General features: G+C 41.2%; 7 protein-coding genes across 7 annotated transcripts in view; 5 read left to right on the top strand and 2 right to left on the bottom strand.

The window, feature by feature from the left end:
- lsm10 (LSM10, U7 small nuclear RNA associated) overlaps positions 1–1168 on the bottom strand; it is a 3236-nt gene extending 2068 nt beyond the window's left edge. The window contains exon 1 of the mRNA XM_006794367.3: positions 1039–1168. The gene's annotated coding sequence lies outside the window, so the exon portion shown is untranslated. The remainder of the gene's footprint in view (positions 1–1038) is intronic.
- A 1022-nt stretch (positions 1169–2190) lies between these two features.
- Positions 2191–11312, bottom strand: oscp1a (organic solute carrier partner 1a). Its single transcript, XM_035909351.2, has 11 exons — positions 11066–11312; positions 10851–10880; positions 9332–9486; positions 7457–7624; positions 7290–7370; positions 7078–7181; positions 6044–6172; positions 5902–5956; positions 2886–3031; positions 2739–2799; positions 2191–2488 (listed from the first exon to the last, which is right to left on the bottom strand). Exons 1-11 carry the CDS (start codon positions 11175–11177, stop codon positions 2342–2344), a joined length of 1188 nt encoding a protein of 395 aa, XP_035765244.2. The 5' UTR covers positions 11178–11312; the 3' UTR covers positions 2191–2341.
- A 10420-nt stretch (positions 11313–21732) lies between these two features.
- Positions 21733–30455, top strand: LOC148096700 (uncharacterized). Its single transcript, XM_087835495.1, has 3 exons — positions 21733–23852; positions 28228–30244; positions 30399–30455. Exons 1-3 carry the CDS (start codon positions 21733–21735, stop codon positions 30453–30455), a joined length of 4194 nt encoding a protein of 1397 aa, XP_087691621.1.
- A 2858-nt stretch (positions 30456–33313) lies between these two features.
- LOC148096699 (uncharacterized) lies at positions 33314–36839 on the top strand. Its single transcript, XM_087835494.1, has 4 exons — positions 33314–33737; positions 34122–36033; positions 36130–36676; positions 36819–36839. Exons 1-4 carry the CDS (start codon positions 33314–33316, stop codon positions 36837–36839), a joined length of 2904 nt encoding a protein of 967 aa, XP_087691620.1.
- Positions 36840–36913: 74 nt separating this feature from the next.
- LOC148096698 (uncharacterized) lies at positions 36914–44849 on the top strand. The gene is made up of 5 exons (XM_087835493.1): positions 36914–37835; positions 37980–38420; positions 38613–40387; positions 44620–44709; positions 44841–44849. The coding sequence occupies exons 1-5, from the start codon at positions 36914–36916 to the stop codon at positions 44847–44849; spliced, it is 3237 nt and encodes a 1078-aa protein (XP_087691619.1).
- An 869-nt stretch (positions 44850–45718) lies between these two features.
- On the top strand, positions 45719–63042 carry zc3h12ab (zinc finger CCCH-type containing 12Ab). Its single transcript, XM_006794369.3, has 6 exons — positions 45719–45853; positions 46636–47182; positions 58018–58157; positions 59932–60166; positions 60260–60360; positions 60826–63042. The coding sequence occupies exons 2-6, from the start codon at positions 46671–46673 to the stop codon at positions 61770–61772; spliced, it is 1935 nt and encodes a 644-aa protein (XP_006794432.2). The 5' UTR covers positions 45719–45853; positions 46636–46670; the 3' UTR covers positions 61773–63042.
- A 7534-nt stretch (positions 63043–70576) lies between these two features.
- The window catches only part of smim13 (small integral membrane protein 13), a 3292-nt gene continuing 2308 nt past the window's right edge, over positions 70577–71560 (top strand). The window contains exon 1 of the mRNA XM_006794370.3: positions 70577–71041. Coding sequence (XP_006794433.2) covers positions 70966–71041 — 76 coding nt within the window. The 5' untranslated portion in view covers positions 70577–70965. The remainder of the gene's footprint in view (positions 71042–71560) is intronic.

The following is a 71560-nucleotide window of genomic DNA, read 5'->3' as shown; positions in this document are numbered from 1 at the left end:
CTTTTCTGATTGAAAATAAGGTAAAGGAAGAAGAATTTCTGAGGACTTAGGAAAAGAGCACCATGCCCAGACAATGTGACTGCATCGACGTTAGATCCTCTGGGGCTGTTAATGGGACTCTACTGAAGCTGCAATGTAGGGACCACAAAAAGGCTGTCTTAGATACTTTCTTACTGCGTTTTTTTTAATGGAGCTCACAAAAAACACACATAAAAAGAATGAAGTGAATTAAATGTTTCCAGTCTTATTTTCTTTATCTGCTGGAGAGATGATCCAATGTAACTCTGGAAACTGTTACAAGTTCTGAGGAAAAAACTAAATAATTTTATTCCACTGTAACTTATTAAAAATCAGGGGATCAATACCAGCTGACCTGATGTAAAGTCAATTAATGGCAATCCTAATTTCCAAAACAACTACTTCTTCTCCTCCTTTTTTCAGCAGCTCACTGAAGGTTGCTAATCCGCCTTCATCTCATCCTAACCCTAACGTCCTCTGTCACCACCAACCATCTGCATGTCCTCCTTCACTACATGAATCCTTTGAGGTCTTCCACTTTTCCTTCTGCCTGGCAGCTCCATTCAGCATCCTTTCTGCACATATCCAAACCACGCCAGCCTCCTCCTGCCTCACTGTCACATCAGCTTCTCATTCAGACACACGTAGTCTGTTTTGCTTCTCGTGACTATCATACCCCGTTACCGCATTTTCTTTATTAGTCCAAAAACACTTTCATGTTTGGCTTTCAAATTAACCCCAGTATATGCATATTACAGCCGAATATAAATGGTAACACAGAAGATATAGTGTCATATACTGCAGTGTAATCTTAGCTTTAACTAAACCTACAGAAAACATAAAAACACGTTTAAAATGACACTCAAATTTGTATCTGAAAGCACAAAGTTAGTCTTCTCTGTTAGCTTTTCTTTTTTTAGCGTTTCATTAGCTTTAGCAGCGACTAAATAAAGCTCCAAAATGCGTAAAACATGCGTGTAAATCAAAGCTTCTCCCTCCGCTGACGTCTGTAACATTTACCTGAATCGTTTAAACACAGGTTTCATGTAGAAACGAAACACCGGCCTGCTGAAACCTCTCAAAACATCTCAACACGTTCGTTTTCCCGCAGAAACCCGACGGAGGAGCAGCGACGTGATGACGTTTCACCGTCGTCTTTGCGTCAACCGTTTTAAAAAAAATAACTTTATTCACAACCACCTTTAATACAATACAATCCAGGACATAAATGAGGAACCCGAGAACAGGATGTCATCACAGCAACATTATTTTTCACATATATGCAGGATTTCAAAGCTGCAAAGTTTATATTAAGATTAATAAATTTGCTGGAGTGTAAAATTTTATTAATTAAGCGAAAATTCTACTGACAGATTTAGAACATCATAAAAATAAAATAAAATATAAAACCACACAAAAGAAATACATTAAAAAATGTTAATCTTATATGTGTTTAAATTGGTGTTTTTGTTTGTTTTGTTTTTGGATAAATTCAAGTTATACATAAAATCTTCTAAACTACTTAAAGGAAATAAACCAGAAAAATCATACAATATTCTAAACTGTTTTGCCCACCTTTGCCATTATATGACTCTTTTATTTAATAGTACACCTTGTTGAAAGGATGATGCTAAATGATCTTATGCCTACATGAACGATACTCACTGCTCTGTTCCCTTCTGCACCTTATTGGATTCATACAGTACTAGTTGTCATATTTAAAATATAAGTATTAAAAATAAATAATTAAATAAATAAAAAGCCGGATAAACAAAGAGCAAAGGCTCCGAATCAAAGAAACCTTCATGAGATTGTTCTTTTCTTACAAAGCCAAGACAACAGCACCCCCTACAGGTTGCTGCTGCAGAAACGAAATCGTCTCAATGAACATTTATTTTTATTATCCAAATATTAATTTATAGGTTATTTAAATCAGTACGTGTCCAATTAGATGTCGTATTTAAAAATTTGATCAATCCTTTTCATTTAATTTCTTCCCTGCCTCACAGCAACATTTGCAACTCATTTTGTTTTACAGCATGTAAACACGAGCCAGCCTAATCATGTCAATATAAGAAAATACTTTTATTTAACATTAAATTGTTAAAAGAAAATGAAACCTCCAACATAGCAGGTGTTACAGTTTAACATCCACGTCAGTTCAGCTGCAATTTAAACATAGAAAATAGTTTCTGTCTATTGTATCTGTGTTATAATGTTGAGTTCTTGCATCTATTTCACTGAATACCGCATATTTCAGATTAAAGTTCACAGTGGAGATTAACCATACGATCATCAAACAACCACAGACTGAATAAATGAGTCAGAGGTCGTCCATCATGGCCAGGAGCTCTTCTCCCTTGTTGTTGCTGGGGTTTTCGGGTTTCTCTTCTTCTTCTTCTTTTTTTTCTTCTTCTTCTTCTGCAAACTGTCCGGCAATGCGAGCCAACTCCGATGCCGCCTGCTCATCCTGAACAAAAACTTGGATTAAGTTCATCACAGATGTTTTAAGAGAGACATGGCAGTCATAACAACAGTCCAGAGTGTAGCCAGACACTCACACTAACACACTTTTTTTGCCAGATTTTCCGTTTATATTGTTAGGTTTGTTCACGTGCTCAGCAGTTGCCTTTTTTTTTTAAGTCAAACTAAACTGTTTTCTTGACTGTGGTTTAGTTTTAGTTCACTGAAATACCCCAGAACAGTCTGCATGATCGTACCTGCATTGCTTGAATATTTATCACTCCATGCAAGGACTCCTCAGCACTACCTGACGCTCCTCTGTGAAACAAGATAAAAAGGCCTTGATGAGGAAATTTCTGTTAATGTAACAACAGGGAATGAAAATAGAAAAGAAGAACACCCACGCTTCCTCCTCCTCTTTGTCTGTGTTAAACAGGTTGATTCGAAAACCCGATTCGTCTTTGGGCTCGTTCTCCGTCTTCATGCTGCCCATCAGACGAGCCAGCAGGTTCAGCTCCTCCTTCGCCAGCGGGTTGGGAGAGCCGTCTGTCTGCAGCACAATGGAGGTGCAGAGGCAAGTTATAACAGAGCTGTGAAAATAATATTTGCCCCTTTTCTGATCTTTTTTATATTTCTTATACTTATGTTTCAGGTCATCAAACAAATTTTAATAATAGAGAAGGAGAACCAGACTAAATACATGATGCAGTTTTTAAATTATATAATTTATTAATGGAAAAAAGTTCTCCAATGCTACCTGGCCCTCTGAAAACTCCCCCTAAACCCAACAACTGGTTGCAACGCTATTGGCAGCAAGAACTACAATCAAGCGTTTGATTGAAAATGAGTCTTTCACATCCCTGTGGAGGAATTTTGGCCCAATCTTCCTTACAGAGATGTTTTTAATTCAGCCAAACTGTTTTTGTTTTTTTTTAAAGAAAGAACAGCCTGTTTAAGGTTCAGGGCAAGAAATGATAGCTGGAGATTCTCCTTCAGGTTTTTTTTTTTAGTAGCAATCAGAATTCATGGTTCCACCAGTTTTGGCAAATCGTCCAGCAAAGCTGTGTCAGACCATCACGCTGCCACCACCATGTCTGACTGTTGGCATCATGTTCCTTTTAATAAAATGCTGTTAGTTTTACACCAGATGTAATGGCATGCAAAGCTTTAAAAAATTCCAGCTTCTTTCTCATTATCAAGATGTTTTTGGCAAATGTGAGATGAGCCTGCGTATTCTTTTTGGTCAGTGGTGTTTTTCTCTCATGGATGCCAGGTTGGTCCACTCTGAAACAAGTGGGCCCTGCAGTTCTCTAGATGTTGTTCTGGAGTCTTTTGCAACTAATGCGCTCCTGGGAAGGTTCACAACTGTTCCAAGTTTTCTCTATTTGTGGATAATGGTCCAGGAAAGGGAGGGGTGCAGTGGCAGCACAAGAGTTACAAGTTTTCAATCATTATTAATGTGTGACAAAGTGGAGGAGCAGTTGTAATGCTCTCCATTTGTCCCATATGTGTTTACCTTTTTTTTTGCACATTGTACACATTCTGTTTTTATGTATTTGCTATGATTTGCTATTTGTTAAGTAACATTGCTTCACTCACTATCCCGGGTTTGTTTGTTTAAGCGTTCTGTTGCCGGAAAATGAAATATTCTGCAAATTAAGACAAATACTAAGTTATGTTTCTTTATATTTTATTAAGTCATTTGTTCATACTTACTTTGTTTGGCTTTTCAGTCATCTTAGGGTCAGGTGTGGGGAAATGCCCACCTGGCATTTCCTCATTTTAAAGTCTTGATGATGTCACACATGACATCAGCAGATCAAACCAAGTGGAGGGGTTTCTTTTTCCATAGAGATGCTTCCTTTTGTTTGTGTTAAGGTTTAAAGGGATTTTTTGAATGTTTTTCCTTTCGTTAATACTGCCATTTAGTTGTGTAAATGTGCATATTAGAAGTGTGTAGAGGTTTTGTGTCTGGGTAGAGTTTTAGATCCCTCAGTTTGAGTGAGTGGTACTGGCTGGGCAATTGGAGGGAAATTGATGGCCCTATTTAAAGCCAGTCTCTACCAGATGCAGGAGAGGGGAGAGGTGAGCTGTGTCACCAGATCCATGGTTTGTTAATAGAGTTTATTTGGGGAGGAAGTTTTGTTAAGTTACATTAAATTAAGTTCACTGTAAATAAATTGCTCACCTTGGAAACCTAAAATGTCTGCATAGTCTGCTTCCCTACCACCTTCCTTGACGTTCGAGTCTGACTACTTCCCATAATATTAATATTGACTAATTAAACATTACACTGTCTAACCAGCCGTTTAATGTTAATATGGTGATAATGTAAACAGACACAAACATTCAGTTACTGAGAAACACTATTATTATTCTTTTTGACACTTCATTAATCGGATTATCATCTTCTCTTTGTACAGCAGTAGCACTGGGGTATGGTTTTCTAGCTCAGCTGTAGAAGCCAGGAAACCACAGTAGTGTGGTTTGGGCACACCTGTCTTACACACCCTATTAAGCTCTTCTCTTATAGAAGGTGTGAGACACACAATGATGAGCCTACAGCAGTGAGATGTTTTGAACAGCGGGGCAAGTGAGGTGAGTTTAAGTGTATATGCAAAAAGTGTGTCAATAAAGAACTGCGTGTGCAAACCACAGGGAACGGGCCACTGCCATAACAGCATTTACCGGCTTTTACTATGCATCAATGTCCAGGCAAGCAGGAATTTCTGGGGCTAATATACGAAGCCAACACAGAAGTACAAAACAAACTAAAGTTCCTTGAGTGGCCACTTGAGGCAAGCTGCAAAAATGAGTGAATCCCCGCAGACCTCCATTAAAAAATATCCAAATTTACAGCATTTGGAGGCACATGGACAGTTTCCCACTCTATAACAAATGTATGTTGGGTTCCTTATATAAAAATATGTTAATATATCAAGCATATGTCTGTTTTTTTGGGTTTATTGCTGCAGATAGATAACCTTAGCTAACTCAGTGCCCTACCATCTGATTCAAAAATGGTCACTTCTGGCTCCAAAACAATTAGGAAGCATCAGGTTAGTGGAATGTGTGTGAAAGTGGTGCAACCGCGTAGTGGATATTTTTCTCAGCACACTTTCAGCCCCTTGGTGCCACCTGAGCATCCTTTAAACACCGCTATCAAAGGTAAATATCACCTTGTAGGAAAAAAGCTCCATATGATATGATTTGCTATTATTGCTTAAACATCATTTCACGGTTTCACAACAGCAAGAGCTCAGGTGTAGTTCAGGAAAATATTACGTTTTATATATATATATATATATATATATATATATATATATATATATATATATATATATATATATATATATATATATATATATCACCAACCATAACTGTAAAATAAAATCTGTGACCTCCCTGACATGTTATTACCTTTACAGAGGGAGCCCTGGATGTGTGTGTCTCCTCTGGATGATCCACAGTGTACCTTTAAGTCATGAAACGCAGCAGTGTCACCCACAGGTTCGTCAGTGTGTGTGTTCACCATGTAGTGTCCAGCAGCATATTTACATACATGTTCATGCCCAGTCTGATCACTCTGTTTCCATGCAGCTCGAAAGACCCCTCTCTGATGGAGCTGGTGTAACTCCCTCCAGAGGGGAACTCCCTTCGTCTCACTTCTCTGCCGCGACAGTCAAATATCCTTTGAAAACAGGAAACAGATGGCGACACTCTGGATTGTGGACACATTTTTTTTTAAAGAAAATTGAAAGTTGGGATAGGTCAGCCTTTTGGCGGTGACTTCAGAGTTGCATCAGACCACCAGGCCACCGAGTGGCCACATCTAGTGCCGTTAATGAAGTGGCAGATGTTAAACCAGGTTCAGTGTATAAACATTGACAGTAGAAATTAATTCTGCTTATAATGTCTAAACTTGAATTAGAAGCAAATATGTGATAAAGACACTGAGAATCTGACAAACAATGGCAGACTCATTAATGACAGACATTAATAAAGTGCATGTGTATTAGTTTGCATGAATGATGCTTACAGCACATGCTTTTAATCAGCACTTGTGTAAAAATATCACATAGAAGTAAAGGGATACGTGGTAAAGTGGCAGGAGGTGCTTTTCTGATTCAACAAAGACAAACAAAGGTTAAATTTTGGTATTTTTTGTGATTATTTTTCATTGTAAACAAAATAATCCAAAGAAATTAGTGAAAGACTGATGAAATGACTGCTTTGAAGTCTTTTGATATGGTCACTTTGGCACACTTAAGACACATATGGGCCAAAGCACAGATCTGATACCGTTGTGGATGTTGTGGATATATTTGAAACAGGCAGTACGTGCAAAAATCCCCCCAGAAATCTTACAACTGAAGAAGTTTTGCATGTATACAAAATGTATTTCTGCTTAAAGGGGGCACGTCTGAGCGCTTACTATCAGGGGAAGGATAAATGCGCTGGCGCTGCTGCATAGCTACATTACATTGACAGTGACAGATGTGACTGAGGACATATTTTTGATTTACATTTATGGATTCCTTGAAATTCATTTCAAAACTATATGTAAACCATCTGCACACACTGTAACCTACATACCTAATAAGCCCAGGAACATCAGTCCCATGAGGCACTGGGCCTGATGTCGTCAGGGCGAACCGTCCATTGGGATTTTGGATCTGATCTTTTAGGAAAAGTGATACCTTAAAAAAAGAGAGAGAGCATTAATTGAAATCACTAGCAGAAAAATGAAATGTTTAATTTGATTGTAATATGTTTGAGGAGGATGGGATTTCAAGCAGGGGACTCACACGAACGTGCATGTCTTGGAAAAATGTGAGGAGAGTCTGTCTGAGAAGCTGGAGTTCACCCTCCGTGAATGACGAGTATGTCTACATCAAAGAGAGACGATGGGTGCAGAGGATGCTTGCACCTTATAAATACAAGGTTTATATAACTTCAGTTATCTGAGTCATACCTCAATGATTTTCCTGTGTGTCTCATCCACTTGGTTCACGGCCATGGGAGTGTCTTTCACGAATTCCCTGATGGTGTCCATGTGATTGTATGAGATGAGCAGCAGGTCTTTTGGCCGCAGACAAAGGAAGACTTGATATTTGAAAGCCATGACCATTAGCTCATAAAGCTACAAGAAAAAAAACACAAATCTACACCTTAAAAAATTAACAGAGTTGTAAAATATTTACATTTTTTGTCATGTTATGTATTAATAAGATACCAGAACAATCTGACAATCAATTATCAATCAATATCTGAGAGAAAACGATTTGCAACTTTCCGTGAGGTTAATGCACTTCGATCTGCTTCACATGACTAATATGACAGAGAAAGATGCAATTAAAACAATAACATTAAAAGCTAATAATAATAACAAAGAAAAGAAAAGCTAATAATAATGATAACAAAGAAATAATAAGAAATCAACAAAGTAAAAAGTAAAAAATCATCTGACCCTCAATAAAAATTAAAAACTATTAGAAACAAATAAAACAATTATAAAATATATGTTGAGTTACAGTCCTGTGAGAAACTAACTACAACCCACGATTCATTTGCTCGTTGAACTTCCTTTAGTAGTAATAAGTAGTAACTGCTTGACTTCATCAGTCTCTCACATCGTTGTGGAGAAGTTTCAGCCCACTCTACTTTACAGTGTTGCTTCAGCTCAGTAAGGATTGTGGGAATTTGCTTGTGCACAGCAGTTCAGTCACCTGAGATTTAGACTTTGACTGGATCACTGCAACATTTTGATTCTTTTCTTTTGCAGATTTGTTGCTGTTCTTGGAATCATCGTTCTGTTTTATAACCAAATTTCAGCCAAGCTTTAGCTAATGGACAGATAGCTTCACATTTTACTCTTGAATACTTTGGTATACACAGAAGTTTGTGTTTGACTCAATGACTGCAAGCTGTCCAGGTCAAGCCCAAACGATTACCCGTCCACCACCGTGCTTAACAGTTGATGTCAGGTGTTTTGCTGGTATGCTGCGTTTGGCTTTCCCCAAATGTGGTGCTGTGGATTTTACCGAAACGTCTCCACTTTGACCTCATTTGTACACAGGACACTTTCCAAAAGCCTTGTGGTTTATTCAGATACAACTTTGCAAACCTGTGCTGTGCTGCCATGAATGATTTATAGAGAAGACGCTTTGTTTTGGCAACTCTTCTAAACAAACCACTTGTTCAGTCTTTTTCTAGTTGTGCTGTCATGAACTTTAAAATTTAACATGCCAATTGTTGCCTGTAAAGTCTGAGATGTAGCTCCTGGGTTTTCTGCACAGTCTGACTTCTGAGTGAATTTTCTAGGACATCTCATCCTGAGAAGATTGTGGCATTGTGTTAACACACACCTGAATGGTCCTGACCTGCAAAATGTTGTTTTCCAAATGCATTTTGTTAGATTTGACAAGTGGACATACTTGCTCACATTAAGTTTATGAAATGCATTTGATTAGCGGCACCTGGCTGCTACATGGAAGCAGGAAGGTTTTACGGGACTGCTTTTTTTCCCACTTGACTATAAGTCCCTAATGACTCGGGATGTGTATAAAATCATTGATCCATTAAGTGAAGTAAATTTTATGGGTGCAGGTTTGACAGTCCTGCATTATAGGGAGAGGTAATGAGTAAACTGTGGAAGCTTATTTCCGAACTTCAAGGACTGAGTCATAGGTTTGAGATCAATGAATCAACTCTGTTTTTCCTGGCATTTTTTTCCAGTAAAGGGAAAAACTTTCATTGTGAACAAGGGGAAGATTTTTACTTTAAAAAGTTTCTCAGTTCACTTGCTGTTTATAATCTAGTGCTCCTGTTCCTGGTATTTGGTATTTACCCTGTCCATGCTGGCCGGGTTCAGTCTCATGATGGAGGCGTGCGCTAACCGAGTTAGCACCGTTTTCATTGTCCTGTGAGAATACAGCTGCTGAGGTTTGAGAAGTTCATCCATGAAGGCTTTACTGAACATGGTCCCAACGATGTCATTCATGACTGTGAAATGGAAAAGCAGCCAAACAGAAAGGTGGAGAATTTTGCTTTTGAATTGAAGCTACTTCTTTCTTAGTGCAGTAGATAAACACAGAGGTCATGAAAAACGAAAAAATGGTAAAAATAAAAATAAAAATGGTTGTTTACCATTGTTTTATGCATTTTTTTCATTTATACAACTCCAAATATATATGGAAGACAGTCTAAATAAACTCACTGGCCACTTTGTTAAGTACACCTATTCAAATGAAGCTTAAGTATAAGTTAAGGAAAATCTGTATTAATTCATCTGCCTGAATTCCTGGGTGTTTGGGGTGATTGTCTATTCTTTACATCACTTCCTCTTACCCAAGCTGTCAAACTGGTGACATCATTGCTCTAGTCCAATCATTTTCTTGTCCACCTTCTGTGAGCAAATAGCCTCATATGTGTTTTAACTCTGAGTGCTCTTTTTTCAGACTCTCATTCATGAATGGCAAATGGCCAGTATTTTGTATAGCACTTTACTTAGTCCCTAAGGACCCCAAAGCGCTTTACACTACATTCAGTCATTCACCCATTCACACACTGGTGATGGCAAGCTACATTGTAGCCACAGCTGCCCTGGGGCGCACTGACATAGGCGAGGCTGCCGGACACTGGTGCCACTAGGCCCTCTGCCCACTACCAGTAGGCAACGGGTGAAGTATCTTGCCCAAGGACACAACAACCGAGACTGACTTAGCTGGGGCTTGTACCGGCAACCTTCCGATGACAAGACGAACTGCCAACTCTTGAGCCACGATCGCCCCTTATGCGCATAGATCCATCCTTGTGTCTAAGGTTCAGGCTGCTGGTGGTGTAATGGCACAATTACACGGAGGATATGTTCTTTCCTTATGACCACAGTATACCCATCTCTTTTTATGGCTGCTTCCAGTTTTGTGCCATGTCTCAAAGCTAAAATCATGCCATACTTCACTTACTCAAATAGCCTCCACAGTCACCAGATCTCAATCAGATAGGGCACCTTTGGGATGTGGTGCAATGGCAGATTCATATCGTGGATGCACAGCTGACAACTCTACAGCTACTGTGTGATGCTATCATGTCAATATGGATGAGAATCTCTGAGGAATGTTTCCAGCACTTTGCTGAACCTGTGCCACAAAGAATTAACACAGTTCTGAAGACCAGAGGGCAAACGTGTACCAAATAAAGTGGCTGGTGCACTGTATATACAAATTTATGGTAGGTGTCTAGCTACTTGTCTAGCTCTGTGTGACAATTTCACATGTGTTTTCAAGAAAATATATATTTTCTGACTTGTTAAGAGAGCTCAGAGATGCTGGAGGAGCTGATTAAAGAACATTACGCTCAAGTAATACCTCTTTTCCTGTCATTTTCTGACCACACTCCTGCAGCCATGTTGGGTTTCCAACAAAAGAAGAAAGAAAAAGAAGGAAAGCAGATTTGTAATTTGGGTAGTTATGCATCTGACATAAGAAAAGCACTTTTTTTTTAGTTTATAAATTGGCATCAGACTGCTACAGCTTGACACAAACTGGGAAGACACATCTACAAAGATGTCAGCAGCCTCTACCTTTCTCTGAATTGTCCTCTGAGGTGTTGTGAGCTCGCAAGCGTTGGACCAGAATGTAAAGCATCTCTCCACCCAGATTAATGAAAACCAGGGGGAGAGTTCTCATAGACATCTTGCAAAGTCAAAAGAAAAGGAGGATTAGCTCCTTAGCACAAAGCTGTTGCAGAGGTAGGCGTCACTAGGAGAAAAATCCTTTGCAGCTGAAAACCACTCTTCTCATTTCCACCCAGTTAACTGATTGTTCCTCTTGTGGATTGCCACTGTTAAGTGAATTGTTCATGCTAGGTCTTATCTGATCATTCTTCTGCTCACTAAGATGTAACAGGTGGCCAACAAGAGGATAAGGAGTGTACAGACAGGAGCTTATTGGACAGGATAAGGATGACGTTACAGCACATTACAACCAAACACAGAAGGTAAATGGGTATGCCATGTGCAAGATTAAACAAACTAACTAACTAACCCTTTATAAGCAGGTTACATTTAAAGGGTTATTCAGTGAATCAAAGTCCAAAAGTGCTAAAAGAACATATGTGAATGTGTAATTGTTAAATTTTATTCTGCACTCTTCTGTGGAGACTTTCCACCAGATCTTTTAACCTTCCAGCTTGTATTTGCTCCCATTCAACCAAGAGAATAAGTGCGGTTGGCAACTAATGTTGAGAGATAAGGCCTCCCTTCATTGCAAAGCTCTCAAAACCTCATGTAGACAGGTCTCCCCCAGCACCAAACATGGAAACAAAACCTGTTTTTATAAACAGCAATGATAAAGCTTTACCAATCTTTAATGGTATCTTTTTACCTCATCATTTAGTTGTGTAGCATAGTCAGCTTAGCATGATAACTAGCCTTAGCTAGCTTAGCGTATTTGATCTGGGACATCTTGTACATTCCTTGTACAAAAATCTAGATCCACCCCTTATTTCTTTATATTTTACTTCAAGTGAATCACAGTTTCTTGTAATTTTTTGAAGAAGTCTTTAGAAATAGTTCTCCTGACTTTCTGAAGCTTTTCTTTTGGACATTGGCTGTTTTTTTCACTCATTTTTATACCCATGGTGCATTTATGTGTATCTGCACTGACCACAAGCTGAAGTGGAAGATCAACAAATAGGTTGTGTACAAAAAGGAGATGAGCAGACTCTATTTCCACCATATTCTGAGTTTTATTCACATTCTGAGGCAGATGATTCATCCACAAAAGTATCGTGCTCTATACTCCTCCTGCTGCTCACCACTAATAAAAGAGTAACACAAGAATTTCTCTCCTTCCCTCTCCTACACTACTCTAAATAAAAGATAAGAGAGCAGAAACATGCAAATCAAAGTTTATCTTCATGTTCACTTTTCCAGCAGCTCACTTAAGTGCACACCATTGTCTATTGTTACAGTCATGTCTGCAGCTAACATCCTTTTAAGTTTTTGTGAATTATTTTCCTGCTGAAACAATAATTGAAAGACATTTTGGAAAGAAATTTGGAACTCAACTGACAAGCGTAAAAACGTATTATGGAGTTCTATCATTTCCTCTGTTTTTTCTCTATGTAAGTAAAACATCAAATTATAAATTGTGCTGTGTTTTTAGTAGTTTATACTAGTGTTACTTTTAAGACTAATTTGTTGTGATTGCGAAAACATATTTAAATAGAAAATATTGCTAATATGCCTTAGTTTGGGGGGGGGGGGGGGGGGGGGGTCTGAATGAAAAAGAATTAATAGAGTAAAAATGTCTTTCTCTCATCAGAATAACCTGCTCAAGTTCACAGTCAGTTTTCAATGAAAACCCAGTCCTGAGTCCAAGCTCTTATAACCAGGAGTGGATGGAGTCTATACCTGAAGAGACCCCACTATCTGCTATCGCTATCCCTGGAACACATGAAAGCTTAACATTATACAACGGACTATTTGCAAGTTATGTGCAAAGTCAAGTTTGGAATTTGAAAGACCAACTTAATGTAGGAGTACGATATTTTGACTTGCATTCTAGAAATTGGATTCCTAAAAAAAGCATTTCTGTTGGGGATAGTCACTGGTTGATTGGGAAAGAAATTCCCTTACGTGAAGTTCTTAGAGATATTCTTGATTTTTTAGAAAACCACAGTAGTGAGACTGTGATTCTAAAAGTGACATTCCATAAGTTATTATTTCATAATAACAAGGATGCTGAAGACTTGATGAAGACAATAATTGACAAGTTCCGAAGTAAAATATGGACAAATACACTAGCACCAAAAATGAAGGATGCAAGGGGTAAGATTGTTTTTCTCAAGACTGATGTGTTTCGAGCTGGAACAGAAAGCCGTGACTCACTTTTCTTTGAACATAAAAGGCTCACAGATGTGGAAAAAAAAATAAAGAATATGAAGTCAAACCTCTGTGAACGTCACATTATGGTGACTGGCGCGTCAGCATCAATTACTGAGAAACCAATAAAACTGGCTCAAAAAGTTAACGAACAGATTTACAACTTTCTGAAGCAACACAGACCCAGTTCAGAAAATTATGGTTGCTTAGGTGTCATAAGTATGGACTTCCCCAGTGCTGAAGTTATTAAAAAAATCACTGAGCTCACACCATGTAAATGTGGACACGGAGATGGAACAGGAAAGAAGGGACCCGCACCTGTACCAAACACTAAACTGACAACATCACCTGTAGCCACAACTTCACCTGAACCAACAACTAGAATAATAATCATACCCAGACCTTCACCCGAACCAACATCAGCAACTACAACTTCACCTGAACCCACAACTTCACCTGAACCCACAACTAGAATAATAATCATACCCAGACCTTCACCCGAACCAACATCAGCAACTACAACTTCACCTGAACCCACAACTTCACCTGAACCCACAACTAGAATAATAATCATACCCAGACCTTCACCTGAACCATCAGCTTCACCTGAACCAACAACTTCACCTGAACCAACAGCTTCACCAGAACTAACAGCTTCACCTGAACCAACAGTTTCACCTGAACCATCAACTTCACCTGAAGCAACAGCTTCACCGGAACTAACAACTTCACCTGAACCATCAACTTCACCTGAACCAACAGTTTCACCTGAACCATCAACTTCACCTGAACCAACAGATTCACCTGAAGCAACAGCTTCACCGGAACCATCAACTTCACCTGAACCAACAGCTTCACCTGAGCCAACAGCTTCACCTGAACCAACAGTTTCACCTGAACCATCAACTTCACCTGAACCAACAGCTTCACCGAAACCATCAACTTCACCTGAACCAACAGCTTCACCTGAACCAACAGTTTCACCTGAACCATCAACTTCACCTGAACCAACAGCTTCACTGGAACCATCAACTTCACCTGAACCAACAGCTTCACCGGAACCATCAACTTCACCTGAACCATCAACTTCTCCTGAACCATCAACTTCACCTGAAGCAACAGCTTCACCTGAAGCAACAGCTTCACTGGAACCATCAACTTCACCTGAACCATCAACTTCACCTGAACCATCAACTTCTCCTGAAGCAACAGCTTCACCTGAACCATCAACTTCACCTGAACCAACAGCTTCACCTGAGCCAACAGCTTCACCTGAACCAACAGTTTCACCTGAACCATCAACTTCACCTGAACCAACAGCTTCACCGGAACCATCAACTTCACCTGAAGCAACAGCTTCACCTGAACCAACAGTTTCACCTGAACCATCAACTTCACCTGAACCAACAGCTTCACTGGAACCATCAACTTCACCTGAACCAACAGCTTCACCGGAACCATCAACTTCACCTGAACCATCAACTTCTCCTGAACCATCAACTTCACCTGAAGCAACAGCTTCACCTGAAGCAACAGCTTCACCGGAACCATCAACTTCACCTGAACCATCAACTTCACCTGAACCATCAACTTCTCCTGAACCAACAGCTTCACCTGAACCAACAGTTTCACCTGAACCATCAACTTCATCTGAACTAACAACTTCACCTGAACCCACAACTTCACCCGAACCAACAGCTTCACCTGAACTGACAACTTCACCCGAACCAACAGCTTCACCTGAACTGACAACTTCACCTGAACCTACAGCTTCACCTGAACCATCAACTTCATCTGAACCTACAGCTTCACCCGAACTAACAACTTTACCTGAACCAACAGCTTCACCCGAACCAACAGCTTCACCCGAACCAACAGCTTCACCTGAACTAACAACTACACCTGAACCAACAGCTTCACTTGAACCCACAACTTCACCTGAACCCACAACTTCACTTGAACCAAGAGCTTCACCTGAACCAACAGCTTCACATGAACCTACAGCTTCACATGAACCTACAACTACAGCTGAATCAAAAAAAATGGGACCAACACATTATTCTGTGCTTCCTAAACCAGTAATTGATTCACATCCTGTTGTTCCCCCTGTCACACAGCGTAAGAAAGAGCACAAATTAGATACACACTGGAGAAGGCGCAAGTGCTTCAGAGGATAAGTGGAGTAATAAATGTAACAATAAAAGTAATAGTTAAGTAATAATTATTTGTAATAAATTACAGAAAAGGAATACAATTGTCTGTAAACAAATGTCTTAGAAATGGGAAAATGAAAATTCCGCATATTATAGTGTCTGTGATGAATTAAACTATCCTCGTTAACTTTCTCTTTTTTTTAATTTTAGCTGTACCGGTACAGTAGACATTTAAGCGAAAATTTAAACATTTTGTAAATAATCAGACATGTGGTCATATAATTACCACGGTACTTTAGATTTAAGGGTAGTTAAGGTGCTTTCAGAGTTCAGGTGCATAATTTTTTCACAGTTACTTATGTTATCAACAGGACTCAGGATGTCCACAAGTGATCTTTAACATGGTAAAATATAAGTTTGCGGTCATACTTGACCTTTCCTAGCAAGGCTAACAAGTGAGGTAATAGCTTTTAAAAGTTAGAAATATTATTAAATATTAACCCATAAAATATAGAAAAAAAATACCATCCATATTTAATTACAGAATATTAAAGCCCAATTACAGCAAATGGAAACTTTACCACAAATCCATGTGAAATTTAACAAGAAGCTTTTGAGAGGGAAATAGACCAATTATTATTGGAGAAGAATTTCACGTTTATTACCATCTTTTTTTTTCTTCTTAGTAAGTAGTTAGTTTAATGATCAACATTTGATAATAAAACTCTTAAAATTTTCAAAATCTACTAGTTAAATAATCCTAAATATTAGGAATAGAAGCTTTACTCTGTTTTATGTCATTTTAACTAATATGGTGAGTATTAAATTCACCATTTAATGGATCTTAATATGAGAAATATAAGCTTTTCTATATTTAAATGGTAAATGGCCTGTATTTACATAGCGCTTTTCTAGTCCCTAAGGACCCCAAAGCGCTTTACATATCCAGTCATCCACGCACACATTCACACACTGGCGCACTGACAGAGGCAAGGCTGCCGGACACTGGTGCCACCAGGCCCTCTGACCACCACCAGTAGGCAACGGGTGAAGTGTCTTGCCCAAGGACACAACGACCGAGACTGTCCAAGCCGGGGCTCGAACCGGCAACCTTCCGATTACAAGGCGAACTCCCAACTCTTGAGCCACAATCGCCCGTAATTTAATGCCAAACAGCATTAGAGTAGTCTAAATAAATAATATCAATATAAGAAAATGTCTCAAATGTTAAACAGTAAGCACCAGGAGTGATGAAGCTTCAAAACATTTGCTTAAAAGAATGGAGCTAAACTCATTATATTATATTATCCCAGCTCAGGACAGATGGTCAGCCTGATGCAGGGATAATATAATATAATATAATATAATATAATATAATATAATATAATATAATATAATATAATATAATATAATATAGAACTAGAGTATGTCAGCTAAAGAGTCCTTATTCTTACATGTACTGTATGTAAAATATGTAAAGGATAGAAAATTGAGCTGACTCATCACCTCCCTAACTATCTTTAAAGTCATATTTTACTAAAACTGCTACAACATGGCCTTCACATGTCTTTTACCATTTATTTCTCTCTCAATTTGTCTCAGTGTCTCTCTTTCTCTCTCCTACACTACTAAAAATAAAAGATTAGAGAGCAGAAACATGCAAATCACCGTTTATCTTTATGTTCACTGTTACAGCAGCTCACTTTACCGGAGACCATTGTCTATTGTTACAGCTATATCCGCATTAAATGTACAAGCGTTTTGAAGTTTTGGGAATTCTTTTACAAATTAGCCGGTGAGAAAAAAATGTAAAGGCATTTTGGAAAGAAATTTGGACACATCCTGACTGTCTGAGCTCAATAGACCAGCCTATAAACGGATTATGGAGATCTATCACTTCCTCTGCTTTTTCTCTATGTAAGTAAAACAAAAAATTATGGTAACACTTTAGAATAATTCACACTATAAACCATTAGTAAGGTATTAGTAAGTGCTTAATTCAGTGATTATGTATTAGTAGTCATTTATATGTTTATTAGTGATTAATGAGCTCATATATAATGCGTTCATGGTATCATCAGAATGATTGTGTTGCACATTTATATATATAATCCTTAAGATATGAGCTCATTGTTTGTAAGTGTGTTAATAGAGGTTTTATACATACTTATTTCATGCTGTAATCCATGGCTAATTTAGACAGTTTATAGTTATTAGGTAAGTATTTTGTGTGACCTCATCTAAAGTGGGAACTGTTATTGCCTTATAAAACATTTATAAATGAAAAGAAAAGTACGTCAAGACTCAAACAAGTATTAGCTACCTTATCTTCACAATAGAAAAATTACAGACAACCTATAAAGAGATACAGAATATATTTATATACTGATAGCCAGATGCAAAAAACAACCTATCTGAGAGCTGAAGAATACTGAAATGAGTTTGTAAGAGAGGTTTAATTGACAAAAATACTCTGAGCAGTCTTCCATTAAAATAAAAATTGAATAAGGTTATCACAAAACTGTGTCCATCATATTAAATTGATAATACAGGAAAAAGTCTTTGGAATTTTCAAGAGTTTGGAATACCTTTGGTTCATTCCTGAGTTTCAGCTTTCCTCTGGTTTGTAGTCTGTTAGCTAGATTTAGTCAGATAAGTCAGCGTCGAGTAGCTTCACTTTCATAGTGCTCCTGAATTAAATGAAATAGTGTTATCACAGAGGTGAACGCACCTGGAAAGAAACGTGTATTGGATGATCTCTTTCTTCTTTTTTTTATTCTCTTTTTAGTAGCAGTGAATCTAACCATAATAAATATTAGTAACGAAAGGCAGCCCCTGCAGATGTACACGGTGTAACAATAACACAGGAATGAAATAAGCTAGCATCAAAAACAAAGGCAGAAATGTGTAAAACAACCATAACAGCAGTAACAGAGACTGTGTAAACAGAGACTTTGGTGCTAATGGGTCAAAAACATGGCTAAGAGGCTAGTTAGCCATGTTAGCTTAGCTCAGCTATACTCACAGAGAAACAATTCCAGGACAGTTACAGTGGGATGCAAAAGTTTGGGCAACCTTGTTAATAGTCATTATTTTCCTGTATAAATCGTCTGTTACAATAAAAGAAAAGGTCAGTTAAATATATCATATAGAAGATACCTAGTGATATTTAAGAAGTGAAATGAAGTTTATTGGATTTACAGAAAGTGTGCAATAATAAAAAACAAAATCAGGCAGGTGCATAAATTTGGGCACCACAAAAAAAGAAATGAAATCAGTACTTAGTAGATCTGCCTTTTGCAGAAATTACAGCCTCTAAATGCTTCCTGTAGGTTCCAATGAGAGTCTGGATTGTGGTTGAAGGTATTTTGGACCATTCCTCTTTACAAAACATCTGTAGTTCATTCAGGTTTGATGGCTTCGGAGCATGGACACTCTCTAACTCACACCACAGATTTTCAATAATATTCAGGTCTGGGGACTGAAATGGCCATTCCAGAGCGTTGTACTTGTTCCTCTGCATGAATGCCTTAGTGGATTTTGAGCAGTGTTTCGGGTCGTTGTCTTGTTGAAAGATCCAGCCCCGGCGCAGCTTCAGCTTTGTCACTGATTCCTGGACATTTGTCTCCAGAATCTGCTGATACTGAGTGGAATCCATGTGTCCCTCATCTTTGACAAGATTCCTAGTCCCTGCACTGGCCACACAGCCTCACAGCATGATGGAACCACCACCATATTTTACTGCAGGTAGCAGGTGTTTTTCTTGGAATGCCATGTTCTTTTTCCTCCATGCATAACACCCCTTGTTATGCCCAAATAACTCAATTTTAGTTTCATCAGTCCCCAGCACCTTATTCCAGAATAAAGCTGGCTTGTCCAAATGTGCTTTAGCAAACCTCAAGCGGCTCTGTTTGTGCTGTGGGCGGAGTAAAGGCTTCCTCTGCATCACTCTCGCATACAGCATCTCCTTGTGTAAAGTGCGCCGAATGGTTGAACGATGCACAGTGACTCCATCTGCTGCAAGATGATGTTGTAGGTCTTTGGTGCTGGTCTGTGGGTTGACTTTGACTGTTCTCACCATTCGTCGCTTCTGTCTATCCGAGATTTTTCTATGTAGGTCAGGGGTCATTGAGCTTACCAAGCCAATTTGAGTTTCAATAATTAGTTCTAAAGGTTTTGGAATCAATAAAATGCTAACAGTGCCCAAATTTATGCACCTGCCTGATTTTGTTTAAACAATTATTGCACACTTTCTGTAAATCCAATAAACTTCATTTCACTTCTCAAATATCACTGTGTGTGTCTCCTATATGATATATTTAACTGACATTTTTTATTGTAACAACCAACGATTTATACAGGAAAATAATGACTATTAACAAGGTTGCCCAAACTTTTGCATCCCACTGTACTTCCGATGTGCACGTTTCTGAATCTCCTCTTTCAATCTACACAGCTGTTGTTCCAGACTACAGTTATCCCCAAGTAACACAACTTGTTTTACTCAATGAGTCTCTAATCTACTCTAATCTGATTTCTCTTCCTCACGCTAACTTCTCCGAATGTCTTGAATGAGGAGGCCATGAAGTATTTTTTTCATTCCAGCCGAGTTTGCCTGTGTGAAAGCACAGGGCTGGATATTCTGACCAATTAGTTTATTTCAGGAGCACTTTAGAACTGAACCTGACTGGCCAATGACTTATTTGACTAAAGTTAGCTAATAGAGGATTTGGATCAGTGTTGCCAACTCTTCAGTAAGGAAAATCACTATTGGCTGTCCTAAAAGACGCTAGAAGTCACTAAAACAGATGTCATTGCCTAATTTGCATAATTGGTCATTCTTATAATTATAATTGTAACCGACTCTGTAGGAGAGAGAAATAACATCATGGAAGAGACATAAAATGAGTAAAAAAAACACCCTTAAAGCATTTAGAATATATTTAGAACTACACATTAAATTTCTTTTAGCAATTATTGTTTTTTTAATGTCACAATTCCAACTTTCCTTCTTCATCTGGGCTTGGGACTGGCAAAAGTGACCCGAAATAGACACTCTGGCACACTTTTTTCATGTGTGTTTTTAAGTAGTTTTAAATCTTGTCACCCACAAAAAGTAAGATTAAAAGAAGAATTGACTGCGTTACAGTCAGGGCGCGATTCATTTGCAGTTTGGAAGCGTATGGGTGAACATCTTCTGCTCTGACAGCAGCTGGGGGCAACTGCTGCGTGAGGACTGTCCCCCGCCTGTGAGCGCTTTGGCACTGGTGAGCAGCCCACGGCAGCACCCGCTGCTTGTTGAGAGTAATAGCAATATGTGCTTTCACATCAAAAAGTCATCATAAGTCTCCAATAACACCAGCAAAAGTCGCCAGATTTGTCGCTAGTCACTTTTTAGGAAAAAAAAGTCACTAAGGGGGTCTGAAAACTCACTAAATATAGTGACAAAGTTGCTAAGTTGGCAACACTGATTTGGATTTTTTCTATTTCTTTGTGCTTTGCCTGTGTTCTTTTTATGTGAGCTTATACTTTAGATCTTGAGGTACTTTTATTTTAATTTTTAAATCTTTATAAGGCAAAAATAGTCCTGGTTACACAAAATACTTAACAACTAGTAACTGTATGAATTAACCATGCATTACAGCTTGAAGTATGTATAAAACCTCTATTAACACACTCACAAACAATAAACTAATATCTAAAATCTTAATGATTATATATATAAATTCTTATCTAAATACTTTGTTGATCACTTATTTAGACTTTCTAAATTATACAATGAACATGCTGTATATGAGATCTTAGATCAAAAATAAATATTATATCTAGATTTATATATTCTATAAGTTACATACTAAGGAGACATAATGCTTCATAAATGATGCATTAAGATCTTAATAATGCCTTACTAATGCTTGATAGTGTGACATTATTCTAAAGTGTTATCAGTTGTGAGCTTTATATTTGTTCTACTTACAAGTAAGACTTGTTGTGATTTGAAAACATATTCAGCAAATATTTCTGTCCTTCTTTTGTTTGGTATAGAAATAAACAATTAGAACTTTTTTTCTGACTTTGAAAGAACGATGAAAGAATTAAAAATAGAAGTAAAAATGTCTTCCTCTCACCAGAATAACCTCCTGCTCAGGTTCATGGTTAGGTTTCAATGAAAATCCAGACCTGGATCCAAGATCTTATAACCTTGACTGGATGAAGTCTATACCTGAAGAGACCCCACTATCTGCTATCTCCATTCCTGGAACACACGAAAGCTTAACATTATACGGAGGACCACTTGCTATATGTCAAGTTTGGAATTTGAAGCAGCAACTTAATGTGGGAATACGATATTTTGACTTGCATGCTGGGATTTGGTTGCCTACACAAAAAAATGTTTATATTCGGGATAGTCACTGGATGTTTTGGCAGCATACGGAATTAGATAATGTCCTCAGAGACATTCTTGATTTCTTAAGAGATCACAAAAGTGAGACAGTGATTTTGAAAGTGACATTACATGGTCTTTACAAAAAACAAGTTGCTCAGTTGACAAAGGAATTAATTGACAACTTCAGAAATAAAATATGGACACAGACGATGACACCAAACATGAAGGACGCAAGGGGCAATATTGTTTTTCTCCAGACTGATGTGTTTCATGCTGGAACAGAAAACCATGACTCACATTTCTTTGAACGTAATAGGCTCAAAAATGTAGAACAGAGACTAAAGCAAATCAAGTCACACATCTGTGAACATCACATTGTGGTGACTGAGACATCAACGTCACTTTTTAACAGTCCAAAAATGTTTGCTCAAAATGTTAACAAGTGGCTTTACAACTTTGTGGACCGGCATAAAAAAATCTCTAAAAACTATGGTTGCTTAGGTGTCATAAGTATGAACTTCCCAAGTGCTCAGCTTATTAACAACATCCTTCAGCTCAAACCATGTGAATGTGGCCAAGGTCCGGAAGGAGGAGGAAGTGGAAAGGAGCAACAAAAACCATTTGGGCCAAAGATTAATACAGAATCACCATCATCTGAGCAGCATACCACCAGTTCACCTGAATCACCACAACAACCTGAACCAGCGGCTGAACCAACTAAAGCACCAGCACCAAAAGGTGCACCTCAACCAGTCACTGCACCTGAACCAACAGCTGCACCTCAACCAGTACCGGAACCACCCACAACATCTGAACCAACAGTTACACCTGAACCAGTACCTGAACCATCCACTGCACCTGAACCAACAGCTGCACCTGAACCAGTACCTGAACCAACAGCTGCACCTAAACCAGTACCTGAACCATCCACTGCACCAGAACCAGTAGCTGAACTAACCACAACACCTGAACCAGCAGCTGCACCTGAACCAACAGTTACACCTGAACCAGTAGCTGAACCATCCAAAGCACCTGAACCAACAGCTGCACTTAAACCAGTACCTGAACCATCCACTGCACCAGAACCAGTAGCTGAACCACCCACAACACCTGAACCAGCAGCTGCACCTGAACCAACAGTTACACCTGAACCAGTACCTGAACCAACAGCTGTATCTAAACCAGTACCTGAACCATCCACTGCACCAGAACCAGCAGCTGAACCATCCACTGCACCTGAACCAGCAGCTGCACCTGAACCAACAGTTACACCTGAACCAGTACCTGAACCAACAGCTGTATCTAAACCAGTACCTGAATCATCCACTGCACCAGAACCAACAGCTGTATCTAAACCAGTACCTGAACCAACAGCTGCACCTGAACCAGTACCGGAACCAACAGCTATACTTGAACCAGTACCTGAACTATCCACTGCACCTGAACCAGTCACTGAACCAACAGCTACACCTGAACCAATACCTGAATCAACAGTTGCACCTGAACCATCCACTGCACCTGAGCCAACAGCTGCACATGAACCAGTAACTGAACCAATAGCTACACCTGAACCAACAGCTGCACCTGAACCAGGATCTGAACCATTCACTGCACCTGAGCCAACAGCTGCACCTGAACCAACAGTTACACCTGAAGCAGTACCTGAACCATCCACAACACCTGAACCAACAGCTGCACCTGAACCCACAACTGCACCTGAACCGATGACTGCACCTGAACCAACAGCTGCATCTGAACCCAGGGCTGCACCTGAACCAATACCTGAACCATCCACTGCACCTGAGCCAACAGCTGCATCTGAACCCACGGCTGCACCTGAATCAACAGCTGCAACTGAACCGATGACTGCACCTGAACCAACAGCTGCATCTGAACCCAGGGCTGCACCTGAACCAATACCTGAACCATCCACTGCACCTGAATCAACAGCTGCACCTGAACCAACAGCTGCATCTGAACCCACAGCTGCACCTGAACCAATACTTGAACCATCCACTGCACCTGAGCCAACAGCTGCACCTGTACCAACAGCTGCATCTGAACCCACGGCTGGACCTGAACCAATACCTGAACCATCCACTACACCCAAACAACCAGATGCAACTGAAGGAACTGCTGCACCTGAACCACTATCATAAGTCTGGATAAATGTGGAGTTTTTGGGATCCTCCTAAAGAGTCTTAAGCCAGAGCGAAAAGAAAATCACAAGCATTATGGGTTTTATTTACTCAATTATAATAGAAAATATTGTGTTGTCAAGTCACAAAAAAACAAAAAAAACAACCATAGATCTTCTCCTGCATAAGAAAGTGGTTCTAAGCCCACAAACTCAATCTGAGACAATAAAAACCTTCATGGTAAAACATAAGACTAATATGTTAACTTAGAATGTGTTAAAAATGTGATTAAATTGTAACCCATAAAATACAGAAAAAATATACCGTCTGTATTTAATTTGAGTAGATTAAAGCCCAACTGCTTAATATTAACACAAAGCAAATGAAAACTTTACCACAAAACAAATGTGTGAGAAATTTAACGAGGACCCAAGTTTTTTCTCTGTTAAGCCAACTTTTGAGCGAGAAACAGACCTTTTAGTAATGGAGAAGAATTTCACTTTTATTTATTGAATTGTAGCAGTGATTGCCAGTTATTTTTCTCTTCTGTTTACTTATGTGATATTAAAGTTAGTAAACTGAAGTTTACCCAGCAGGAATGCCAAACATTGCCTGGTTTCAACTTTTAAAACTGAATGTCTTGATGCATGCTCAATCATCCAGGTAGATAAATCCCAAAAGATTGATTCTGTTCTTCTGGACATATGGTTCGTAACTTGGATGAGTGACAAGACGTTTCTCCCGCTGGAAACGCTACATCCAGATGAACAGAATCAACCTTTTGGGGGTTTTAAAACTGAAGAATTTTCTCCATCTTGTTTGATTATTAATTTAAACATTGGGATTCAGCTATGATTATCAAACCATTTTTTTACCATAATTTTAGTCATTCATTGAAAGGAAAATAAAAAATACCGAAATAATTAGCTGTGACTGTGAATATAAATAATAATGAGTAGCAGAACATAAAATGATAAAGAAATATGATTTATGACATGAATATGGCAGCTTTTCTCAATTTATATAATTTACAAGGCCAATGATTAGTTTACTGATCCACATTAGATCATAAAACACTTGAAAAATTTCCAAAATCTACTAGTTAGATAATCATAAATATTAGGAATAGAAGCTTTAGTCTGTTTTATGTCATTTTAACTAATATGTGATACTCAGGTAATTGTTGTACCCAGTATCATGTGCATGAAAACTAAGTTTTCATGGAAAAATTCACTGGTTAATGGTTCTAAATATGAGAAAGATATGCTTTTTTTTATATTTCTACATTTATAAAAAAAAAAAACAGCATTAAAATAGTCTAAATAAATAATATCAATATGAGAAAATGCCTCAAATGTTAAATGGTCACCACATTCCACATTAGACTTTAAAATTTTGCTCAAAAGAATGAAGCTAAACTGTTGGATTAGATTAGATTAGATTAGATTAGATATTTATCGTGTCTTTATGGTGAAGTAAAGGTTTATTGAAAATTGACTCTGCTGTATGTATCTCTAATCCAATTGCTGATGCTGATATATGTCTCTGCAGCTGATTTGAGTAGTCATGCTCCCCTGAACTTCCTGAACACTTGTAGTAATCTTCATTTAAATCAGGGCTGAAAACGTTTAGCCCTGATTTAAGCCCTTTTATTCTGAGTGCCCTACCAATTAAATAATTTATGTGACAAAGTTGTTTGTTAAGTTTGAATAAAGAAAATCATTGTCTTAAATTCATATTGATGACTCTTACCAAAATTCTTATAGAAACACGTCCAGGTACTCAGCAGCCACACTAAATTCCATCTAGGCATTTTTTGTAATTTTTTTGAAGCACTACCTAAGTTACCTTTAATTTCAGTGGTTAAGGTTAATAAAAAACAGAATATACAGACTATCCAGTCAAATAAGAGTTGATGAGTTGACAGATTAAATCAGGCAGGAGTCTCTGTGGTCTGTAATGTTTGCAGACAACATTGTGATCTATATTGATAGTGGAGAGCAGGTGGACGAGAGCCTGGTGTGAAAGAGGAGGGATAGGGTGAGATGGAGGCAGATGACCCCCTAAAGGAAGGAGCAAAAAGAAAAGGCATTGTCCTTTTGATGTCATTAAACAGAATAAAGGTTTAAAGCAGAGGCTGAATTCAACATTCTAAAACTATGTTCATCAAGTGACCTGGCTGATGTTTATAGCTCCAATTTACAGTTAAGACAACTGTATCCCACTTTTCATGTAATTGTATTCTTATATTGATCTCCCCATTAGCACAGTGTTGTGGGTCTGATGAGTGTGGGTAAAATGATGAACCAATCCTTGAAGATTTCCTTATATAATTTACAGGTTGAATCCAAAACTATTAAGGTGTTCCAGCTAAAGAACGTAGAAGTATGTCAGCTAAAGTGTCGCAACATTCTTGGAGATGCCGAAAAACAGATATTCGGTGAAGGAATACTCTTACATGTAGTGCATGTAGATATGTAGTCTATGTAAAATATGTAAAGGATAGCCAGTTGAGCTGACTCATCACCTCCCTGACTGTCTTCAAAGTCATATTTTACTAAATAAACTGCTACAACATGGCCTGCACACCTCTTTTACAACGTCTCGCTCTCCATTTGTCTCAGTGTCTCTCTTTCTCTCTCCTACACTACTCTAAATATAAGATTAGAGAACAGAAACATGCAAATCAAAGGTTATCTTTATGTTCACTGTTACAGCAGCTCACTTTACCAGGGACCATTGTCTATTGTCACAGCCATGTCCGGAGCTAAATGTAAAAGCGTTTTGGAGTTTTGTAAATTCTTTTACAAATTGGCTGGTGAGAAAAAAATGTAAACGCATTGGAAAGAAATTTGGACAAATCCTAAATTCCTGAGCTTGATGGAACAACCAGATTATGGGGATCTATAATTTTCTCTCCTTTTTCTCTATGTAAGTAAGACAATATTATTGATTTTATAATAATAATTTATAATTGCTTTACTTTTAAGACTGACTTATTGTAATGGGAAAGAATATTCGGCAAATATTTCTGTCTTCCTTTTTCTTGTTGTAGAAATAAACAATTAGAACTGCTTTTTTGACTTTGAAAGAACGATGAAAGAATTAAAAATAGAAGTAAAAATGTCTTCCTCTTACCAGAATAACCTCCTGCTCAGGTTCATGGTTAGGTTTCAATGAAAACCCAGACTTGGATCCAAGATCTTATAACCTTGACTGGATGAAGTCTATACCTGAAGAGACCCCACTATCTGCTATCTCCATTCCTGGAACACACGAAAGCTTAACATTATACGGAGGACCACTTGCTATATGTCAAGTTTGGAATTTGAAGCAGCAACTTAATGTGGGAATACGATATTTTGACTTGCATGCTGGGATTTGGTTGCCTACACAAAAAAATGTTTATATTCGGGATAGTCACTGGATGTTTTGGCAGCATACGGAATTAGATAATGTCCTCAGAGACATTCTTGATTTCTTAAGAGATCACAAAAGTGAGACAGTGATTTTGAAAGTGACATTACACGGTCTTTACAAAAAACAAGTTGCTCAGTTGACAAAGGAATTAATTGACAACTTCAGAAATAAAATATGGACAGAGACAATGACACCAAACATGAAGGTCGCAAGGGGCAATATTGTTTTTCTCCAGACTGATGTGTTTCATGCTGGAACAGAAAACCATGACTCACATTTCTTTGAACGTAATAGGCTCAAAAATGTAGAACAGAGACTAAAGCAAATCAAGTCATACATCTGTGAACATCACATTGTGGTGACTGAGACATCAACGTCACTTTTCAACAATCCAAAAACATTGGCTCGAAATGTCAATGAGCAACTTTACGACTTTGTGGACCAGCATAAAAAAATCTCTAAAAACTATGGTTGCTTAGGTGTCATAAGTATGAACTTCCCAAGTGCTCAACTTATTAAAAACATCATTCAGCTCAAACCATGTGAATGTGGCCAAGGTCCGGAAGGAGTAGGAAGTGGAAAGGAGCAACAAAAACCATTTGGGCCAAAGATTAATACAGTAGTACCGTCATCTGAGCAAAGGACCACGAGTTCACCTGAACCACCCACAACACCTGAACCACCAACTAATGTACCTGCAGGAAAAGGTGCACAAAAAAGCACAGCGACACTTGAACGAGTCACTGAACCAATAACCACATCTGAAATGACAGCTGAAGCTGAACCAGTCAAAGAAACATCCACTCCATCTGAATCAATGGTTACTTCTGAACCAGTCACTGAACCATCCAGTCCTTCTGAATCAGTGGTTACTTCTGAAGCTGTCACTGAACCATCCACTCCATCTGAATCGGTGGTTACATCAGAACCAGTAACTGAGCGATCCACTCCAGCTGAATCAATGGTTACTTCAGAACCAGTCACTGAACCAACAACCGCATCTGAACCACCAGTTGAAACTGAACCGGTCACTGAACAATCCACTCCATCTGAATCAGTGGTTACTACTGCAGTTGTCACTGAACCATCAACTCCAACTGAATCAGTTATTACTTCTGAACCAGTCACTGAACCAGTCACTGAACCATCTACTCAATCTGAATCGATTGTTACTTCAGAACTAGTTACTGAGCAACCCACTCCATCTGAATCAATGGTTACTTCAGAACGAGAAACTGAACCATCCACTCTATCTGAATTAGTGGTTACTTCAGAACCAGTCACTGAACCATCCACTCAGTCTGAATCAATGGTTACTTCTGAAGCAGACACTGAACCAAGAACCATATCTGAAAAACCAATTGAAACTGAACCAGTCACTGAACATTCCACTCCATCTGAATCAGTGGTTACGTCTGAACCAGTTACTGAACAACCCACTCCATCTGAATCAATGGTTACTTCAGAACGAGAAACTGAACCATCCACTCTATCTGAATTAGTGGTTACTTCAGAACCAGTCACTGAGCCATCCACTCCATCTGAATCAATGATTACTTCTGAAGCAGTCACTGAATCAACAACCCCATCTGAAACACGAATTGAAACGGAACCATCCACTCCATCTGAATCAGAGGTTACTTCTGAAGCTGTCACAGAACCATCTACTCAATCTGAATCAGTGATTACTACTGAAGCAGTCACTGAACCAACAACCACATCTGAAACACCAGTTGGAACTGAACCTGCAACTGAACCATTCAGTCCATCTGAATCAATAATTTCTTCTGAAGCAGTCACTGAATCAACAACCCCATCTGAAACACGAATTGAAACGGAACCATCCACTCCATCTGAATCAGAGGTTACTTCTGAAGCTGTCACAGAACCATCTACTCAATCTGAATCAGTGATTACTACTGAAGCAGTCACTGAACCAACAACCACATCTGAAACACCAGTTGGAACTGAACCAGCTACTGAACCGTCCAGTCCATCTGAATCAATTTTTACTTCAGAACCAGTCACTGAACCAAGAACCGCATCTGAAACACCACTTGAAACTGAACCAGCCACTGAACCATCCACTACATCTGAATCAATGGTTACCTCAGAATCAGCCACTGAACCAACAACCCCATCTGAAACACCAGCTGAAACTGAACCAGTAACTGAGCCATCCACTCCATCTGAATCAGTGGTTACGTCTGAAGCTGTCACGGAACCATTAACTCAATCTGAATCAGTGGTTACTTCTGAACCAGTCACTGAACCATCCACTCCACCTGAATCAGTGGTTACTACTGAAGCTGTCACTGAACAATCCAGTCCAACTGAATCAGTTCTTTCTTCTGAACCAGTTACTGAAGAATCTACTCCATCTCATACACTAGTTGAAACTGAACCACTCACTGAACATTCCACTCCATCTGAATCAGTGGTTACGTCTGAACCAGTCACTGAACCACAAACTCCATCTGAATCAATGGTTACTTCAGAACCAGAAACTGAACCATCCACTCTATCTGAATTAGTGGTTACTTCAGAACCAATCACTGAGCCATCCACTCCATCTGAATCAGTGATTACTACTGAAGCAGTCCCTGAACCAACAACGCAATCTGAAACACCAGTTGAAACTGAATCAGCCACTGAGCCATCCACTCCATCTGCATCAGTGGTTATGTCTGAAGCTGTCAATGAACCATCCACTCCATCTGAAATAGTGGTTACTTCTGAACCAGTGACTGAACCATCCACGCCATCTGAATCAGTGGTTACTACTGAAGCTGTCACTGAACCATCCACTCTGTCTGAATCAGTGGTTATTTCTGAAGCTGTCACTGAACCATCCACTCCACCTGAATCAGTGGTTACTTCTGAAGCTTTCACTGAACCATCCACTCCACCTGAATCAATGGTTACTTCAGAACCAGTCACTGAACCAACAACCGCATCTGAAACACCAGTTGAAACTGAACCAGTAACTGAACCATCCACTCCATCTGAATCAGTGGTTACTTCTGAAGCTGTCACTGAACCATCCACTCCATCTGAATCAATGGTTACTTCTGAAGCAGTCACTGAACCAAGAACTGCATCTGAAAATCCACTTGAAACTGAACAAGTGACTGAACCATCCACTCCATCTGAATCAGTGGTTACTTCTGAAACTGTCACTGAACCATCCACTCCATCTAAATCAGTGGTTACTTCTGAAGCTGTCACTGAACCATCCACTCCATCCGAATCAGTGGTTACTTCTGAAGCTGTCACTGAACCATCGACTCCACCTGGATCAATGGTTACTTCAGAACCAGGCACTGAACCACCCACTCCATCTGAATCAATGGTTACCTCAGAACCAGTCACTGAACCAACAATTGCATCTGAAACACCACTTGAAACTGAACCAGTGACTGAACCATCCACTCCATCTGAATCAATGGTTACTACTGAAGCTGTCACTGAACCACCCACTCCATCTGAATCAGTGGTTACTACTGAAGCGGACACTGAACCACCCACTCCATCTGAATCAGTGGTTACTTCTGAAGCTTTCACTGAATCATCCACTCCACCTGAATCAAAAATTACTTCAGAACCAGGCACTGAACCACCCACTCCATCTGAATCAAAGGTTACTTCTGAAGCTGTCACTGAACCATCCACTCCACCTGAATCAATGGTTACTTCAGAACCAGGCACTGAACCACCCACTCCATCTGAATCAATGGTTACCTCAGAACCAGTCACTGAACCAACAATTGCATCTGAAACACCACTTGAAACTGAACCAGTGACTGAACCATCCACTCCACCTGAATCAATGGTTACTTCTGAAGCTGTCACTGAACCACCCACTCCACCTGAATCAATGGTTACTTCTGAAGCTGTCACTGAACCATCCACTCCATCTGAATCAATGGTTACTTCTGAAGCAGTCACTGAACTAAGAAGTGCATCTGAAACTCCACTTGAAACTGAACCAGTGACTGAACCATCCACTCCATCTGAATCATTGGTTACTTCTGAACCAGTCACTGAACCATCCACTCCACCTGAATCAGTGGTTACTACTGAAGCTGTCACTGAACAATCCAGTCCAACTGAATCAGTTCTTTCTTCTGAACCAGTTACTGAACAATCTACTCCATCTCATACACTAGTTGAAACTGAACCAGTCACTGAACATTCCACTCCATCTGAATCAGTGGTTACGTCTGAACCAGTCACTGAACCACAAACTCCATCTGAATCAATGGTTACTTCAGAACCAGAAACTGAACCATCCACTCTATCTGAATTAGTGGTTACTTCAGAACCAATCACTGAGCCATCCACTCCATCTGAATCAGTGATTACTACTGAAGCAGTCCCTGAACCAACAACGCAATCTGAAACACCAGTTGAAACTGAATCAGCCACTGAGCCATCAACTCGATCTGCATCAGTGGTTATGTCTGAAGCTGTCAATGAACCATCCACTCTATCTGAATCAGTGGTTACTTCTGAACCAGTGACTGAACCATCCACGCCATCTGAATCAGTGGTTACTACTGAAGCTGTCACTGAACCATCCACTCTGTCTGAATCAGTGGTTACTTCTGAAGCTGTCACTGAACCATCCACTCCACCTGTATCAGTGGTTACTTCTGAAGTTTTCACTGAACCATCCACTCAACCTGAATCAATGGTTACTTCAGAACCAGTCACTGAACCAACAACCGCATCTGAAACACCAGTTGAAACTGAACCAATAACTGAGCCATCCACTCCATCTGAATCAGTGGTTACTTCTGAAGCTTTCACTGAACCATCCACTCCACCTGAATCAATGGTTACTTCAGAACCAGTCACTGAACCAACAACCGCATCTGAAACACCAGTTGAAACTGAACCAGTAACTGAGCCATCCACTCCATCTGAATCAGTGGTTACTTCTGAAGCTGTCACTGAACCATCCACTCCATCTGAATCAATGGTTACCTCAGAACCAGTCACTGAACCAACAATTGCATCTGAAACACCACTTGAAACTGAACCAGTGACTGAACCATCCACTCCATCTGAATCAATGGTTACTACTGAAGCTGTTACTGAACCACCCACTCCATCTGAATCCGTGGTTACTTCTGAAGCAGTCACTGAACCATCCAATCCATCTGAATCAGTGGTTATTTCTGAACCAGTAACTGAGCCATCCACTCCATCTGAATCAGTGGTTACTACTGAAGCGGTCACTGAACCACCCACTCCATCTGAATCAGTGGTTACTTCTGAAGCTTTCACTGAATCATCCACTCCACCTGAATCAAAAATTACTTCAGAACCAGGCACTGAACCACCCACTCCATCTGAATCAATGGTTACTTCTGAAGCTGTCACTGAACCATACACTCCACCTGAATCAATTGTTACTTCAGAACCAGGCACTGAACCAACCACTTCATCTGAATCAATGGTTACCTCAGAACCAGTCACTGAACCAACAATTGCATCTGAAACACCACTTGAAACTGAACCAGTGACTGAACCATCCACTCCACCTGAATCAATGGTTACTTCTGAAGCTGTCACTGAACCACCCACTCCACCTGAATCAATGGTTACTTCTGAAGCTGTCACTGAACCATCCACTCCACCTGAATCAATGGTTACTTCTGAAGCAGTCACTGAATCAAGAACTGCATCTGAAACTCCACTTGAAACTGAACCAGTGACTGAACCATCCACTCCATCTGAATCAGTGGTTACCTCTGAAGCTGTCACTGAACCATCCACTCCATCTGAATCAGTGGTTACTTCTGAAGCTGTCACTGAACCATCGACTCGACCTGAATCAATGGTTACTTCAGAACCATTCACTGAACCACCCACTCCATCTGAATCAATGGTTACTTCTGAAGCTGTCACTGAACCAAGAACTGCATCTGAAACTCCACTTGAAACTGAACCAGTGACTGAACCATCCACTCCATCTGAATCAGTGGCTACTTCTGAAGCTGTCACTGAACCATCCACTCCATCTGAATCAGTGGTTACTTCTGAAGCTGTCACTGAACCATCAACTCGACCTGAATCAATGGTTACTTCAGAACCATTCACTGAACCATCCACTCCACCTGAATCAATGGTTACTTCAGAACCAGGCACTGAACCACCCACTCCATCTGAATCAATGGTTACCTCAGAACCAGTCACTGAACCAACAGTTGCATCTGAAACACCACTTGAAACTGAACCAGTGACTGAACCATCCACTCCATCTGAATCAATGGTTACTACTGAAGCTGTCACTGAACCACCCACTCTATCTGAATCAGTGGTTACTTCTGAAGATGTCACTGAACCATCCAATCCATCTGAATCAGTGGTTATTTCTGAACCAGTAACTGAGCCATCCACTCCATCTGAATCAGTGGTTACTACTGAAGCGCTCACTGAACCACCCACTCCATCTGAATCAGTGGTTACTTCTGAAGATTTCACTGAATCATCCACTCCACCTGAATCAAAAATTACTTCAGAACCTGGCACTGAACCATCCACTTCATCTGAATCAATGTTTACTACTGAAGCTGTCACTGAAACATCCACTCCATCTGAATCCGTGGTTACTTCTGAAGCTGTCACTGAACCATCCAATCCACCCGAATCAATGGTTACTTCTGAAGCTGTCACTGAACCATCCACTCCACCTGAATCAATGGTTACATCAGAACCAGGCACTGAACCACCAACTCCATCTGAATCAATGGTTACTTCTGAAAGAGTGAGTGAACCATCCACTCTGTCTGAATCAGTGGTTACTTCTGAAGCTGTCACTGAACCATCCACTCCACCTGTATCAGTGGTTACTTCTGAAGCTTTCACTGAACCATCCACTCCACCTGAATCAATGGTTACTTCAGAAGCAGTCACTGAACCAACAACCGCATCTGAAACACTAGTTGAAACTGAACCAGTAACTGAGCCATCCACTCCATCTGAATCAGTGGTTACTTCTGAAGCTGTCACTGAACCATCCACTCCATCTGAATCAATGGTTACCTCAGAACCAGTCACTGAACCAACAATTGCATCTGAAACACCACTTGAAACTGAACCAGTGACTGAACCATCCACTCCATCTGAATCAATGGTTACTTCTGAAGCTGTCACTGAACCACCCACTCCATCTGAATCCGTGGTTACTTCTGAAGCAGTCAGTGAACCATCCAATCCATCTGAATCAGTGGTTATTTCTGAACCAGTAACTGAGCCATCCACTCCATCTGAATCAGTGGTTACTTCTGAAGCGGTCACTGAACCATCCACTCCACCTGAATCAATGGTTACATCAGAACCAGGCACTGAACCACCAACTCCATCTGAATCAATGGTTACTTCTGAAACAGTCACTGAACCATCCACTTCATCTGAAACAATGGTTACTTCTGAATCAGTGAGTGAACCATCCACTTCATCTGAATCAGTGGTTACTTCTGAAGCTGTCACTGAACCACCCACTCCATCTGAATCAATGGTTACTTCTGAAGCTGTAACTGAACCATCCACTTCATCAGAATCAATGGTTACTTCTGAAGCTTTCACTGAACCATCCACCCCACCTGAATCAATGGTTACTTCAAAACCAGGCACTGAACCACCCACTCCATCTGAATCAATGGTTACCTCAGAACCAATCACTGAACCAACAATTGCATCTGAAACACCACTTGAAACTGAACCAGTCACTGATCCATCCACTCCATCTGAATCAATGATTACTACTGAAGCTGTCACTGAACCACCCACTCCATCTGAATCCGTGGTTACTTCTGAAGCTGTCACTGAACCATCCAATCCATCTGAATCAGTGGTTATTTCGGAACCAGTAACTGAGCCATTCACTCCATCTGAATCAGTAGTTACTACTGAAGCGGTCACTGAACCATCCACTCCACCTGAATTAATTGTTACTTCAGAACCAGGCACTGAACCACCCACTCCATCTGAATCAATGGCTACCTCAGAATCAGTCACTGAACCAACAATTGCATCTGAAACACCACTTGAAACTGAACCAGTGACTGAACCATCCACTCCACCTGAATCAATGGTTACTTCTGAAGCTGTCACTGAACCATCCACTGCATCTGAATCAATGGTTACTTCTGAAGCAGTCACTGAACCAAGAACTGCATCTGAAACTCCACTTGAAACTGAACCAGTCACTGAACCATCCACTCCATCTGAATCAGTGGTTACTTCTGAAGCTGTCAGTGAACCATCCACTCCATCTGAATCAGTGGTTACTTCTGAACCAGTGACTGAACCATCCACTCCATCTGAATCAATCGTTACTTCAGAACCATTCACTGAACCACCCACTCCATCTGAATCAATGGTTACTTCTGAAGCTGTCACTGAACCATCCACTCCATCTGAATCAGTGGTTACCTCTGAAGCTGTCACTGAACCATCCACTCCACCTGAATTAATTGTTACTTCAGAACCAGGCACTGAACCACCCACTCCATCTGAATCAATGGTTACTTCTGAAGCTGTCACTGAACCAAGAACCACTTCTGAAACACCACTTGAAACTGAACCAGTGACTGAACCATCCACTCCATCTGAATCAATGGTTACTACTGAAGCTGTCACTGAACCACCCACTCCATCTGAATCCGTGGTTACTTCTGAAGCAGTCACTGAACCAAGAACTGCATCTGAAACTCCACTTGAAACTGAACCAGTCACTGAACCATCCAATCCATCTGAATCAGTGGTTATTTCTGAACCAGTAACTGAGCCATCCACTCCATCTGAATCAGTGGTTACTACTGAAGCGGTCACTGAACCACCCACTTCATCTGAATCAGTGGTTACTTCTGAAGCTTTCACTGAATCATCCACTGCACCTGAATCAAAAATTACTTCAGAACCAGAAACCGAACCACCCACTCCATCTGAATCAATGGTTACTTCTGAAGCTGTCACTGAACCATCCACTCCACCTGAATCAATGGTTACTTCAGAACCAGGCACTGAACCACCCACTTCATCTGAATCAATGGTTACCTCAGAACCAGTCACTGAACAAACAATTGCATCTGAAACACCACTTGAAACTGAACCAGTGACTGAACCATCCACTCCACCTGAATCAATGGTTACTTCTGAAGCTGTCACTGAACCATCCACTGCATCTGAATCAATGGTTACTTCTGAAGCAGTCACTGAACCAAGAACTGCATCTGAAACTCCACTTGAAACTGAACCAGTCACTGAACCATCCACTCCATCTGAATCAGTGGTTACTTCTGAAGCTGTCAGTGAACCATCCACTCCATCCGAATCAGTGGTTACTTCTGAACCAGTAACTGAACCATCCACTCCATCTGAATCAATCGTTACTTCAGAACCATTCACTGAACCACCCACTCCATCTGAATTAATGGTTACTTCTGAAGCTGTCACTGAACCATCCACTCCATCTGAATCAGTGGTTACCTCTGAAGCTGTCACTGAACCATCCACTCCACCTGAATTAATTGTTACTTCAGAACCAGGCACTGAACCACCCACTCCATCTGAATCAATGGTTACTTCTGAAGCTGTCACTGAACCAAGAACCGCTTCTGAAACACCACTTGAAACTGAACCAGTGACTGAACCATCCACTCCATCTGAATCAATGGTTACTACTGAAGCTGTCACTGAACCACCCACTTCATCTGAATCCGTGGTTACTTCTGAAGCTGTCACTGAACCATCCAATCCATCTGAATCAGTGGTTATTTCTGAACCAGTAACTGAGCCATCCACTCCATCTGAATCAGTGGTTACTACTGAAGCGGTCACTGAACCACCCACTCCATCTGAATCAGTGGTTACTTCTGAAGCTTTCACTGAATCATCCACTCCACCTGAATCAAAAATTACTTTAGAACCAGGCACTGAACCACCCACTCCATCTGAATCAATGGTTACTTCTGAAGCTGTCACTGAACCATCCACTCCACCTGAATCAATGGTTACTTCAGAACCAGGCACTGAACCACCCACTCCATCTGAATCAATGGTTACTTCTGAAGCAGTCACTGAACCAAGAACTGCATCTGAAACTCCACTTGAAACTGAACCAGTCACTGAACCATCCACTCCATCTGAATCAGTGGTTACTTCTGAAGCTGTCAGTGAACCATCCACTCCATCTGAATCAGTGGTTACTTCTGAACCAGTGACTGAACCATCCACTCCATCTGAATCAATCGTTACTTCAGAACCATTCACTGAACCACCCACTCCATCTGAATCAATGGTTACTTCTGAAGCTGTCACTGAACCATCCACTCCATCTGAATCAGTGGTTACCTCTGAAGCTGTCACTGAACCATCCACTCCACCTGAATTAATTGTTACTTCAGAACCAGGCACTGAACCACCCACTCCATCTGAATCAATGGTTACTTCTGAAGCTGTCACTGAACCAAGAACCACTTCTGAAACACCACTTGAAACTGAACCAGTGACTGAACCATCCACTCCATCTGAATCAATGGTTACTACTGAAGCTGTCACTGAACCACCCACTCCATCTGAATCCGTGGTTACTTCTGAAGCAGTCACTGAACCAAGAACTGCATCTGAAACTCCACTTGAAACTGAACCAGTCACTGAACCATCCAATCCATCTGAATCAGTGGTTATTTCTGAACCAGTAACTGAGCCATCCACTCCATCTGAATCAGTGGTTACTACTGAAGCGGTCACTGAACCACCCACTTCATCTGAATCAGTGGTTACTTCTGAAGCTTTCACTGAATCATCCACTGCACCTGAATCAAAAATTACTTCAGAACCAGAAACCGAACCACCCACTCCATCTGAATCAATGGTTACTTCTGAAGCTGTCACTGAACCATCCACTCCACCTGAATCAATGGTTACTTCAGAACCAGGCACTGAACCACCCACTTCATCTGAATCAATGGTTACCTCAGAACCAGTCACTGAACAAACAATTGCATCTGAAACACCACTTGAAACTGAACCAGTGACTGAACCATCCACTCCACCTGAATCAATGGTTACTTCTGAAGCTGTCACTGAACCATCCACTGCATCTGAATCAATGGTTACTTCTGAAGCAGTCACTGAACCAAGAACTGCATCTGAAACTCCACTTGAAACTGAACCAGTCACTGAACCATCCACTCCATCTGAATCAGTGGTTACTTCTGAAGCTGTCAGTGAACCATCCACTCCATCCGAATCAGTGGTTACTTCTGAACCAGTAACTGAACCATCCACTCCATCTGAATCAATCGTTACTTCAGAACCATTCACTGAACCACCAACTCCATCTGAATTAATGGTTACTTCTGAAGCTGTCACTGAACCATCCACTCCATCTGAATCAGTGGTTACCTCTGAAGCTGTCACTGAACCATCCACTCCACCTGAATTAATTGTTACTTCAGAACCAGGCACTGAACCACCCACTCCATCTGAATCAATGGTTACTTCTGAAGCTGTCACTGAACCAAGAACCGCTTCTGAAACACCACTTGAAACTGAACCAGTGACTGAACCATCCACTCCATCTGAATCAATGGTTACTACTGAAGCTGTCACTGAACCACCCACTTCATCTGAATCCGTGGTTACTTCTGAAGCTGTCACTGAACCATCCAATCCATCTGAATCAGTGGTTATTTCTGAACCAGTAACTGAGCCATCCACTCCATCTGAATCAGTGGTTACTACTGAAGCGGTCACTGAACCACCCACTCCATCTGAATCAGTGGTTACTTCTGAAGCTTTCACTGAATCATCCACTCCACCTGAATCAAAAATTACTTCAGAACCAGGCACTGAACCACCCACTCCATCTGAATCAATGGTTACTTCTGAAGCTGTCACTGAACCATCCACTCCACCTGAATCAATGGTTACTTCAGAACCAGGCACTGAACCACCCACTCCATCTGAATCAATGGTTACCTCAGAACCAGTCACTGAACCAACAATTGCATCTGAAACACCACTTGAAACTGAACCAGTGACTGAACCATCCACTCCACCTGAATCAATGGTTACCTCTGAAGCTGTCACTGAACCATCCACTCCATCTGAATCAATGGTTACTTCTGAAGCTGTCACTGAACCAAGAACTGCATCTGAAACACCACTTGAAACTGAACCAGTGACTGAACCATCCACTCCATCTGAATCAGTGGTTACTTCTGAAGCTGTCACTGAACCATCCACTCAATCTGAATCAGTGGTTACTTCTGAACCAGTGACTGAACCATCCACTCCATCTGAATCAATGGTTACTTCAGAACCATTCACTGAACCACCCACTCCATCTGAATCAATGGTTACTTCTGAAGCTGTCACTGAACCATCCACTCCATCTGAATCAGTGGTTACTTCTGAAGCTGTCACTGAACCATCCATTCCACCTGAATTAATTGTTAATTCTGAAGCTGTCACTGAACCATCCACTCCACCTGAATCAATGGTTACATCAGAACCAGGCACTGAACCACCCACTCCATCTGAATCAGTGGTTACTTCTGAAGATTTCACTGAATCATCCACTCCACCTGAATCAAAAATTACTTCAGAACCTGGCACTGAACCATCCACTTTATCTGAATCAATGTTTACTACTGAAGCTGTCACTGAAACATCCACTCCATCTGAATCCGTGGTTACTTCTGAAGCTGTCACTGAACCATCCAATCCACCCGAATCAATGGTTACTTCTGAAGCTGTCACTGAACCATCCACTCCACCTGAATCAATGGTTACATCAGAACCAGGCACTGAACCACCAACTCCATCTGAATCAATGGTTACTTCTGAAACAGTCACTGAACCATCCACTTCATCTGAAACAATGGTTACTTCTGAATCAGTGAGTGAACCATCCACTTCATCTGAATCAGTGGTTACTTCTGAAGCTGTCACTGAACCACCCACTCCATCTGAATCCGTGGTTACTTCTGAAGCTGTCACTGAACTATCCAATCCATCTGAATCAGTGGTTATTTCGGAACCAGTAACTGAGCCATTCACTCCATCTGAATCAGTAGTTACTACTGAAGCGGTCACTGAACCATCCACTCCACCTGAATTAATTGTTACTTCAGAACCAGGCACTGAACCACCCACTCCATCTGAATCAATGGCTACCTCAGAACCAGTCACTGAACCAACAATTGCATCTGAAACACCACTTGAAACTGAACCAGTGACTGAACCATCCACTCCACCTGAATCAATGGTTACTTCTGAAGCTGTCACTGAACCATCCACTGCATCTGAATCAATGGTTACTTCTGAAGCAGTCACTGAACCAAGAACTGCATCTGAAACTCCACTTGAAACTGAACCAGTCACTGAACCATCCACTCCATCTGAATCAGTGGTTACTTCTGAAGCTGTCAGTGAACCATCCACTCCATCTGAATCAGTGGTTACTTCTGAACCAGTGACTGAACCATCCACTCCATCTGAATCAATCGTTACTTCAGAACCATTCACTGAACCACCCACTCCATCTGAATCAATGGTTACTTCTGAAGCTGTCACTGAACCATCCACTCCATCTGAATCAGTGGTTACCTCTGAAGCTGTCACTGAACCATCCACTCCACCTGAATTAATTGTTACTTCAGAACCAGGCACTGAACCACCCACTCCATCTGAATCAATGGTTACTTCTGAAGCTGTCACTGAACCAAGAACCGCTTCTGAAACACCACTTGAAACTGAACCAGTGACTGAACCATCCACTCCATCTGAATCAATGGTTACTACTGAAGCTGTCACTGAACCACCCACTCCATCTGAATCCGTGGTTACTTCTGAAGCAGTCACTGAACCAAGAACTGCATCTGAAACTCCACTTGAAACTGAACCAGTCACTGAACCATCCAATCCATCTGAATCAGTGGTTATTTCTGAACCAGTAACTGAGCCATCCACTCCATCTGAATCAGTGGTTACTACTGAAGCGGTCACTGAACCACCCACTTCATCTGAATCAGTGGTTACTTCTGAAGCTTTCACTGAATCATCCACTGCACCTGAATCAAAAATTACTTCAGAACCAGGCACCGAACCACCCACTCCATCTGAATCAATGGTTACTTCTGAAGCTGTCACTGAACCATCCACTCCACCTGAATCAATGGTTACTTCAGAACCAGGCACTGAACCACCCACTTCATCTGAATCAATGGTTACCTCAGAACCAGTCACTGAACCAACAATTGCATCTGAAACACCACTTGAAACTGAACCAGTGACTGAACCATCCACTCCACCTGAATCAATGGTTACTTCTGAAGCTGTCACTGAACCATCCACTGCATCTGAATCAATGGTTACTTCTGAAGCAGTCACTGAACCAAGAACTGCATCTGAAACTCCACTTGAAACTGAACCAGTCACTGAACCATCCACTCCATCTGAATCAGTGGTTACTTATGAAGCTGTCAGTGAACCATCCACTCCATCCGAATCAGTGGTTACTTCTGAACCAGTAACTGAACCATCCACTCCATCTGAATCAATCGTTACTTCAGAACCATTCACTGAACCACCCACTCCATCTGAATTAATGGTTACTTCTGAAGCTGTCACTGAACCATCCACTCCATCTGAATCAGTGGTTACCTCTGAAGCTGTCACTGAACCATCCACTCCACCTGAATTAATTGTTACTTCAGAACCAGGCACTGAACCACCCACTCCATCTGAATCAATGGTTACTTCTGAAGCTGTCACTGAACCAAGAACCGCTTCTGAAACACCACTTGAAACTGAACCAGTGACTGAACCATCCACTCCATCTGAATCAATGGTTACTACTGAAGCTGTCACTGAACCACCCACTCCATCTGAATCCGTGGTTACTTCTGAAGCTGTCACTGAACCATCCAATCCATCTGAATCAGTGGTTATTTCTGAACCAGTCACTGAACCATCCACTCCATCTGAATCAGTGGTTACTACTGAAGCGGTCACTGAACCACCCACTCCATCTGAATCAGTGGTTACTTCTGAAGCTTTCACTGAATCATCCACTCCACCTGAATCAAAAATTACTTCAGAACCAGGCACTGAACCACCCACTCCATCTGAATCAATGGTTACTTCTGAAGCTGTCACTGAACCATCCACTCCACCTGAATCAATGGTTACTTCAGAACCAGGCACTGAACCACCCACTCCATCTGAATCAATGGTTACCTCAGATCCAGTCACTGAACCAACAATTGCATCTGAAACACCACTTGAAACTGAACCAGTGACTGAACCATCCACTCCACCTGAATCAATGGTTACCTCTGAAGCTGTCACTGAACCATCCACTCCATCTGAATCAATGGTTACTTCTGAAGCTGTCACTGAACCAAGAACTGCATCTGAATCAGTGGTTACCTCTGAAGCTGTCACTGAACCATCCATTCCACCTGAATTAATTGTTACTTCAGAACCAGGCACTGAACCAACAACCGCATCTGAATCAATGATTACTTCAGAACCAATCACTGAACCATCCACTCCATCTGAATCAATTGTTACTTCTGTACCAGTCAGTGAACCAACAACCACATCTGAAACACCGGTTGAAACTGAACCAGTTACTGAGCAAACCAGTCTACCTGAATCAATGGTTACTTCAGAACCAGTCATTGAACCATCCACTCCACCTGAATCAGTGGTTACTTCTGAAGCTGTCACTGAACCATCCACTCCACCTGAATCAATCGTTACTTCAGAACCAGGCACTGAACCACCAACTCCATCTGAATCAATGATTACTTCAGAACCAATCAATGAACCATCCACTCCATCTGAATCAATTGTTACTTCTGTACCAGTCAGTGAACCAACAACCACATCTGAAACACCGGTTGAAACTAAACCAGTTACTGTGCAAACCAGTCCATCTGAATCAATGGTTACTTCAGAACCAGTCATTGAACCATCCACTCCACCTGAATCAGTGGTTACTTCTGAAGTTGTCACTGAACCATCCACTCCACCTTTATCAGTACTTCCACCGAAATTACCAAAGTCTGGGGAGCCTACATCTAAATTGCCACCTCTTGCGATACTAACAGCAGAACCCACAACTGTACCTAAGTCACCAACATTTATAACAGATTTCCTACACCCTTATGAAATAGGACCAGGAAATAAGTCCCCAACACAGTATTCTGTTCTTCCTCAACCTGATCATGATGTTCCACCTGGACCAGTACTTGAGATACATCCTGCTAGTTTCCCTAACATGCTGCGCAAAAAAGTGCACAAGCTACATAGACCATGGGTAAGGCGCAAGTGTTACAGAGGTTAAATGATGGTGATGATAATGAATATGATCAAGTAAATCAATCACCCTCCAAAATCCTAGAAAGTGAAAATGTCTGATTGTGTTGTGTTATAAAAAATAAATTACAATTTACGATAAAATTGTTTTGTTTTCCAATGTAATCGCTTTATCTAACAAAAGTTTTGGAAATGTGAAATTATAATTCAAAAACACATAACAAACCTTTTTTCCTCTTTCTTTTATTTAAATGTAATTAAAGTGGGACAAATGGTAGACTACTTAAAATAAAGTATTATCCATATTATTTCAACTCTTTTATAAGTTTTGCTGCTCTGGTTGCTTGTTTGAATGATTATTCTTTTAGGGATTATACAACAATTCCTTAACTGACCTATAAAAGGGTAATTATTAGAGTTATTATTGTTTCAGTATTGAAATATCATCAGTCTCTTAATTACCGTATAGGCAACTTATCAAAAATACAAATAATTGAATTAATTATGAGGGCTGGTATCAGTCATTATGCAAATGTACTGTTTATAAGATTTGGGGAAACCTGCAGTCAGCTGAGACTGAAGAAGTCACTTGGATGAGTGACGAAACGTTTCTCCCACAAAACGCTACGTCCAGATGAACAGAATCAACTTTTGGAGATAACCGTTAACAACATATAATCACTGGCCACTTTTTAGGTCAAACTGTTTTGCTAACATAACTAAGTAATTAGTCATATTCAGACATGCAGACAATAATGGGGACAAAATGTGATTTAAGTGACTTTGAACATTGGTGCTTTACAGGCTGGTCTGAGTAATTCTGAATCTGCTGATCTGCTTGGATTTTCCCACTCAGCCATCACTCAGGGGTTTAAAGAGAATGATGTGAGAAAGGTAAAATATCCATGACGTTGCAATTTGCATGGGCTTACCAAAACTGGACAGTAGAAGACTGGAAAAACATTGCCTGTTCTAATGAGTCTCAATTTCTGTTGTGATGTTGTGTCCTTGTCTTCGCGTTACAGCCTACCTAAGGTTGTTACCCATTTCCATCACTTTATGACCACAGCAGACACATATTCTGATGCATAACACACTATTTCACAATCATCTCAAAGTGGTGTCTTTAATATAACAACTGCACTCAAAATAAATAAATAAATGAATATATACATACATTAAAAAAAATAAAATAAAACACAGTCCCCAATTCAATACAGCACCTTTGGACCTTTGGAGGTCGCAGTGGTGGTGGATGGGGGCTTCACATGTGCAGCTGACAAATCTGTAGCAACTGTGTCACACTATTATGTCAATATGGACCAAAATCTCTGACGAATATTTCCAGCACCTTGTTGAATCTATATGAATTAAGGCAATTCTGAAGGTGAAAGGGTGTCCAACCTGGTATTAGCCAGGTGTACCTAATAAAGTGGATAGTGAGTATATACAGTATGTTCACAAAAAGTATTGTTAGGTTTTCATAGGGGATACTTATTAATCTATAATTAAGTCGACAAATATGCCCACAAACTTATTTTTGTCACATGGCGACTGGCACACAGGTGTGTCCCTGAGGCCCTCTAGTGGATCTTTTGGGCACTGCCTTAGCACAACTAAACGGGGGCTACATGTAATATAGCCTATTAGGAAAACTCCGCGTATTTATTGACTTACCTACTACGAAACGACTAATATCCGAGTGGGTAATATGTTTTAATACTCTATTTCTTGCACACTGGCCTGGCAGGTTAATGTGCTTATTACCTGTATTTCCTGGTTTGCTCTTGCATAATTAATCAGACGAACACGGATGGAGTCACATTTCGTCAGGTCGTAACTCGCTGAGTCGTAACTTCCCAGCATGTGACTCCGGCACGCTGGTCGTCTGCTGGCTGTTTGCTGTGTCAAGAAAAGAAAAAGCCCAACTTCCTTGTATCGACTCACTACTCAAACAGAGAAAGCTTCGCATCAGCCGCGACAGCTGCTGACAACCCGAGAGGGATAAAAGACGCGTTTGGCACATTTTAATACACCGGTAAGTTTCTTTCTGTGAACTTGTGAAAAAGTGAAAAAGGAAAACTAAAATAAAAGCACGACGACTTTAAGTTTTTTGGCCTCTATGTTCTCATCTTTTCTGCACCGGCAGATAGACATTTCCAGCAGGAATGCCAAACGTGTGGTAGAAGTGCTGCTTTTCTTTGTTTTACCTCAAATTGTAAAGTAACTTTTTTTGAGATTCACCCAGCTGTAAATTTAGTGTCATAATATGACGAAGTCATTCAAAAACAACAGCAACAAAACACAGGATTAGTCTAAGAACATCTTTAATAAGAACACAAAAAGTAGTTCAAATACAAATAAAGTCAGTCTGAGATAAAGGGAAATGTAAGGTTAAAGTGTTAATAGTTTAAAAAACGATCACAACTGAAATTCACCTCATTAGCACAAAATATTTACAGGAATAAGAGAAGAAGCTAAACAGTTTGTTAACTGTTAATTGCCTACAATAAAGGAAATGTTTACTGTTGTTTAAATCATTATATTATATGATATTATGTTATAATATATTATGCTTTTAATCCATAACTGTAGTAAATAGTTACACATTAAATTTAGCTATACTGAACTTTCTTACAGCAACTTCTAAGCTCTGCTTTCATGGATACTCAGTTATGATACTGATATTGAATTTATTACTGATACCCAAATAATAATAATGCTAATGTTTAACTGGTTCACACATTTTGCTGATTGTGTGTATTTACAGGGCTCCGGTTTCTGTTGATCAATGAGCTGACTAATCTGTTTTCCAAATAGGTGTGACATGAGTGGGCTTCACCCACTGAGAAGAGATGAATACTGATGTTTTACTCTGCCCAGCTGTGCAGACGTGGAGTAAAACCCTCATTTCAGAGCCACACCGCCACACACACTCCCACACCTCTGCATGGGTCTCTCCTTCACTGCTCCCACTTCACGACTCTTGCCATCCTTTCTGTGAGACCATGTACCCAGGTGAACCTGACCCGAACACGGACCCGCAGCTCTTGGAGTCCAAGCTGGACTTCTTCCACAAGCTGGGCTACTCCACGGCTCAGGTACAGGCTGTTCAGCAGAAGTTCGGCCCCAACATGGACACGGATAAAGTGCTGGGGGAGCTGGTTCGGATCGGGCCCGTTCAGGAGGCCAATCAGGGGCCGGTGACCACAATGTCGGTGCTGGTGCCCAGAGGAGAAACCCAGCCATCGGGTCCTACACTGCTGCTGCCTGTAGCTGGTACTTCTCCTCAGAGCAAAGAGGAGACTGGCGAGGAAGGAAAGACTCTGAGACCCGTCGTTATAGACGGCAGCAATGTGGCCATGAGGTGAGCAAACTAATCAGTAGCTAGACTGATATTGAGTGATTGATTATGATATCGGTCCATTTTCCAAGTCCATTTTCTAACAGAAATCTCCCAAATCCACTGTTTAAAGCTCCTGCGTGCTCCACTGATCATCTGATTGATCCAAAATTGAAAACAGAATCATTATTGTGTCTCATGACTTGTAAATAATGTTTTTTATGCAGTATTGTCCAAAATTCACAGGTTAAAAGTCAGAGAATTTCTATTTCTGCATTATGGAGTTTCTATCTATCAGAGCTGCAGTGATTATATGATAAGGCAATAATACTTTCAGTTGGTTTTCACTCAAAAAGCAAATGAATGAGCTGCTCTTGTCTGTTTTGAATAATGTAGAACCACAACGATTAATCAGTTAATCAATGTTTTATATGCAAATAACTGTTTAGGCTAAACGAGCTATTTCATCTTTATACTTGAGAATACTTAGTGCCTCTGTTTATGATCCTAAGCTATATTTTGGGGGTTGAACTGAGGAAAATTAGATATAACAGGCATTTACTTAATTTTCTGTCAATTTACAGAGAAATCTGTTAATTATCTTAGAAAATAGTCTGTAGATTTATTTCTAATGAATATAATAATACATTTCTGCCCTAACAAAAACCTTTGTTCTGCTGTAACTAGGATAGATAACTTCTGTTTTCAGTCAAAGAAAGTAAATTGGTTAGTTTTTTTTAATCAGCTGAAATCAGGTCATTGTGACAGTCAGCTTCCATCTGCAGTTTCATTCACAGTTTCAGTTAGGAGTAGGAGTTGACTGAGTGGGAGGTTGTCCGACAGCCTGTAGGCAGGGGTCCAACAGCGTTAGATGCTTCATTTACCTTTCAGCACGTTTAAACCCAGAACAAAAGCAGCTTTTTAAACACAAATAGGTTAAATTATGCTCTTCAGGTGGTGTCATATCTCTTTTTTTCTGGTTTGGTTTTTTAATCAAAATGTAGAAACAGCATGGATTTTAGAATAGAATAGAATAGAATAATCATTTAATTGTCCCACAAGGGGAAATTTGGTTGTAACAGCAGCAAGAAAAATACATATACAAACAAACTGTACACAGGACACAGAACATATTTACATATTTACAAAGATTATTTGTATGAATGAATTGTTATTTACTCAACTGTAAGGGTAATAAATCATTGTTATAACTAGTAGGTCCCTATATGAGGATGGCAAATACTTGCTAAAACCTGATACAAGATTATAAAGTCAAATGTTAACAAACTGGTGTAAAAAGCATTTGTTAACATGGCTGTTAAACTCATTTTACATTGTGGGCCAAATACAGCCTACTTTAATCTTAAGTGCGTCAGACCAGTGAATGAGGAATATTTTTTCTTTTTTGTTTTGTTTTGATGTTTTTGCTGTGAACCCACCTTAAAAAACGTTTTATTTTATTTATTTTTTACAGTAGATAGTGAAAAAACAAGATCTATGTGGTGGGTCTTTATCGGTGGGGAAAATGAAATATGTGAAACGTACATAATATGAAAATACAATTGTAAAAAGTGTAAAATTTATGTCCTCTTTCACATTTTCTGAAAGTCGTGCAGTGATTGGAATCTTTGGAAAACGTAAAAGGTTTTGTGAAATTCTGGCCCCAGGGCCTTAATTTGACACCCCTGATTTAGAGCAGTGCTCAAATCTCTCTCTTTTTTTATTACGAGCCAAGCTTTCCTTTCTCGTGTCATGTTTCTTTGACTGATTAGTCAGTTCTTGGGACTGCAGTAGCCTGAGTAACAAAATTTTTTGCAGATTTTCCAAGTTGTTTTCCAACTTGGTGGACACTGGCAGAGGGATTTGTCAGTTTTCCCTGCCAGGAACAAACCCAATATTCCAACATGTTCTCAGAAATATCTACAAAAACTGGTTTCTACCAATACCACAAAGTTTTTGATTAACAAATATGTGAGATCCAATTTGAACTAAATGCTGACATTAGCATGCTAATATGCTAATGGTTTTATGAACTGTGTGCTGCATTTTGTTAGATTTAAAACTAGCTGTTAAGCCCATGAGGTCAACAGTTTTACTGAAGTCATAGAGTGAGTGAGTTGTACAGTATTTTCTCACAGACTTTTCTCATAGCGTTCTTTGTAAATAATGATAATACTGCCCCATAGTGTTTACTGTGTCAACATTAGCACCAAATCCAGCATACAGGGAAACTGTAATACTGTTAGACATTTGATTCAAAACCAATATTCTTCATCGTTTTGTATCGTTAAAAGTCTTGAACTTTATCAGATACATTTCTAAAATTATTGCATTTTATTTCAACTATTCCAACAGTCATTCCAATATAAGTTGCTAATCATAATATTAAATATTTAATATCATAAATTATGTATATACTCTTTTAGGTTGAAGATTTAAATACAATTTCAGTGATTAGGCCCATCAGAGATTATACTACACACTCACTGTGTGTTTTGTACTTGTGTTGTGCATCACCTGAGGAATTTTTTTTTTCTTTTTACTCAGAACGCAATAAACCAGTTCTGCAAACTGCAGCTTCGAAGATGTCACGGTCTGTGGGGCAGACCGTGGGGATTAGGGGAATGAGGACCCAAGATGCAGGACTTTGTGATGAAGGCAGTGCGTTTATTTACAATGGTGTAAATAGTTCACAAAAATAATCCCATGTTTTCCCCGTGACTTCCGTGTCGTGTCTTCACCCACAAGTTCGTGCTCCGTGGTCTTCGCTCCAGTGTGTCCCCACACCCCGTGCTCGCTGCTCTGGTCTTCCCTGCTCCTTCCTGGAGAAAAATAACAAAGAAGCAACTTGTCAGGACACTCGACTACCGCGGGCATGTACTCACTGGACTTGGTACTAATGACACTAACGTGGAGTCAAACTCAATATTCCAGCGACGAATGGCTCAGAGCCCCAGCCTTAAGAGCCAGAGAACTGCAATCGCTTGATCAGCAGCAGGTGCGTGGCCAAGGGCAGGAGCCCAGTCAGAGCTCCGCCCAGGCAGACAGGTAGGAGAGAGAGCAACAACACTTGTGGCCACACTGGGCTGGCCGGGGAGGCACAGGGACCATGACAGTACCCCCCCCCTCAATGGGAGCCTCCCGGCGACCCACCAGGCTTACCCGGGTGCAGGCGGTGGAAGTCCCGGACCAGACCCCCACCCACGATAGCCGACCGGGGCACCCAGGAACGTTCCTCGAGCCCGTAGCCCTCCCAGTCAACCAGGTACTGAAATCCCCGACCCCGGCGGCGGGAGTCCAAGATGCGCGAGACCGCGTAAACCAGCTGGCCACCCACGAGCCGGGGGGGCGGCGGGGGCCTGGAAGGAGGGCACAACGGGCTGGAGACCACTGGTTTGACCTGAGAGACATGGAATACATCATGAATACGCATATTGCGTGGCAGCGCCAAGCGGACGGATGCAGGGTTGATCACAGCACTGATTTCAAATGGGCCGATGAAGTTGGGGGTGAGTTTCTTAGATTCGGCACGTAAGGGCACGAATCGAGTGGAGAGCCACACCTTCTGCCCCACCACATACTCAGGGGCGGCCGTCCGGTGGCGATCCGCAAGAGCCTTATTCCGTTCCTTCGTCCGGAGTAAAGCCGCCCGAGTGGCCCGCCAGGCCCTGCGACACCTGCGGAGGTGATGTTGGACAGACGGAACAGCGTGCTCACCTTCAACCAAGGGAAACAGAGGTGGCTGGTATCCCAGAGATGCCTCAAAGGGTGACACGCCGGTAGCAGAGGATGTGTGACTGTTGTGAGCATACTCTATCCATGACAGGTGTTCGCTCCAGATGGCCTGGTTATGCGAGGCGACACAGCGGAGGGCAGCCTCCAACTCTTGGTTTATGCGCTCCGTTTGGCCGTTGCTTTGCGGGTGGAAGCCAGAGGAGAGGCTCACCTTGGCTCCTATGGCGGAGCAGAACTCCCTCCACACCCGCGACGTGAACTGAGGGCCCCGGTCCGAGACAACGTCCTCAGGGATGCCATGGAGCCGGAAAACATGTGTGGTGAGGAGTCGGGCAGTCTCCAAGGCTGTAGGGAGCTTAGGAAGCGCAATGAAATGGGCAGCTTTGGAGAAACGGTCAACGATGGTCAATATTGTAGTGTTACCTGCAGATGGTGGCAGACCGGTGACGAAATCCAGAGAAATGTGGGACCAGGGTCGGCTGGGTGTGGAGAGCGGCTGCAGACGTCCAGACGGATGTTGATTGGAGTGCTTATTTTGAGCACAAGTGGTGCAGGCGGTTACGTACTCCCGTGAGTCTTTAACGAGGGTGGGCCACCAGAAATACCTGCGGAGGAATGCAGTGGTGCGGTTAACTCCTGGATGGCAGGAAAAACGGGCCGTGTGAGCCCACTGGAGCACTCGGGACCGGACAGCCGCCGGAACAAAGAGTCGATCAGGGGGGCCCGTGCCAGGATCAGGGTCGGTTTCTTGTGCCTCCCGGACGAGCTCTTCGATCTCCCACGTAACGGCTCCAATAATACACGAAGTAGGCAGGACAGATCCAGGGTCGGACTCCTCTCCGACTGGGGCAAATAGCCGGGAAAGAGCGTCCGGTTTAACATTACGGGAGCCTGGCCTGTAAGTGATGGTAAAATTAAACCGGGTGAAAAACAAAGCCCACCTGGCCTGCCGTGAGTTGAGCCGTTTCGCCGAGCGGATGTACTCGAGGTTTTTATGATCAGTCCATACAATGAACGGCTGTGCGGCCCCCTCCAGCCAGTGTCTCCACTGCTCCAGAGCCAGCTTTACGGCCAGAAGTTCGCGGTCTCCGATGTCATAGTTCCTCTCGGCTGGGGAAAGACGACGAGAGAAAAAGGCACAGGGGTGGAGCTTACCCTCGAACCGCTGGGAGAGCACGGCCCCTACTCCAGACTCCGATGCATCCACCTCCACAACGAACTGCAGGGAGAGGTCCGGCTGGCGAAGGATCGGGGCGGTGGCGAATAGTTCCTTGAGGCGAGAGAAGGCTTCCTGAGCCAGCCGGCCCCATTGGAATGGCACCTTGGGCGATGTTAACCTAGAGAGGGGCAGAGCGACTTTACTAAAATCCCTGATGAAACGTCTGTAGAAGTTAGCGAACCCCAGGAAGCGCTGAAGCTGCCGGCGATCGGGTGGTTTGGGCCAGTCCAACACTGCCTGGACTTTTGCCGGGTCAGGTTTCAAATCCCCTCTGGTGATGATGTAGCCCAGAAATGCCACCGAATCCATGTGGAAGTCACACTTCTCCCCTTTAACGAAGAGCCTGTTCTCCAGCAGGCGCTGCAAGATCTGCCGTACATGGACCTCATGTTCCGCTTTAGATTTGGAGAAGATGAGAATGTCATCTAAGTAGACAAAAGCACATCGGTTAATAAAGTCTCTGAGAACATAATTAACAAGAGCCTGGAACACAGCGGGGGCGTTGGTCAGGCCGAACGGCATCACAAGGTACTCGAAATGGCCCAGGTGAGTATTGAAGGCCGTTTTCCACTCATCCCCTTCACGGATTCTCACCAGATGGTAGGCGTTGCGCAAGTCCAACTTACTGAAAATCGTGGCACCCTGAAGTAACTCAAAAGCAGAAGACAGAAGGGGCAGGGGATACTTGTTACGAACGGTGATCTTGTTAAGCCCGCGATAGTCGATACAGGGGCGAAGGGTCTTGTCCTTCTTAGCAACAAAGAAAAACCCCGCTCCCACTGGGGAAGACGACGGCCGAATGATGCCCGCAGCGAGAGAGTCTGCAATGTATGTCCCCATAGACTCCCTCTCTGGCTGTGAAATGCTGTACAAACGACCAGATGGAAGCGGAGCCCCAGGCAGGAGATCAATCGCGCAGTCATACGGTCTATGAGGGGGAAGTGAACGTGCCCGGTCTTTACTAAACACTTCAGCCAAATCATGATAAACACGTGGGACTGAGGTCAAATCCGGAGGCTCGACCGGCTGGTCAGACCTTTGAGATGTGGTTGGAGCAGGTGCAGCTCGGAGACAGTTCATGTAGCAGTCAATGCTCCACCCGGTCACTCTCTCTTTCTTCCAATCGATGTGTGGATTGTGTTGGAGCAGCCATGGATAACCCAATACAAGGGGGGTGCGCGGTGCTTGAAACACGAAGAGCTCGATGCGCTCTGAGTGGTTACCCGAGAGAGTAAGAGACAGGGGTTCTGTGATTTGGGTTATGTCCGACAAGCGCTGCCCAGATAGGGCTGTGACAGCCAGTGGATCGGGTAGGGCGTGTAGTGTGATGCTTAGCTTTTTCGCCAGAGCTGCGTCAATGAAACTCTGCTCAGCACCTGAATCCACTAGAGCTTGAAGAGAGTGGGTAACGTTCTTAATGGTGAGTTTTGCAGGTAACATAAGCCGGGGGAGAGAACCTCTAGTCGTTATATCGCCCACCAGTATTCTCTCAACTACTGGCGAGCGCGCCCTTTTGCCCGTGCCCGGCATGAAGAGGCAAAATGGCCCTTACGGCCGCAAAATAAACACTCACCGGCGGCCATACGCCGTTGACGTTCTGCGGGCGAGAGCTGCGAACGTCCAAGTTGCATGGGCTGCTCCTCCTCCTCAACCTCGCCGTGCTCGCGTGCCGCTCCGGGCCCCGGTGAGGCGTCCCTCGGTGGCTGAGGCTGAGCGAAGCGACGTTGCGTGCTTCGCCGTGCACGCAGGCGATCGTCTATTCGAATGCATAGGGACATGATCGCACCTAAAGAGGAGGGTAACTCACGCACCATCAGTTCATCTTTAATCTCCTCACACACATTATTTAACAGTGCCGTCTTTAATGCCTCCTGCCCCCACCCCGCTTGCGTCGCTAGTGTCCAAAAGTCAACTGAAAAATCTGCCATGCTCCGCTTGCCTTGCTTCAGATTCATGAGGCGGAGCCCGGCCGCCGCAGCAGTGGAGCCCTTATCAAACACACTCCGAAACAGAGACAAAAATTCATCATAAGTAATTTCGGGATTAGCGCTCAGCACAGCTTGTGCCCAGGTCAGCGCACGATCTCGTAGCAACTGAACAAAATATGAGATCTTACTCCCGTCATTAGAGAAGGCATGAGGCCGCTGGCGAAACTGGAGTGAGCACTGCATAAGAAAACCCGCACACTTCCCTACATCCCCTGAAAACAGCTCAGGTGTGGGGAGATGAGACTCACACACAGCCGGGACTAGAACCGGTGAGGCAGCACTTACTGCGGAGCTTGATGATGCCCGGGCGGGTTCGCTGGTAGGTGAGGGTTCCGGCAATGGAGTGCGCTGAGCAGCTGCTAGTGTTAAGGCAGCGACGTTCTCGCTGAGGCGAACAAGCATCTGCTCGTGGCGTTGTAAGATCGCTTCCAGTGTGACCGGGGCGGAGGGAGACGGGGAGGAAGCTGAATCTGCTGGGTCCATGGTGGCTGGAATATTCTGTCACGGTCTGTGGGGCAGACCGTGGGGATTAGGGGAATGAGGACCCAAGATGCAGGACTTTGTGATGAAGGCAGTGCGTTTATTTACAATGGTGTAAATAGTTCACAAAAATAATCCCATGTTTTCCCCGTGACTTCCGTGTCGTGTCTTCACCCACAAGTTCGTGCTCCGTGGTCTTCGCTCCAGTGTGTCCCCACACCCCGTGCTCGCTGCTCTGGTCTTCCCTGCTCCTTCCTGGAGAAAAATAACAAAGAAGCAACTTGTCAGGACACTCGACTACCGCGGGCATGTACTCACTGGACTTGGTACTAATGACACTAACGTGGAGTCAAACTCAATATTCCAGCGACGAATGGCTCAGAGCCCCAGCCTTAAGAGCCAGAGAACTGCAATCGCTTGATCAGCAGCAGGTGCGTGGCCAAGGGCAGGAGCCCAGTCAGAGCTCCGCCCAGGCAGACAGGTAGGAGAGAGAGCAACAACACTTGTGGCCACACTGGGCTGGCCGGGGAGGCACAGGGACCATGACAGAAGACTGTTCCTTTCCCCAAGTAAATTACCTAAAAGCATGCAGGCACTGATCTCTAATTACTGACTGTGATTTGGGAATTTTAGTTGTGCCAAGCATTTTTTTAATTATACACCGAAGCGTCAGAAAGGGTGAGAGAATTAGGGTATACATCTGTTTTAGCACAGTATACACCCCGTCTGTCATTTGCCTTTCCCAGCCGGGCATACAGGTTCAGGCATGCGGCTTCTTGAGTATGCAAATCAGATTGAACTTATAATAACGCTTTCTTTTTTAAGACGAATGTCTCTGGAGCAGGTTCAACAGCATTTCTTCAATGTCATTCAGAAATTCACCAAGGACTTAAATCACTTACATCGTCACAGTCTAAGTAGAGGTGTACCTTTTTGTTTAGAAACAGTTATTCTGGCAAGTTAATGATAGAAGTGTTGCGAAGCTGTCGCTGAGCAAAACAACCAACTTTGTTTAAGCCACACGATTGCCAGATGTTATTTTTTTAATAGCTGTGAACATCCATCAAGCCACTAAAAACCTGTCATGGGTTAGGGCAGGGTGTTGTTTTTTTAAAAGGCAAATTTTTACCTTTCAAATAAAGTCTCGCTTTTAGCTTTACAGTTTTTTAAGCTTTTCTTTGAGTGTTGTAAATATTTAAATAAGTGAAAATTTTATAAAACTGCTGGATAATAACTTACCTTTAACCTTAGATAATGAGAAAGTGGATGATAAGAGCCAGCTAGAAACAAACTAAGTCAAAAGAAAAGCAAGTTTTTCATATGACTCTGTGCCGTCCTGTGAAAAACTAAGTACACCCTTACTACAGATCACCTCTATAAAAGTTTTTGCAGTTTGCTTGCCTGAAACATTCAGTTGTGTCAACACAATACCACAATCTACCCAAGAGTGGACGTCCCAGAAAATTCACCTGATAGAAACTGCTACTTTCTACAGGCATCAATTACTAAATGGTGCCACATTAACGGAGGTCTTGTACAGGCATCGGTAACTGTCATGAAACTGTCATTACGTTCATCATAGTACAATTAGAAGAAGGGTTGCCAAAACAAAGACTATTCCTTCTCTAAAAAACAAACAAATAAAAAGTATGGTTACAGGGCTTGAGTTTGCAAACAAACTCAAGACTAATTGGTCAAAATCAAACTTGGCCAAAACAAGACGTTGGCTATCAACACTTTGTGCTGATAGGCACAGGAGGGGTGATGATTTGGGCTTGATTTGGGCAGTTTGCAGAGTCTTCTAGAGACAAATGTGAGGCAATCTGTTCAACAGCTGAAGCTTGGCTGAAACTGAACTATGATGCTTTGCTTTATTTCGACTGTTATGCAGAGTGGTTTATAGAACATTCAGTCTTTGAGTCCCTGTTTTTGGTTTTTGTTATTAGTGACGTAACGATTTTTTGCAACACATTTTTCTTTTTAAAATACAACACGTGAAATAAATGTGACGAGTACTCAGTGGTTAGTACAGTTTCTTCACAGCAGTCTTAGAAGTCATAGTCAAGTAGGGCAACTCATAACAGATAAAAATCATTCTTGGGGAAATCCCTCGCATAATCACTAACGCTAATGATTCAGTCATTTATCTCGTTACCGCCAACTCGGTGCCAATGCTGGCACGGAGCCAATTCTGCCTCATGCTTTTTCCAAGCCAGTTCACATTTCTGCAGAATAGAGGAAAAATACTTGTGATATAACAGATGATGGGGTAGTTTTGAAGGAAAATCATAGTGGGCAGAATCAATCCGTCTATCATTCGTGAATTTCTTAAGGTAGTTCTTTCCATGGTCATTGTTTCCTGTATCGGTACTACCACAAATCAAATAAAGTGGAACCACATCTAGATTATGAAAGGGATATATAAGCATCGATTTTTCTTTCATGGTACTGTTCCAATGACAGCTTTTTTTGCACTGTGGAACTAGTTATGGATCAGATGTCAGTGTGTCACTGACCACTTTTTTAAGCAAACCTTTTGGGTTTTGGGTTGTATTGACATGATAGCATCACATTGTTACTGCACATCCATGACGTCCATCTCCTGTTCCACCACATCCCAAAGGTGCTCGACTGGATTGAGTTTTAAATGATTTGAGGTTTGTGACATGGAGTGTTTTCAGACGATGGGAACATCGTGTTCACAAAGAGATGAACGTGCTTAAATGATGCTAAATTGGTACTAAGCGGAAATATTCCCCACATCACTACACCACCATCACCACCCTCAACTGTTGATTAATGGAAGGACAATTCCATGCTTTCATGTTGTTCATGTCAAATTCTGACACTGAGACTCATCAAAGCAGGCTTTGTGTTTCTAGTCTTTTATTGACCGATTTTGGTGAGTTCAAGTGAGGAGGGCGGCTACTTTCTGGATAGTTTCTCTTTTTAGACCATTCTCTGTAAACTCTAGAGATGATTGGTTTCAGTAGATCAACAGCTGATACTGAAACGTGGCCAACCAGGTCACTTAAATCACCTTCTTCTTCATTTTAAATACTTATTTTTAACTATAGCAAGTCATCTTGATCATGTGTACATGCCTAAAGGTATTGAGTTACTTCCATTCATTAGATATTTGCGTTAGGGAGCAGTTGAACAGGTGCGCCTAAAGTGGTTAGTAAGAATAGTCCACGCACTCGTGCCTAAATCATGGTCAACCTGTTGGAGACAAAGAGCTTTGTTCTATTGTAATCTTTAACATCAATGTAAATAAGGTGCACTGATAAGAGCTATGATGCCGAGTGAACATCAAAGAGTGCCATTATAAACACCATAACCCTTGTTCTAAAGTGGGTCAGGGACGTTTCCCTCCAGCTGCTAGTGTGTGGGCATGTGTTCTGGTTTCTTATTCATTTTTCCTGGTTTTCATTTAGCCATGGCAACAAGGAAGTTTTCTCTTGTCTGGGAATCCAGTTGGCTGTGAACTTCTTCCTGGACAGAGGCCACACTGAAATCACTGTGTTTGTTCCCTCATGGAGGAAGGAGCAGCCCAGGCCGGATGTTCCCATCACAGGTACAACACTGGGAATTCACGTGCTTTGTTTTGTTTCTCTACTTCCTTCTTTGCCCGACTGTGCAACCTGCACTGAAACCTGAAAGGTGTGGTACAATTTCCATGACAGAACTAGTGAAAATATTTATTAAGCTGAGAGAAAGTTGACGCCTTTGATATTTTTTAAGTAAAAATTTCCCAGAATGTCCCAGCACGTGTTTTAAACTTTTGATGGGGATTTTTAAAAAGACATTTACATTTTTTTTCCCGAATTGCCTGCTATGAAGTTTTTAATGGAAGTTAAAGCAAGAACTCTCAATGTAATCGAGTAGATTACTAGTAGATTTGAAACTAAATGGTAATATAAAAAAGCAGAACAATAAATAATTTGAGAAATTATTTGTAAGTAGTGAACTTAAAACCCAGGCATGTAACTGGCAGGACATTGTTTGATAGAATCAGCTGCTGATTCACAGTTTACTGTAAAACTCAAAAGGGGAAACTCCACAGACAGTTTTTTCCCCCATGCACAAAGCTTATCTGCAGCATGTGCTGCAAAAAAACAATTTTTTCTAATTTATTTTGTCTTGCTTTTGTGATACCAAATGATAATCATCATTTCAGTTAGCCTGTGGTGACCTATATTTGGAAGTGACTGCTGATAATGTAGTTAAATAGATAGCTCATGCAGATAAACGGTTTTGTGTTAGGGTGTAATTTCAAACCTGCCTCCTGGGAAAAACACAAACTAATATGCAGTCGGGACTTGCTTTATTATAGCTGAATGAGTTAAATAAAGATCTGAATGGGCATTTAGTGATGACCCTGAGCTTAATTTGCGGCTCCTCTCGGCTCCACAAAGATTAAGCTCTTTGTTTTGTTCCTCTAGCCACTCCTTTAGGGTTAAACTGTGCTACTTCTGCAATTTTCTAATTATGGAGTTCCACAGGGCTCTGTCCTGGGATGAATTCTATTCACATTATACATGCTTCCCTTGGAAGGCAAGGCATAGCATACAGTGTCATCACTATGCAGATGATACCCAGCTTAATCTATCCATGAAGCCAAATGACACACAGCAAAGATTTTAGAAAAATTGTGTCTAACCATTTATTTATTTACTTTGATGGTCATTTTGATAGGGGTATGTCCTTGTGAGCACATTAAAAATATGTATGATTGCTTTCTTGCACTTCTTTAACCTCCTAAGACCCAAACTCTTCCACGACATGCATTTTTAATTTCTCTTTGATATTTGGACATATTGGGGCTCGATCAGTGTAAAAACAAAGAATTACCAGATTTTTTTTTACCTTATTTTTGTTTTTAAGAAAAATAAGAGCCACATATGAGGATATTCGTTTAAAATTTTGATAGCACAGTAGCAGTATAATGTCCTCGTAAGTGGATATCAGGCCCTTGTAGAGCAAAATTGAGTATTTTGGTCTAAATAACCCAAAATGTGGTCCTAGGAGGTTAAGACAGGATGTTTGTAAAATTAGAAATATGCTGAAAACTAGTTTGTTCACTTATTCTAGGCTTGACTATTGTAAGTCATTATTATCAAGTTGTCCTCAAAGCTCCTTGGAAAGCCTTCAGTTGATCCAGCGAGTATACTGACAAGGACTGGGAAGCGAGATCATGTTTATCCCATATTGGCTTCCCTTCAATGGCTCCCTGTTAAATCCACAGTCAAATTCAGAATTCTTCTCCTCATATTCAAAGTCTTGAATAATCAGTCACTGGCTTTATTGTAGTGGCTCATCATTTCTCTGACTTAATGTTTGGCATCCAGATCAGCAAATTCTGCGTGAGCTGGAGAGGAAAAGGATTCTGGTGTTCACACCGTCGCGGCGCTATGCAGGCAAACGAGTGGTCTGTAATGACGACTGCTACATTGTCAAGCACGCCTTTGAGTCTGACGGCATCATCGTGTCCAACGACATGTACCGTGACCTTCAGGGAGAGAAGCCGGAGTGGAAGCGCTTCATCGAAGAGAGGCTGCTCATGTACTCCTTTGTTAATAACAAGTGAGTTCTGCGTTCCTGATACACAAGATCCCTACCAGCTAGTAACCTGGATTAACCAATGAGTGATGGTGTTTGCATTTCACCCCGATGCAGGTTTATGCCCCCCGATGATCCCCTCGGTCGACATGGACCAACCCTGGAGAACTTCCTGCGGAGGGTTCCAAAGACTCAGAAAAAACAGCCCTGTCCTTATGGTGAGAGGGCTTTTTTAAGACATGTAGCGCCATCAGGGGTCACAGTACAGCAAACATGGATCCCAAATACACAGTCAGGGTTAAAAAGAGAGATCTTGATGGTTTCAGCCCTCACAGATTTCAGAATCCAGTATTAAGGAGGAGACACTAAGACAAGTTAAACTTCACAGTGCTTGAGACAAACTACCTGCCAAGTATAGTGGTGCAGTTTTAATTTCAAAGAATGCCCAATGTTGATCAGATTTAGTGTATTTTGTTGCACTTTCTGTAAAATTGATAAAGAAAAAAGTATTTAAAGCAGTATTTTAGAAAAATTCCTCACTTTAACAAGATTATGTGCAGACTACTTTACATATAGGGCTTTTATTTGACTGTTGCTGTTGCCTAGCCGAGACATTTCTCTGCATGAAAAAAGGAATACTGCTTTGGTGGAGTTATAAAACCTGCTGTTTATTATTTTTCCAGGGAAGAAATGTACTTATGGAATCAAATGTAAATTCCACCATCCCGAGCGAGCCAAACAGTCCAATCGTGCTCTTGCAGACGAGCTTCGAGAGAGTGCTAAGCAGCCTACTGCTTCTCAGAAACAATCTTCAGCTTGCTCCAGTCCTGTGCCTGGACTCAGCCTCCTGTTGGTGGAGGATATGGCGAAGAAACTGACTCTGGGAAACGAGAGCAGCTCCTTAAAAAAAGCTCATAAAAATGAAAAGGCAGCTCAGGTGAAGGCAAGTCACTGCTCCAGCAAGAAGGCCTCATCAAAGAAGGAGAAGTCCAGCAAACACGCGTCGTCTGATCACAACTCGGTGCAGCACAGCCGCTCTCAGGAGCAGCTGGACTCTGGTTTAGGCTCCATAGACAGCCAGCCGGTGGAAGCTCCTCGGAGTCTGAGTGATCACCAGTTTGGGCTACCGTACAGCAGCAGCCAGCAGTACTGCCCTCCAAAAAGTGCCCCGTGCAGCTGCTGCTCACATGGCACTGCCTCTTGTGGGAGTGTGCCGGCTTTCCCAACTCACAACATCGGGCCAGTGAGCAGCCACAGCGCTGATATGATGCCCTACAGTCTGCCCCACTATCCAAACTATTGCGCTTACCCAGTCAGCATGAATCCGTACAGCCAACTGACAAATTTCCAGCGCAGCCAAACCCACATCTTCCAGAGGCCACAATGGTCCGATCCATTCTGCGGCCAACCGGCGGTGGTCTGCAGCCTCCCGGGAGATCCCTCACACTGGGAGCCTCCTCCAATGAAGCAACCAGGTCCCAGCAGGGAGGAGAGAGAGGTTATACGGAAAAAGCTCCTCGCTATCTTCAGCGCCCAGCTGGTGGATACAGCCATGGACATGTTCCCTCAGATGATGGATCCACAGATGCTCGTGGTCGAAATCCTCAAGTTGCAGAGTCAGCTGAGATGAGACGAATCCAGTCCGAGAACTCGTCTTTCAGTGGAAAGACTGAAGGTTAACATGAGTTTGTGTGTTTTGTATTGTGGTATCCACCTTGATTAAAAACTCTATTTGAATTCTTTGGAGTTGCCTCGCTGCAGTCTCACGTTAGAGGCAGGATGCAGTTGATACAAATTGTATCTTTATTTATAAATTTTAGCAAACATGTGGCTTTTAATGCTACTTAATTGGATTAACTGACACTCTTGAGGTCTACCTTTCATAGATACACTTATATAGTCAGATTCAGTCACCAGTGTGTTGTGTGGATGAGGAGCACGTTCTCGATATCGATGTCTTTTTGGAAGAAGCTGACGTCTGAGAATGGCCAACAAACTTGGAAATGACTGCGAAGGTCGCCTCGTGTGTGTCTCAACAGTATTTGAGAACCGGCTGTGCTGTGCTGAGCTGCGTACTGAAATACCTTTTTGTGTCATATTGGCACTATGCATCTATTGTTTCTAAGACATCACTGTGCAGTGTTGTCAATCAACGTGTCAGGATAAAATATTTATGGCTGCGTTCTCACATACACTCCCTGCAAATGGTAGTTGATCTCAATTGTCAGAGTTGGTTTTGACATGGTACTGTTTTTGACATGGTCTTTGAGCCAGAGTTTCTCTGTTTCTGGACTTACTAGTTTTTATTATGTGTGGAATATTGTATGTGATTCCTAGTTTCATAATTATATTTACATCATGTATAAAGTATGCATCGGTTAGCGTTCAGTTTTTAGTTATCTTAGAGTTTTTCTGCTCCAGGCTGTTAAGTCAGCCTTGTTTTCAAGGTTCTTTATCTATTGTCTCAGTGTTTGTTGCCCCCCTTCTGTCTCCTTAGTTGGTCATGTCCATGTCTGCAGTGTGGTTTTGTTTTTGTGGTTAGAGTTTTATTTTTTGTATTTCCTTTGAGCGTCCAAGTACGGGAATAAAGCTGCTTTATAGTTAATTCTGTCTGTCACCATGTGCTGCACCTGGGCCCTGCCTAATCTGCCATATAGCCAATTATGACAGTTTTATAGTCCCGGAAATTGGATTTTGTTTGCCTGGATGAAGCGTTTTCAGTGGAAGAAGCTGAGCTGCATCCAGATGAACTGATTCAAGTCTGTACTTGGATTGCTGCAAGGTGGTTGTTGGATAATGTTCTCAGTTTAGATTATTTAATGTGTTTTTTGTGATATCAAGCTAACTGGAATTTAAAACACACCTGCAGTAAAACTGTTATATTTATTCCACTTTATTTTACTACATATATTCTGTTCTTTTTATGCTGGTACAAGTTGTTGAAAAAAAATAAAATAAACAATTAGCAGTCCAGCTGTTTACATTGTGCTTTATTTACATGCATTTTTAAAGACTTGATATATATACACCACTCACTTACCCAATGTGTTTGTAATAATATGGTGAATAACTGTGATAAAGTGGCAAACTTCACAAATACAGTAGCTCTGCAGAAATTCCATTAATCCATTAAGTACTTACGTTTGGAGTCCAACCAGAACTACAAAGATCTAAAACATAAATTATTTCACCTCTAGTTGCTGCAAAACAGTAATTTACTTGCAAAATTACATAGGTACTCTGCATCCTCGCTTTTACATAGGAATGTAATCAGATGACAATCAGCTGAGTTAGGTCCCTGAATTGAACTGTAACTTTTGGGAGACAGGTTGGCTCCCACGAACCAACATGTGCAACTGCATTGCAATCAAAAGTGGCTGTCCATTGAAGAAGTTGGCGCTTCTGAGTGAGCAGTTTGTTGGCGCTGCTACTTTTTACCAAATTGGGAAAAAGTACCAGAATAAAAATGCAGATTTTTCCAGGTCGCAAGAAAATTGCCTTCCTATTTTTACTCTCAAGTTGCCCATCAGAGGTATATATGTCTAAAAATCTGTGTTCATGATAATTTAGATAATGATAGTTCTTGCTTATTTAAAGAAGCGGTTTAGTTCAGTTTGGTTTTAATTAGATGAGGTCACCAGGAGGTGAATGCAAGCCAATTTAATGTTCTTAAAAGTGATGTAAATCAACTGCGTGTGAGAGGCTTGTCAGCACAGGTAAATACCCTTAAACACACCCTGTCGAGTTTTGGAACACCTTAAATTTTACAAGTAGAATGTCACTTTAGAAACACAAACATCTAGAACCACAGTGCATTTAGAAAGTCTTTAGACCCCTTCACTGTTCCCATCATTGTACACTCTGTAACCTGTTATAAAGTGAAAAAAACATGCTTTTATATTCTTTGTGCAAATGTAGAGGAAATCATTTACTCTCATTTACAAAAGTTAGGATCTTTCTTTCATCTCTCACACCCCTTGGCATCATTTATAGCTTTGAAAATTCTCCAGGCTTCCTCCAGGCTTTGAACACCTGGTTTTGGCCAATTTACTTCATTCATTACATTCATTTGGGGATGATGCCTTCCTGTGCCAATATGCCCACCAGTGCACAAAGCAAAGTCAAAAAAGATGTTTGGAGGAGCTTGACGGAGTCCTGACCTCAACCTGATAAAACTACTTTGGGGTGAATTAGAGAGGAAACTGCGAGCCAGGTCTTCTCATCTAACTTAAGTGTCTCACCTCACAAATGCACCTCTGGAAGAACGGTCAAAAATTCCCATAAACACACTTCTGAACCTTGGAAAGACATCCCAGAAGAGTTTAAACATGTATAGCTGCAAATTGTGGACCAACATCATATTCAACCCCATGGATTAAGAATCGGATGGCACTCAAGTTCATATGCTGTGCTGTCTTTGTGGTGATGGGGGTCCACAACTGCAATCACACGATGTCTTGTTTCACTGTGTACCTTACCACTGCGCTTGACTTGAGGTTGAGTATAGTCTGGAGCATGTTTAGCTTCAGTGTATATCACCAAGAGGACATTTAGATAAGACAGACAGCTATAGTGCGGAAAAAAAATAAAATGTTTTTTCTGAAGCGGTACAAATGTTCTTTAGCGATTAGAAAAACTGCCGTTCTTGGTTTCATTTTGCAGCCACGCAGCTGCTGTTTACTCAATGTATATTTTGGAGTACTTTCTGAATGTGAATACCAAAGTGTCAGCAGTGCAGGTTAAAACTTGTTCTGCAGCACGTAACCACACTACTGCTTTTGTAGCAGAAAGTAAGGACAAAAAAACCACAAGTGAGTTATGGTTCAGCAAAGAGAACACAACACGCACGTTGTGTTCTAATAAAGTCAATTCTGTTCGCAGGCGGATAAGATAAGAATCAATTTTCTAGGTAACAAATGCGGTTGTTGCTGAGACTTCCACCAAAATCAGCTTCAGGTTTTACCGCCCTTAAACAGGAAAACACACTTGAACATCCATCATTTGCATCAAGCAGGTGCTGAATTTAACGAGCAGTGTGGTTGTCCGTCCTTTCAAATGAACAGCGGTTACACAGGGAGTTTGTTTGGCCACAGGACGTTAGGAAACTCAGGCAACAAGCTGCTGGGGAAAGGAAAACAGTAACCTCTGCTCTGACTATGAGGTCAAAGATTTATGACTCATTCAAGCCCAAACAGTTTTCCAGTGATGTGCTCGTGTTGTACTTTCCCTGCTTTCTTTGAAACTTGGTGGGGATTAAACTGGTATTAGCTCCCACTTATTAAAACCAATAAAAGGAGACAGTTGTGCGGGTCTTGTGTAAAGCATAGCTTAAAAGCAAAAAACAGCTGCACAGAGAAGAAAACAGACCGAAGAAGAAATTTTGTTCACAACATACTCCCAGTTTGTTTGTTTCTTTATATTAAGTTTAGGACTTTAAACTTACATATTAATGCAGACATATTATTTTCTACCCGTTTTATATTCAAATGTTTCCTTAGTCAGCGACGAATGTGGTTATGTTTTTGGTAGCGTGTCATTCTGTTAATTTGTTAACACAATAGCTTGAAAGTTTTTGTATGAATTGTGATCAGGTGTGTAGAGTGGGGTTATCTTAACAATCCTTTAAATTCGGCTTACATCCACAGACGTGTTTAAACTGAATGTAATGATTTATTGGTCAAAAATAGACAGAAATATTACAATTATAAAGCTACAATCTTACAAGTATATGTATAAAAATTACAGCGTGTCACCTCCTCTCTGGTTTAAGGTTTTAAAGTTAATTCAGCAAACTTCATTATACAAATTGTAATCAAATGCAGTTTAAAACGGCGCTTGTGTTGCTGCTACTAATGCAGTAAAGTAAACCTGCGGCATCACTGCTTTGAAAGTGACCAATCGCATTAGGACCCCTCTTCCTTTGGGATCCGCCCTCCAAACTGTCAAAAGTCATGTTGATTCAGGTCTGCAGAATTCAGCTTGGACAGCAGAGTTAAGCTTTAAGAATTAAGGTAATATGAAATGATTTGCTTCTTTAGACATAAATAGAATTTTGTATAATTTCTCCAGCATGTCATTCACGCCCTAAACCCCTCACCTAGGAACATCCGGGGAGCATCCCATTAAGATGCCTGAACCACCTTTACTGGCTCCTTCAACGCTGAGGAGCAGCAGCTCTACTCAGAGTCCTCCTCGAGTGACCGAGCTGAGTGGCCAAGCCTCAACTACTGGGGTTTGCCCAGGCTAAGCTAAAGGAGCAACTACCACCTGCAATAGAGACCGTAAGGGTCCACGAGCATCAATGTCCTCACATTGCTGTGTGTCCTTACAGAGTGGAAACACTGGTAGCAGAGAGCAACTTGTAGCTACATTATGGAACATGCTCATTCAAAAGACCTCAAGTACACACTTAATTTGTATTTTTATATATATATTACCCAAAAGATTTGATGCGGATGGTTAGATTGAAAAGTTCACTGCCCACCATGGGACCCTGTACTTTTGATGACTGACAAGATTTTGCACGCAGCGCTCCACTTTCCCTTCACTGTTGCACAATTGCAAAACAGAGCTATTCATAGCATATGACCTTTTTGGTGGGTTTTGTTTTTTTCAATTTATGTCTTGCTAAGATGGTGGTAACAAGGTCATGTAGTGATAGCTAATAGGTCATGTCATATTAAAAGGTTTTTTGTTTTGTTTTTTAAAGGGGAATTTCTCTTTATCTGACTTTATCTGACCGAAAAAAAATGCATCTGACTCGTCAGATTTGTTGGACTACAGATGACATAAAACTGCTTTTAATCAAGTTTTATTACCAAGTAAGAGAACTGTTGATTTGGTTGCTAAAAAAATACAGAATAATGATGTGAATAATGAAGCATGTGAAAGGCCCGAGTAATCTATCATGCTTATATGACAGTGTTACCTTGGGGCGTTCAGTTCATTGTAGGAACTTGACAAACCATTCTTCCAGTTTTAAAATGCCACCATGTAGCATGACTCATGTTGTGTCCACGTCTCAGCATAATATGCAAATACTGAGGCTTCTTTAAGTGAACGAGTGAATGCAAGTATTCACATGTCAATGCATGGTGTCAGATATCTGCTGAGAGACAGACTGGCAGGCAGTAATGAAGCTTTACGTGTTTAAAGTCTTCCAATGTGGAAATGAAAGTGTAACTGAGGGGCACAGGGCCAAATCTGATCGCTTCTGACTTTCTGCACCCACATAAGAACGTGGTGGGGATTAGATGCTCCAGATTAGACGCTCAACCTCGATTAAATTAAAGTGCAGGGGCGTAACAAAACATAGGTGGGGGTTTCTTACCAAACTTCACAGGATTTGATCTGCTAACGAGGTCGCCTGACCTTTGAGTTGGAAATCTTTCATTGCTAACAAAGACTGAATACAGGAAAACGCCCACAGACAGCTGGCTGAAAATCTTTTATCAGTGGGCTTTCACATCTTTCAGGAGGCTGCTAATGACTCCACCTGCTGGGCTTGTGAAGAAATGCTGCACAGCCTAATCCAGGCCTTTATCAAAAAAGCCATCTTTGAGTATGGAACGGCACATTTAACCCTTATAATGAAACAGGGGATGAAAATGTCTGCCAGCATGTATAGACCTACTTAGAAACAGAGCATCTGTGCAGGCCAGGTATAACTCATCAGTGTTATAGAGGTCAATGGAAAAAAATTATTCATTAAATCATGTAATATTGATCTTTTTCGTGATTTTACTGGGGGGGGGGGGGGGGGGGGGGACAAAAGGATGTGCAGTAAATATCAGGGTGAGGAGTCCTTTTTATTCTTCCTGAGATACACGATTATATGTTTTTTGTGCATCTCATCACAGTTTCTGCTTCAGAAAGGCCTAAAAAATAAATGTTGTTTTTCTTTTGCACATTTCAGAGGGAAATATTCAACATTTGTACAGAACAGCATCTGTAAAAGTTGTCAAGTTTGCCAACAGAACGTACAAAAAACTCCTAAGTGATATGTTTTTTTTACCAGTTCAACGATTCTGGTCACAAATGCTTTACATTTCACTTATACTGTAGTAATAATAATATAATATTTACTAATGATCTAAATATTTGGCAGGTTCATGAGAATATAATTACATGCCGTCTGTTGCTAAGTATACTCTGCAGTGACGGTGGTAAATTTACTCTATTGTATTAGTTACTCTACTATCTGACAGCTGTCAGCCTGCACAACCCAAACATGTCATGGGTAAGTTTACCCAGCATTTTTCTTTATTTAAATAATCCATTTGATTCCTGTTTTTTTTATGTGTGTGTTTACTTTCATTTACATGATTTATGTTTTTCCCCATTCAGGGAGCTCATTTCCTGCTTTATTTTAAGCATTACTCAGTTTTTGTTTTAAGTTTTGCTTCCTGTGTCTCGTCTTCTGTGATTCAGTTCAGCTGTGTGTTGTTGTAAACAGCCATCTCACCTTCTCCAAACTGCGCATCTGTGCACATATAATCTATATAATTATTGTTTTCCTTTGTCCTTCATCAGAGCGTTTGTTCACCTTGAAGTGGTTTCCTCTATGTTTATGGTTTATAGTTTCCCAGTTGCCCCTTTTGGACTTTGTATTTTTTCCTTCCTGGATTTTGCAGCAGTCCATTAATAAATGACTCACTTTAGGTTCATCTCTGCCTACAGGAGAGTATGCATCTTTGCGACTCACAAACCCTCACGATGAAGCATAAAACAATATCATGTGATAATGTTTTGGACAGTTTTTATAACACACTATTAATCCTGCATAAATGCTAATAATGATCTTCAGAGGTTTATTTTTTTTAGATCATGATCACCAGCACAAAAACCTAATTTCCACACAAAAAATATGTTGTTAGCTGACATCATGTTGTTGACAAATGCACATTTTGTGTTACTTTCTACAAACAGTGTGTTAATTGAGCTAAGTGACTGGCTGCACAGACCACGTGGGTCGCTCTGTGTTCATCAACTTTTCTTTTTTTTTGTTTTTTTGTTTTTTGGTAAAGAGTCCAAGATGACCACTACTGATTTGCATTAAAAAAAATTCCCAGGGGAAAATACACTTCTTAACAGCTACTATGCAAAACATCAGATCCCTGCTATCATTTTTATCAATGCAAAAAATAAATAAATAAAAGCTTAAATCACTCTTAAGATCTGTGTATTTTTAGGCATTTATATAATATATCCTTTTGTGGGGTCACTTTCTTTTTCTGGTACTATTTCTCTGTGAATATGGATTCTAGGCAGTGTAGCTCGAGTCAACATGACACTTAAAGTCCGGAAAATATCTGGAGGTTTGTAAAAACCACCACTTGTAGGGAAAGTACTGATATTTTGATAACAACTTCTCTCATATATGAGGAACAGAATATTATTTAAAGCAATTCAAATCAGGTAAACTCTTTCACCGATATTAAAGGAACAAAAAATTATTTTACAGCATCAGTCAGATATTTCCCAGTTAGGACATAATGTACCAAATACAAATCAACTTTATTAGAAAGACCAAGATTCTGTAAATAACAAAGCTGAAATTTGTGATGTTCCCAAAATAATTATTTAATTACTCATATTTATGTACAGCAGCCAAAGATTGTATTGTATTGTATTTGATTTATTTTTCATTAAGTTTTTACATAAGTTTTAGTGAGTTTATTTATTTTTTTGATCAGTTGAGATGGAATGATCTGTGTGTTAAACCACTGACCAATCACAACACTTCTTTATCCTCAATCCAGTCAGTAATAATAACATTAATGATAGGTTGGGTTGCATTCTTTTTCTTACCTAAGGAAGTTTACATGTTCACCATGGCTGAAGTCAAAGTCAGCCATCTAATTGACAATCTATGTCCATGTATGAATGTTTTACTTCAAAGTAGCTTCAGGATAAAGGGTGAGATCAGCCATCTTCCACCCGTCACCGCTTTATTCATCCCTCTGACACTGTGTCATCATCTTCTCCCCACACGGTTTAATATAATATATATTATATTTTGGGGCCTGAAAATTGATGGCTTTTACAAAAGTAACCAGTTGAATTTTCGGTCAGTCAGTGAGAGTCACACACAGGCTTTAGGGACAATGATTTTCTTGATAAAGTATTATATAAACTACGGGAGCTGCACTCTTGTACAGTCTCCGCTTTACTTTTTACTTCCTTTACTTCGCGTCATTTGTTTGTTTGTTTTGTTTGTTTGTTTTTTAACCACTGTTGTACATAAAAATGTTTGCACTGTCTCAAAGTACAAGGCCCTCACTGTGTGCCTGTGGCGCTGTTACTTCAACTATGTTCTTTATTTATTAGACTACATTTTTTTTTCCTTTATCCTGCTTCTGTAACCATCGAAAAAAAACCCACGGAATTAAAGATAAACTACATCACCCAGAAGTCAACGTGAACCCGCGCATGCTCACTTTGAGTCGGCTCACGACGCCGATTTTGTTGTGGCTTACTGCACGTCTGTCTGGTCCGAAAGCGCAAGTAAATATATGTTGCAGTGATGTAGCGAACAGGAGGAGGACTTTACCCTGCTGTGATCGGCTACAGTCAGCTAATGTTCCACTCTTCCGGCCTTTACGATCGATTTTTAAACCGCTGCTAGCAGCTAAGCTAGCCAACGAGCTAGCAAAACAAGCCGCAGCGAACCTGCGATGCCCTGCTGTTTGTCCCTCTCGTCTCGGCCCGCTGCCCTTTGACTCCACCAACACAGCCAGCCACAGTATTGCGTGCGGTGTTGAGCAAACCCCTGTCCCCCTCATTCTCCTTATGCTGTTGTTGCTGCCGGACGTCCAGCTACGATGTGGCAGAGTGTCGGGCTCACAGTGCTGGTCATTGTGGCCACACTCATCTGTGCGCTGCTCTTCATGCTGTTTGGTAAGTTTATATGAGAAAACCTCCATTAGTCACTTATGTAAATCTCTTAATTGGTGTCCCAACGTTATGTTAAAAGGGTCTGGTGTTTTGTTGGTGGCCATTCTCGGTGGCTAACTTGGCTAACAAAGGGCTATAGCAGCTGGGTGTAAAGTAAGAGACTCGCATAATGAAAAGTGTCCTTTAAAAAAGCAGAACTACTCCTTTAAAGTCTCCCTGCGTGCCTTTCTATTTTTATCTACTGCCTCCTTCGCTTTACTAACTGTGGCTCATATGATCTGCAGACTACATGGAACTACAGGGAAGAAAAATGCTGTTTGCCTCATTCTGGATTTTCTTATTTAGCTCACTTTTATGTGTGTTTACCTTAAACTTAAACTCATGTGCCTACTACTGCAGCCTTTAACTCGTCAAATGTTAAATTAATCAACGACTATTCTGATAATGAATCGCTTTTAAAGCAAAAAACTGTAAAATTCTTTCAGTAAGTGTGAATTTTCTCTTGTTTCTTGTCTCCTCTGT

This window comes from Neolamprologus brichardi, chromosome 22 (genome assembly GCF_056152115.1).
Source record: "Neolamprologus brichardi isolate AB-2024 chromosome 22, ASM5615211v1, whole genome shotgun sequence".
Lineage (NCBI taxonomy): Eukaryota > Metazoa > Chordata > Actinopteri > Cichliformes > Cichlidae > Neolamprologus > Neolamprologus brichardi.
The sequence above is the reverse complement of the archived record's forward strand: the minus strand, read 5'-3'. Positions and strand labels throughout refer to the sequence as shown.

Excerpts from the sequence above, each read along its gene's own strand:
- oscp1a (XM_035909351.2), bottom strand. The coding sequence starts at position 11,177 with ATGTCTATGAGAACTCTCCCCCTGGTTTTCATTAATCTGGGTGGAGAG. Across the intron at positions 7,371-7,456 it reads CACACAGGAAAATCATTGAG|ACATACTCGTCATTCACGGA; the intron begins GTATGACTCAGA and ends TCTTTGATGTAG. Across the intron at positions 2,489-2,738 it reads TAAATATTCAAGCAATGCAG|GATGAGCAGGCGGCATCGGA; the intron begins GTACGATCATGC and ends GTTTTTGTTCAG.
- LOC148096700 (XM_087835495.1), top strand. The coding sequence starts at position 21,733 with ATGAAGTCTATACCTGAAGAGACCCCACTATCTGCTATCTCCATTCCT. Across the intron at positions 23,853-28,227 it reads GAACCATCCACTGCACCTGA|ATCTGAAATGACAGCTGAAG; the intron begins ATCAACAGCTGC and ends ACCAATAACCAC. Across the intron at positions 30,245-30,398 it reads CCACGCCATCTGAATCAGTG|AACCAGTCACTGAACCAACA; the intron begins GTTACTACTGAA and ends TGGTTACTTCAG.
- LOC148096699 (XM_087835494.1), top strand. The coding sequence starts at position 33,314 with ATGGTTACTTCAGAACCATTCACTGAACCACCCACTCCATCTGAATCA. Across the intron at positions 36,034-36,129 it reads GAAGCTGTCACTGAACCAAG|CACTCCATCTGAATCCGTGG; the intron begins AACCACTTCTGA and ends CACTGAACCACC. Across the intron at positions 36,677-36,818 it reads CCACTGCATCTGAATCAATG|TGGTTACTTCTGAACCAGTA; the intron begins GTTACTTCTGAA and ends CATCCGAATCAG.
- LOC148096698 (XM_087835493.1), top strand. The coding sequence starts at position 36,914 with ATGGTTACTTCTGAAGCTGTCACTGAACCATCCACTCCATCTGAATCA. Across the intron at positions 37,836-37,979 it reads ATCTGAATCAGTGGTTACCT|CTGAACCAGTGACTGAACCA; the intron begins CTGAAGCTGTCA and ends CACCACTTGAAA. Across the intron at positions 38,421-38,612 it reads AATGGTTACTTCAGAACCAG|TCACTGAACCAAGAACTGCA; the intron begins GCACTGAACCAC and ends CTTCTGAAGCAG.
- zc3h12ab (XM_006794369.3), top strand. The coding sequence starts at position 46,671 with ATGAATACTGATGTTTTACTCTGCCCAGCTGTGCAGACGTGGAGTAAA. Across the intron at positions 47,183-58,017 it reads GGCAGCAATGTGGCCATGAG|CCATGGCAACAAGGAAGTTT; the intron begins GTGAGCAAACTA and ends GTTTTCATTTAG. Across the intron at positions 60,361-60,825 it reads AAAACAGCCCTGTCCTTATG|GGAAGAAATGTACTTATGGA; the intron begins GTGAGAGGGCTT and ends TTATTTTTCCAG.